General features: G+C 47.6%; 2 long non-coding RNA genes across 3 annotated transcripts; one reads left to right on the forward strand and one right to left on the reverse strand.

Moving 5' to 3' along the window:
- Positions 1-29,097: 29,097 nt before the first annotated feature.
- LOC123380750 lies at positions 29,098-33,455 on the forward strand. The gene is made up of 3 exons (XR_006586889.1): positions 29,098-29,703; positions 29,856-30,017; positions 33,322-33,455. It is a non-coding gene; the product is annotated as an uncharacterized LOC123380750 (long non-coding RNA).
- LOC109492407 lies at positions 32,153-38,717 on the reverse strand. Of its 2 annotated transcripts, XR_002736740.2 has the most exons (6): positions 37,160-38,714; positions 36,454-36,577; positions 36,007-36,090; positions 35,492-35,675; positions 34,751-34,951; positions 32,153-33,871 (listed from the first exon to the last, which is right to left on the reverse strand). It is a non-coding gene; the product is annotated as an uncharacterized LOC109492407 (long non-coding RNA). The 2 variants fall into 2 exon arrangements; XR_002146241.3 differs by lacking the exon at positions 32,153-33,871 and having other exon boundaries at positions 34,649-34,951; positions 37,160-38,717.
- Positions 38,718-71,928: the final 33,211 nt, after the last annotated feature.

Here is a 71,928-nt window from a genome sequence, read left to right on the forward strand (position 1 = left end):
GCGCCTGAATTTTGGTCAAGTGAAAAGCTGACCAGTGACTATGATTTCAAATGATCGCTGACTATACGTCCAATGCACGGACACAAGGGTCTTTGGTTTTTGTTTGTTTGTGTGTGTGTTGCAATAACCTAGGGAACATATGCAAATTGAAGCGATTCCGTGTAGTCCGAAGTGCAAGCTCACTGAATAATTGGTCTAGAAGTACACAATGTGGTTGTAAGACCGTTATTTACCAGTAAACAGTACACAACATTGAGACAGACTTCAGGGGTGCAGGAAATATGTAGGTTAAATAATAAAAGAGCAAAAACCCTAGACACAGCTAACGCTTGCTAGAAATCAAGGATTTTTTTTTTTTTTTTTTTGAGATAGGGAGAAGATATTAGGAAAAGTGGATTAACACTTTCCTTGTGGTTGTACACGGATAGCGTAGGGTCTACACTACAGAGCAGAGTTTCTCAGAGTGTGGTCCTGGGAAACTTTCTGTTCTTTGCTTCTTTTAAGATGTCGCGCTGCCCTGTCCCTGGCTGTGGAGTCTGACATACGTCCCTGATCTGCTCAAAAGGCTCCATATCTAATTTCCACGTCTGCACCTTGCAGAAGCCAGTGGAAATTGAGCAGTGATGGATTATCCTACCCAAATCACATCGCCTAGGGAAGATGTATTGAGAACACACGCTTTTCTTCTCTTAACACCTTTTCTTCAGAGGACCTGACTCCCTCCCTGTAAGGGGGGGGGAATCACAATTGAGACATGCCCCGTAGTCAAACTGTAGCTGTGGGGGGTGCTGGGGTGGGAGAGAAGGACAGCTGCAATGGTAGGGTTTACTGGGTTACCCCTCAAGAGTCATCCTCTGCCTGCACACACTTCACTGAGGGGATTCTGGAAGTGACGTTCTTGGGTCACTCTACTATGAGATGCAACAACTGTCTGCAGCACACCTTGGAAGGTTCTAGAAGTACCTGCTGAGATGGCAAATGTGGGGGACCACCTCATTGGACCTCCTCTCAATAGACCAACATGAACTCATTCCCCACGGACAACCACCAATCCCTACCCCCTTGGAACGGAGAAGCCTCTCTACTTCCAAACCCCTTGGTGCCATTGTCCTTGCTTCAGTCCCTACTAACCTAGACACAGGCAAAAGACAGGCCCCAGAGTGACGCTGCAAGATGGCGATCCATCGCGAGGCACCGATGAAAATCCGTGTTGTCCTGATGACCTAGTTCGTGCCCTCGATATGCCCCTGCAAGTGGCAGGAGCTTTCTGAAGGACCACATTTTGGCCTTTATTATTTTTTTTTTTAATTTTTTTTTCAACGTTTATTTATTTTTTGGGGGACAGAGAGAGACAGAGCATGAACGGGGGTGGGGCAGAGAGAAAGGGAGACACAGAATCGGAAACAGGCTCCAGGCTCCGAGCCATCAGCCCAGAGCCCGACGCGGGGCTCAAACCCACGGACCGCGAGATCGTGACCTGGCTGAAGTCGGACGCTTAACCGACTGCGCCACCCAGGCGCCCCATTGGCCTTTATTTTTGTACCTCTGTATAAGCTGTTCTCCTTTCTGACAACCTAGTGGAGTCACTTAGCTTTTAAAGAATACTTATGGCTGGGCCACCCCCCCCCCCACCCTCCTACCCCAACCGATAAAATCAGATTCTCTGTTGGGAGCAAGGCGGGGGGGGGGGGGGGGAAGCTGGCAACGGTGAGCTCCCCAGATGAGTTTAACGTGCACCTCGGGGATGAGAACTGCCAGGTCAGTGGCCATGGCTCTGGGAGAAGAGATAGGAACGTGCCAACGTTTAGGCAAGTTTTCACTACTTTCAGGAGCCCTACTCTGTGCAGGTTGTATGCCTGGGTTCTGGAAATACATCAATACATAGAGCACAGGGGGCCTTGTGCTTTAAAGAGGGATTCAGACAGATAAAGGATCGTGTCTGTGTTAGCTGGTTGTGCTATGAGGCGTGCTCAGGGGGCACAGTCCAGGGACCCCGCTCTCCAGGGGAGCTGTGAAAGTTTCCTGCAAGGGTTGAAGCCTGAGTGGCTTATAGTATGGGTGGGACCTTGGCAAATGGAGAGGGGGACGCAGGATATTTCAGCAGGAGAGAAGGACAGTGCGCAGGGGTGAAGCAGCACGATTTGTCAGGAGACTAGAATGTCGTCTCCAGGACAGCAGGGTGTTCGGGTCTTCTCTGCTAGTTCTTGAGTGCCATCGGGAGCATAACAAATATTAGTGGAATGAATGAATGAATGAATGAACGAATGAGTGAACGAACGAACGAACGAACGAATGAACACAGGAGCATTGCCTTCTCAAGGGCACAGGGGATGCCAGGAGAGAAGGCTGGGGAGCAAACAGGATCCCTGATATGGATGGAATTCTGGGGCATGTGAATCACCCATAAGCCAGTTATTCTCAGCTGGACGGAGAATAAGGATCCAGGGGCACCTGGGTGGCTCAGGTGGTTAAGAGTCAGACTTTAGGTTTCGGCTCAGGTCATGATCTCACGGTTCTTGAGTTCGAGCCTGCACTGAGCCTGCTTGGGTCTCTCTCTCTCTCCCTCTCTCTCCTTCTCTCTCTGCCCCTCCCCACCCTCTCTTGCTCTTAAAAAAATAAAAATGAAAAAGAGTAAGAATCCATATTTTACGAGAAAAAAATTCTCTCAGACCCTCACACAGTGGCAATAGGTACATTGAGAAAATGCATCCAGACTAAACAGTTCCTACAAATTTCATGATTTTTAAAATGAGTTTTGATTTTGATCACAACAGTTACGTGCAAGTAATATATTTCTCCCCAACATTGAAGTTTCAGAAATTTTGCCTTTATTTATTTTTTTTTAATTTTTTTTCAACGTTTTTTTATTTATTTTTGGGACAGAGAGAGACAGAGCACGAGTGGGGGAGGGGCAGAGAGAGAGGGAGACACAGAATCGGAAACAGGCTCCAGGCTCCGAGCCATCATCAGCCCAGAGCCCGACGCGGGGCTCGAACTCCCGGACCGCGAGATCGTGACCTGGCTGAAGTCGGACGCTTAACCGACTGCGCCACCCAGGCGCCCCATTTTATTTTTTTGAAAACAAATCATGACTGAGCTCCTTCTAATAAAGGTAGATTAGAAAGTCTATCTCAGTCAATCATTTGGCATAAAATTTAGGAAGAACTCCCGGGTCTACTGTGGCCCGGCTGGTGCAGGTACCCCCATCCGGGGAGTGAGATCAGCAGAGATGTGCCTCATGGTCATTGTCTCCCTTCTTTGCAAACCTTGCCACAGAACCCCAAGACCAGGGTTTTGGGGACCCAGCATCCCCCAGATCCCCACAGCTATCACCCATCCATCCTAGGTCCTGAATGTTCTAAGACTGGGGTCTCTGTTACCCTTTTTTAAGTAAACTCAACACCCAATGTGAGCCAACCTGGCACCACCCTCTTGCCTTTTGAGTTGCAAATCTCCAGCCCTTTTCTCAGTCTGTTTGCTCCCTCTCTGTCCCATGTCCCCTCCCCACAACCCCATCAAAAACCAACAAACAGCACAGACCAGTTTCTCTGCATTTTTCTTTCTCATGGAACACTCAATGGCTCCTTCGGAAGCTTGGGCAGTTCAGAGTCTAGGAATTTGTCTGCCTTTTCCGGGGCTGGAAGGATTCGGTCTTTCAGTGCCCGGAAGTGGATACCGGGCCTTTCATGAAAATATCTGCTAACATTCACCCAGCATGCTGTCCACATTCTGAAGGCATTTCATTCTTACCTCCACCCAGTGGAGGCACTGTGATGTCCCCAGTCTTCCGGAGAGGGGTAGAGAGGTTAAGGGAAACTGTGGCAAAATCAGTAGAATTTGCTGGAAAACTGGATTAAGGGATGAAGGAAACTGAAGATAATCCAGGGTGACTCACAGATGCTGCTTTGGTCAAAGGAGATGCCATTAATGAGCTGGGGATCCAGGGGAAGACTCTTGATTAAACCAGACCCAGCCAAAGGAGCCCTGGTGTCACAGCGCGTCATCCCCACCCCGCTGCCCTGCCCCTGTGGCCCTGGGAGGCTCTGGTGGGAACTGCTAGTGTGTTCACACGAGGCCTTCCCCTGCAGCCCCCTGGTCTGGTGCTCTCTGGTAAGACCCTCCCCGGGCTCCTCAGACCCCCTCTTGTGGAGGGACCCCAGTGGCTGGAGCCTTGCTATGTTCTTGGTCAGACAATGGAGGCTGTTCCTCTTGCCAGCCCTGCAGGCCACACTTATCCCAGGAGCACCGGCCTCGTAGGAAAGCCGCGGCTTCCTCCTGCCCTTTGACCCCTGGGCACAGGCCTGCTCTGGAGTAGGCCCCACCGGCCCCTTGCTTCCCCAGGCCCCGGGAAGACCTCTTGGGGCAGACTTTTACCAAAGCACGAATCATCTGGTGCGAATAGGTGACTGGGAGGAGGGGTGGGGAGACAGGCCGAGGCCCTGGGGAGGCAGGGGCGGACCCCACAGCTGGGGGGAGGGAGGCCAGGGGTGGGTGGTGGTAACATTGACAACAAACACTCACTGCCACTCCCACTGGGTTGATCTTTCGGAGGAGAGGCAGAGGCCCCAGGCGGGAGGAGGCTTTGATGGAAGGAAGCTGGAGGAAGGAGCCCAGGCACCCCTTAACCCCTGCTTGGACGGGAGGCCTCCCAACAGCGGTGCAGGGAGCCCGGGATACTTCCCAGCTCGCGCGCAAAAGGCGCTGGCTTCAACCTCTCTCATTTAGTCTCTGCTGCTCCCCGGGTGCCCTGGGCCTAGTGACACCGCCCGCAGCCACGTTGGCCCCCGCGGTGAGCTCAGAGGCCACGCAGGAACAGCTGGACGAGAGGTGACGCCCCCCGGACCCGGCCCTGCTCCTCAGCTCGGTGGGGGGCCCAGCGCCCCCCCCCAGGCCTCCGCCTGCGTGCCCCCCTCTTCCCGCTAACCCTGTGCCCTTGCCATCTTCTTGGTTTGCCTCTCAGCAACCTTCTGGGCATCCGTGAGACCAAGAGGGGTCATTCTCTGGGGGGGGGGGGAGGGGAGGCGCTGACCGCCCATCCCCCCACCCCCCAACTTGGCTGCTGCTTCTCTGTTCCCTGCCGTTTACTCCGCACACAGGATCCGAGAGATCATCTGAAGCCCATTTCAGGGTCTGCCACTACTTCCCTCCCCAGCGAGTTTAGACTGAAGGCCACACACCTTGGGGCCCCCAGCCTGAGCCAGCTGGCGCACCGCTGACTCACCCTCCTCTTCCTTCCAGCACCATTGGCCCGCTGGCGTTCCCGGAACCGCTTCAGGTCTGCCCTCTTGCCTCAGGTCCTTTGCACCGGCCATCCCCTCCCTTTCCCCGGAATCCTCACCATCCGTATTCCAGGTTTCGGCTTAAATGTCACCTCCTCAGAAAGGCCTTCCGTGTCTGCCTGTCTGTCTGTCTGTCTAAAAGAGGTTCCCAGAATTGTGCCATCATAGCACTCGGCATGAGTAGTCATGGCTCTCTCTCCTTCTTCATCTACCTAAGCTCTGCCCACCTCCTTGCTGCGTTGTGGGCATGGTGAGGACAGGACAGCACAGACAGATGCACCCTGGGTCTTTGTGACTTCCATATATATGTTTTTTGGCGTGGGCCCAAATCCAAATATTTTCCGAATTGAAGGAAACTGGGCTTCCTGGTGGAATTAGCCGCAAGGAGGAAGGTTTAATACTTGAGTACTTCTGAGGGAGCCTCTGGAGTAAGCCCAAAGCAAGCCCTAGGCCAAGACTCAAGGGCACCTCCTTGATGTTGCGAGTGACGTAAGGCCTGACCAGGGCCAGGCTGGAGAGAACAGACTGGGCCCAAGGGACGGCTCCTGCCTCTGTATTTCCTTCTGTCTCTGATTCTCCTCCTTCCTGGCAGCCTGGGCCACCTCGCGAGGCTGGCACAGGGTTTCCGGCCTTCTCCAGACCTGCGGCCTGGGCGCTGGTAAGGGCCTCCTGACCTCGTGGATTTCACTGCCCCTTTCTGCACTGTTTGCGGTGAATCTTTACCAGCAAAGGCAGGGCTGCTGGGAGTGAGAAGGGCACTCCACACAGGTTATTACAACAAACAAAGAACCACACAAGATAGGAATGCTCCCTCCAAACCTCGAGACTGTGGCCTGGGGTTGGGGGGGGGGGCAGGGCTCACAGGCTTAGCTTAGCGCTCTCAAGAGACCTCAGGATTCTGGCAGCTTGGGCCCCAGGCCCCCCTTCACGTCGCCAGGCATAACAAGCCTTGGGTTTAAACTCTGCAAACCTTGGAGAACGGCCTTCGTGCATTTTCCACACGCTCTCCCCAGTTTGGAGAAAGTAACATCAGCACCTTGATCGTGAACAGCCAAAGCCCCAAAGCGAAGATCGCCCTGATCTCCCTGCTAACCAAAAAGCCTCCTCATGCCTCCTCACGCAATCTCACAGGGCTTCCTCGTGGGGTTTGGAGCAGTTCAGTCTCGCTCCCCGGCCCAGGAGGACGCTGGGCGGGGGGCAGGCCATGGAAACAGGCTGCCAGACGCCCATGGAAGAGTATTTGCTCAGTGACCCTGGGACTCAGGGGCCAGGGGGGTCAGTGATCACACCACACCGTCTCAAAACGATTTCCCTGGGGTTTACTCAAGTCCATTGTTGGGAGGTACACAAGGGAAGGAGGAGAAAGAGGGGCTCCAGTTCTGCTGGGAGAGGGAGATGGACCCCGCCCCCTCCGCACACACACATCCCTCCATCCCATTGGCCAGTGGCACCGGAAGCTCTTACACATCAGATACTCAGGGACCGGAGCCCCCTTCCCGGCTCCACCTCAGAAGGTCAGTACTTCCCGTCCTGTTCCAGCCCCGCTCTTGACCCTTCTCCTCAGCCGAGTCCATCAACCCTAGACACAGGGGGGTAGGGGACAGCGTTGGGCCTCGGTCTATCCCTCACGCACCTTTTCTCTCCCTCACCACCCTACGAGTGCCGCCTCCCTCTGGCCCCCCTACTCTGGCTCTTCCTGGCCTCCCTGACACCCAGCTTCGTATCCAGATCCTCACCGGGCCAGCCCTTTTGCATTCTCTCACCAAAGCACAATGGCTCTCCCCTCTGCTTCTACTTGCTGCTAAGAAAGAAGCTTGATCGTCAGTTCCACCCCCTTCTTTCTCTTCAGGGCTTAGGGCAGACACGACCTAAAGCACTTTCTGCCAGGGTGTTTTGAGTGATGACAGAGAATTCCTAAAGGGACACTGCCCACACCTGGACCCGGGTGTTGATTTTGTTTGTCCTCTAGGGCCTGTCACGCAATTCAGATTTCAGTTTAAGTAGCTTGCCATGTTTGGGGACATTTTCCTAGGGTTATTACTATCTCTCTGTCTAGATTTAAAAAACATTTTTTAAATGTTTATTTATGTATTTGGGGGGAGAGAGAGAGAGAGCACAAGCACATGAGCTAGGGAGGGGCAGAGAGCGGGAGAGAGAGAATCCCAAGCAGGCTCCACGCTGTCAGCACAGAGCCTGATGCGAGGCTCAGACTCATGAACTGTGAGATCATGACCTGAGCTGAAATCAAGAGTCAGACACTTAACTTGGGGCGCCTGGGTGGCTCAGTCGGTTGGGCATCTGACTTCGGCTCAGGTCACGATCTCGCGGTCCGTGAGTTCGAGCCCCGCGTCGGGCTCTGTGCTGACAGCTCAGAGCCTGGAGCCTGTTTCCGATTCTGTGTCTCTCTCTCTCTCTGCTCCTCCCCTGTTCATGCTCTGTCTCTCTCTGTCTCAAAAATAAATAAACGTTAAAAAAAAAATTAAAAAAAAAAAAAGAGTCAGACACTTAACCGACTGAGCCACCCAGGCACACCTCTCTGTCTAGATTTTATTCTAAACCCACCTTGCCCTTAGCTAACGCATTGGTTAACTGTCAGGAATGACTCTCTAATGTGCGTGAAGTCAGTAATGCAACAGCCATGAATAAAGTCAGTCAGGGAAGACCCGTAAAATACTTGGTGGTCTGAGTTGGGAAGACTGTAAAGAATCTAGTTCAGCTCCCACATCATATAGGGAAGAAAGCTGAGCTCAGAGGAGCGTGAACATATAAAATAGTGATCCATTTATTCCTTCAGCAACACGTATTTATTCAACGTCTAATCCGGTAGCTGTGATCGAAGTATAAACGATGAACCAGCTGTGGGTCTTGCTCTCTAGCAACTTAGGGTTTGATGTCTGAGGGAGAGAAGATTCTAATGAACATCGGTAAGTAGACTGTGTGGTAGGAAGCTGCGAGCACCATGAAGACGCTAACAGGACGATCATCAAGTCTAAAAATGAATAGGGAGAACGTCAAATGCCGTGAGTGGCCAAGAAGGGAAGAGCCGAGGGCAGATGGCGGTAGAAAGGGAATTTGTAGGTCTGCGTCAAACATCTACCCACAGCTAGAGGATGAAGCCAGTCCCATGCCCTGCCCTGCGCTTGGTTAGAGAAGGCTCACGAACTTGATTTAGCCCGTGTTTAGAAGGAGTGTACTGTGTGCCCTGTCATGACTAAGAGAGAGACCTGGAGGAGAGCTAAAAGGGTAAATGCACCGAATTGCCACCATGGGACTTTCCATGTCAGCCTGACTCTAAAGAAGATAGCAACCTAAAAGACAGAAAAGGAAACTATCTTTGTTTCTTTTAATATCTTCTTGTTGTCCTTACGTCTTTATTACTATTTTCCAATTGTAAGTTGGGTTTTTCTACCAGCTTAATCATATTAATGCTTACAAAATGTGCCAGGTCAGTACACATCTTTTTTAAAAAAAATGTTTATTTGTTTTTGAGAAAGAGAGAGAGGGAGAGAGAAAGAGGCAGAAAGAGAAAGAGACAGAGGATCCGAAGGGGGCTCTGTCCTGACAGCAGGGAGCCCCAGAGTGGGGTTCGAACTCCCGAACCATGAGATCATGACCTGAACCGAAGTCAGATGCTTAACCAACGGAGCCACCCAGGCGCCCCAGTACACGTCACTTTTAAAGGCACATCCCAGCTCTCAAAAGATGAAAATTGCATGGTACTTGGTGCTTCTTGGAGACTTGCCTGGATAATCTGGCAGAAAAAGGCCATCAGCAAGGAGCATTCACGACTCATTCCATTCTCGTCCCTGGCACTGCTGGGATGACAAAAGAAGTGGAAGCCACTTCTCTAAGGGACAGAAAATGTCAATGCTTGCAGCACGCAGAGGAAACTGACCCCTACGTGCAAGAGGGCACGGTCTGCATCGTGCACGCGCACGCATGCACGCACACACACGCGAATCCTGAGAGCAGGGTTGTGTTCTGTTGCCTGACAGTTCTACACTTTACCCAGCTTCTCAGCCATCCTGGAAGCTTTTCCTCTGCCTCAGGCTGCCCAGCCACCTGACCCCACCTCCCATCCCTCCTCTGAGTCCTCCAGCTTTCTTTGATGACCTCTCTCTTCTGAACTTTCAATCTTCCTCATTGGCTCCTTTTCCACATCCTTTAAACATGCCAAAGACCCCCTACTCTGAGAAGCCTTCTTCTCAAGTTACTGATCCATCTCATGCCATCTCTTTACGGCCAATGTCATTTTTGAGAAGGCTACGTTCACTGTGCCCGCTAGCCCCTCTGTTGCCTTGCCTCCACCCCGTGTTTCACTTCTGCCGCGACCACCTCATTGAATGGCTCTCTCATACTCATGTTGTTCTTGGGATGTAGATGGCCTCCAAGTGTTGGTCTGGACATCCACTATTCGCTTTCTGTGGGTAATCCTCTGCACCTCTGGCTGATGACTCCCAGATGCAAGTTTCCAATCTTGACCCAAACCCTGGGGTACAGAGACTGTATTTCCAACGGCTTCCCCCGCAACAAGTCCCCCTGGCCATCCCTTGATAACCTTAAACTCAACATGCCCCAGATGGACTCATCCTCGGCCTCCTCAAGCCTCCCTCTTTCCCACTCTGTGTGACAATTTATGTCATCACCGTGCATCCATCTACCAGGCAGCCTTCGAGCTAGAAGCTCAGGATTCTTTCAGATGCCTTCTTCTCTGTCATGTTTCACATATAACTGCTTCCTGATCATCTCTAAAATTGGTTCCCTCTTGTCATTCCATCCCAGATCCTCTATGTCCAGCTCGCCCACCCACATACTTTGTCTTGGCTGGCCCCCAAATCTGTGAACGACAGAGATTTTAGGCAAGAGCCCAGCCCCCTCCTCATTGTTCTCAGTTCTCTGCTTCCTGATTCCTGCCCTGTGACCTCACTTGCTTTTCCATTTCTGGCCACTTAGGCTTCATTCGTTTTAGATTTCCATGTAATTTCCTATTATGATCCTCCACCTGGCTTATACCTCTGGTTTGAGTTTAAGGTCATACCCCTGTCTCTTGGAGGAACATCCTAGTCCATTCCTACTCTTGTGAACCCAACTGGCCAGGCCAGCCCCAAGGCTCCTACCTCTGCCTCCACAGTAATGTGAGTATATATGTACCTGTTTCCCACACTGGACTTTAAGTTCCTTGAGGACAAGGACTTAATTTACCTGTCTTTGAATTCCATTTCAGGCACAGTGTAGGATTATTAAAATGGAAAGAGCGTGGCACACACGGGAAATGTTTAGAAAGGATTCAAGGCAATACATGTCCTGTAGGAATACAGAGGGAGGGAGGGACTGTTGTGGACTGAATCAGTACAGGAAGCCGAACCCCAAACTGAACACAGATGTTGTAATTACATGCCCTAAAAACAGGAAAGTGTTGGTTACTCCGATGAAGCCTATCTTTTCATTCCTTCCAGTGCCCTGAATTCTTCACTTACTCTGTTACCTTTTCTTAACACAGCTGGGATGGCTACTGCCTAAAACACCAAGAAGAGCTGTCCAGGATGTCCTGAGAAGCATGGTGCAGCCAACATGAAGTCATGGGCCAACAACCTCTCTGTGTGTTAGGGCCAGGAGTTTGGGAGGCCCTCTTCTGTTTACTTGGACCAAGGGAACCTTGGAGCTCTCCTTGGCCCCAGAGTAGCTCCGGAATCAGAAGTGTTCATCATTCCTATGAGCACATATCCAGGGGGTGTTTGATCATGAGTTCTCCCTAGAGCCAACTCTCCAGCCAAGTGTGAACAGTCCTTGTATAATCCTGGCTGTTGCTCAAGGGGCCTCTTAGGTTTTTCCAAAGAAGTATCCTAGGGCTTCTCATTGGTTTCTCCATTTATTGCTTCCTGTCATGCTATCATGTGATTGGATTACCGCTGTCCTTAAGGCTGTGTCCCTTTGGTACCATGAGCTCAATTCTGTTCCCTGTCTTCCTGGCCTCAGCCCCAGCCAACCCTCTTGGCTGAGAGATCAGTGGAACTGTATTGCAGCATCTGCCTGAACTGTGGTTTCTCCTAAGATCTTCCTCTAGGCTGTTCATCACAAACACCAGATTTGTGTGTGCAGTTCACACTCCCTTATTAGTTCTCTGGAGGGCACTATTTGGATCCACCTCATACTGAAGGAAAACCCAGCTCCTAAGAAGGATTTGGGCTGTGCTGGCAATATTTTCAGGATTAGTGTTGAGAGCCTGTCCCCTTTAATCTTTCCTCTCCTTTGGCCACTCACTCTTACCTCCTCGCCCTCCCAGATGTTCCAGAGTTACTGCCAGAGATGACTTACTATTCACTGTGAGGCTGTGCAAGCATGGAGAAACTTGGCCAATCTAACAAGGTGGTGCCCAAGAGAAAGCGTGTCTTAACCCCTGACCCCCTCCAGCATAGGTGTCTCCCTTAGAAGATGCTTGTGTCCTCAGGATTTCACGGACTTCTTAAGCTTGCCACAGATATATTTTTAGCCCAGGCAACCCTATAGTTGCTCAATGGTCTTATTCGTGGTCGGCTTGTAAGCTATCACAAAGACCTTCTTCTGCTTTCCTTGGTTCCTGGAAAGCCTTGGTGAACTCTGTGCAAAAGTAATTCGCTCATATCATAGCATATTAATATGCACGTTCAGACATACAGAACCAAAAATCCAAGTCATAATATGGTCACGCATCCTTTGGGATTTCCGAACCCAAATGAAGGCCCTGAGCCTCAGGGATACACAGAAAGAAACAATGGAATGAGCAAATATACAAACAAATAAATGAAGGAAAATATTCTAAGATTCTAGAAAGCTGCTGTTTCTTTGACCACATCCATGTAAATGCCTTCTCTTCTTGCCTGATCCAACCTTGTCTCCAGCAACAGATAGATGGTAGATGGATAGACAGATCCAAGGGAAATAACTATCACTCTCCATAAAGTAGTTCATCACATTGTGAAGACGAGTCTTGTTTTACCACACATATAGAATGGCCTGGAATTTCTACCGTCTATGTTGATAAAGTCACCAACTATCACCTCGTATAAATCACGGGATCCATCAGTCCCTTGGCAAATGTCTCCAAGTGTGATTTATATACAGCGTCATCGATGTGGCCTCAGGATTGCTGATATTTTTAAACCAATCCAGCCTTGGTCACCTTGAAGAATGCTTTTAATTTTTTTCCAGCTGTTGGGCTGTAGGGTCCATCCTGACCCTTCCTCTCCAGTCCCTGGGCTCTGAGCTGCCTGCTCGGTCTGGTTGAGACTGAGTACCATTGGGACAGGGTACCATTCATCATTCTGGTGTGGCACAGGTCAGCTGACCCTTCACTCCCTCTTGCTTCCATGTTGTCTTCTAGTTTCAGAGAGGGGTTCCCCTGAGAATCAGCCTTATCCCGTCTGCACATGGCAGGGCCTAGAAATCTTGACAAAGCGCTTTCTATCAACCACCACGAGGGAGGGCAAAAATAACAATAATAAATAGCACCTGAGTCAGCCATTAACCTCTGCTGATGCCACCTCCGTGTCCGCTGTCACATGTTAATGGTGTCACCTGGAATCCCTGATGCCGTGCATTGCGTTGCTTAGCGTGCCTTCGGGTCAGACCTCAGTGCTCTGGATTTTTTGAATCTCTGGGCTGAGTTTGTCTTGGGAAACCTCCCCACCTCCCTGAGGCCCCAGGATGCAGCCCTGCAAGGGACCGTCTGCAAAGGTGAATGGGCTACTTCTCCAACCTGAGCCCCTCTCTTCCACCAGCCCTCGCGCTCGCTCTGCTAGACTCTCAAGGCTTATCGTGACGTTCTTCCCTGTCTGTGGCCTTGCCCTGGCCATGGCCATGAGTGCGTGCCAGAGACTTGCCTGCAAGTGGTGGCGGCAAAGTCTTCCTCCCCACGTGGCCTGTCACTTTGGTGAGCTGAGGAGCACTGGCCAAACCAAACCGAGACCTCCTCTGCAGCTTCCGGTCAAAACCGCCACTCCATTCCAGAGTATAATTTCATTATTTAGCTTCTGGGCTTTCTCTGGCTCTAGAATCTATCCTGAAACATAAATGGAGAAAGGAACAGCCCCACGCCTCTCTGGAATGCCACGTACTTGTCAGCCTCCGGGTCGAGAGGTCCTCGAAACATTTCACCACTCATTTTATTAATTATGTGTCATGCAGTATTTGGGCACCTAGTGTGAGTCTGGCCCCTGGGCACCCCCACTGGGGACGTACTACACTGGAAGATGCAGACACACCAGAGGGTGAGTGTCACTGTGGGAGCAGAGCATGGCGGTCCCCCGAGGAGGAGGGGGAGAACTTCTTCACAAAGGTGATGACGTTCCATGGGGCTCTTCAAGCGGGACTCGGCGTTTAACAATGAGAGGTCAGTGGCTGTCCTGCCAGACGGAGGGTGGGCGGGCACAGGGCCCCGAGGGCTCTGACACACATCGGCAGGGTGTGGAGGTCAGTGCGACCAACTCGCATCTGATGGGTTTGACCAGCAGTGAGGGAATCTGAGGCCACCGTTAGGTCCTCATGTGCACACTAAGGAATTTAGATGTTGTCCCGGGGATGACCGAGAGCCACTGAAGGTGTTGAGACAGAGCAGGGTATGAAGTATGGTTCAGAGAGGCCAAGACGACGGCAGGGAGACAAGTCCTGATGGTCCTGGCCAGAGAGAGTGGGGAGGCTGGCTTTGTGGGGACACAGAAGCAGGGGACATTTCTGTGACAGGGTCAACCAAGCCTAGACCCTTGCTGGGTATAGTGAGAGAAAATGACGAAAGTATTGGGAATCACATGGAGGTTTTGAAGCTGAGGGACCGGAATCAGGAGGCAAGGCGGGATGAGGACGGGGATGGGGCAAGGATGGGACCGAAGTCAGACCGGCGGCTTCTGGAACGTGAGGAAGGAGAGGCGGCGAGTATGGATGAGTCCTTCGTGAAGTTTAGTGGTGAGGAAAAGGGAGACTCTGAGCGCTAAAGGGTTTTTCTAAAGTAGGGGAAAGAGCATTTTTGTGAGGAGAGGGGAAGACACGGTGGGGAAGGGGAGACTGTAGCGAGTAGCAGAGCTGCCATTTATTGAGTGGGTCCTGGGAGTCGTCCTTGCAGCGTCATACGCTGAACACGCATATGGCATGTCAGCGTCACATCAACCTGGTGAGATCGTGCCCGCTTTTCCAAACGAGGAAACCACCGACCGGGGGATTCCGGGGACTGGCTGAGCAGTGGAACAAGAGAGAATGGTGTGGTGGGGGGAGGTGCTTGAGGGCCGAGGAAGGTCTACCTTTTAGCTTTGGGACCTGGAGCTGTCCACCTGTTCTGGCTGGTGCCAAAGACCAGACGCAAGGGATGGGGCTCGATGGTTCGTTCCCATGAGCCTTGTGGCTATCTAGAACGAGCCAGCTGCAGACGCCCTCCATGGGGGTGGCTGCAGGTGACGATAATGCAGAGCCTTCTCTCTCTGCTTTTGCTCTTCTCAGACCTCTCTGAGCATCATAGTCAGAAGTCTGTGTTTCCCACAGAGCCCAGTGTGTGCCAGGAAATACCCCGTGTGCCCGTTGCCTTTGCTTTTCACCACCGTAGCTGGAAGAGTCCATTTTGCCTTCTGCCCGCCCGTCTTCGTGAAGCATTTGTGAACTTCACAGGAGAGCTACAGCCCACATTTTGCCTCAAAGATTTCTTTGTTTTCTCCCAGTTACCAGGTTGAACCCTAAGCTGATGTTTAATTTATCTGTGGTAATGAGGGATGGGGAACAGCCTTGCGTAATTAAAGTCCGAAGATAAGCCAAGGCCCGTTTCACCCAGAATTCGTACATCCTTCCCCACCAAGTTTCTATGCCGGTGTTGCTAACAAATAGCAACCTGACTAATCTGAGTATCGTCAGTTCTTTATGTGGTGTGTCTTCCCTTGTGTCACTGGTTGTGATGAAGCCTTTCAGTCAGTGTCAGGCACCCGAGCTCACTTCCTGGGTCTTTCAAGATAAGGGTGTCTTGGGCTTGGGCGGCCATCTTACCAGAGGGCAGTAAATCGAAGCTCCTACCTCCTGCTCACATAGCTTTCTGCTGACGCCGGACAAACACACCTTCAGTCTACAAACAACTTCTAGTGGACTTACTGAATGAATAAATAAGTTTCTAAGCCATCTATAAATGAAATTTCTGGACAACTCATCCACTGTGAAAGACAATTACTATAAAGATTTCTGTGAAGATACGGGAGCCCACTACTCTCACTCTCCCCTCTATTTACGATTTGATAATCGAAGACCCGATAGTCCGATAGGTGAGATTTTTAGGGAAGATTAACCAAAACAAAGATGGAATTTATCTGGGATTACATATAAAATTGTATGCTTAGGTTTTTTTTCTTTTTAACACCTTCCCAAGTACAGAAGTACTATGATGTAGACTCACAGTGAATTTAAACTATCATATAGTCAATTCACATTATCCATAAGGAACATTAAGCCCAATCAGGATCACAGACTTGACTAAAGTCTTAGTTAAAGATTGTTCAGAACCAAGATCCATTCAGAGGATCTTAAATTTAAAAGAGGGCAAATTACAGGTGTACCTGGATGGCTCAGTAGGTAGGTTAAGCGTCTGACTCTTGGTTTGGCTCAGGTCATGATTTCAGGGTCGTGAAATAGAGCCCCATGTCAGGCTCTGTGCTGAGTGTGGGATTTTCTCTCTCCCTCTCTCCCTCCTCTCACTCTCGCATAAACTTAAAAAAAAAAAAATTTAAAGAGGGTTTATTACCGAGAAACCTAAAGGCAATTACTTGAAAGAGGTTTAGTGAGAACTTGTGGAAACTGACAAATCCTTGATTAATTTCTCTGACTCTACCTCCATGGGGCCTTTTGGACTCCTCTCTCTGCTTCCAGGAGCCTCCTTTATGTCCTCTGAAGATTGGCTTTTCTGCTCTCCCCTGATCATCCCAAAAGTTTCTTCCATGTCACCATGACCTTCCAGCTTGGATCCTCCAGCTGGGCAAGGATCTCCTTGACCCAGCTTGGATAGGATGCCCATCGTTGGCCCATGACCCTGGTAAGGAGTGAGGTATCCCTCAAGGACCTGACAAAGGCTGATTCCCTAAGAGTGGGGTAGAGTTGGGAGAACATGAGTGGCCTCACTGGTGCCCCCAGGAAGGCTCACGCAGGTCAGAGCCTGACTGTCTGACCCCAGACCAACATTCAGTGGATGACCAGAAGGGTTGGTTGAACTCAGACACAACTGCCATTGAATGTAAGGGGTGTTCCAAAGTTGAGTGCGATCACAAGCAAGGAAGGGGGTGATAGCCTTGTTCGATCCCTCCCTGGCCGGGTGCCATCCAAAGGTGTACAGTTGACAGATTTTAAGAATAATCCAAGGACGCCTGGGTGGCTCAGTCGGTTAAGCATCCGACTTCAGCTCAGGTCATGATCTCACGGTTCCTGAGTTCAAGCCCCACATCGGGGTCTGAGCTGACAGCTCAGAGCCTGGAGCCCGCTTCAGATTCTGTGTCTCCCTCTCTCTCTGCCCCTCCCCTCTTGCGCTCTCTCTCTCTCTCTCTCTCCCTCCCTCCCTCCCTCTCTTAAAAATAAATAAACATTAAAAAATAAAAAAGAATAATCCTGAGTCAACTCAGAGCACAGCCAGGAAATGTGACAGTGTTGGTAAGTGGCTCTAAAATTCTGCCACAGAAGAAATGACCGGAGGGACTTGGTACGTGTAGCCTGGAAGAAGGAAGATTTAAGAGAGATGCATTTCTTTTGTCCAAGTATTTGAAGGGCTGGCTTCAGATTTGAAAGTATTCTGTCTGTGTATGTTTGCAGAGGTTCAGAACTAGTACCGATGGGTAAAAATTAAAAGGAGGTGGACTTTGGCTTAAAACGAGGGTCAACATTCTTCCCAATAGAGTTTTCTAGAAATAGGCTGTCCTGTCGTGCTCTAGAAGAGATGGGATGATCGCCTGTAAGAAAAACTGTAGAAGAGCTCCTAATGGGAATTAAGAGACGTGTAAAATTTATTCCAGTTCTGGAATTCTTTGACCCTGCTGCCGCCACATCCGGTTGGCTGGAATCATCGCTGTCACAGGAGCGAAGGTCAATTGGATGGGAGGTACCAGCCGATGCCAAGTGGCCGCAACCCTGGGGAACGGCAGGTTGCTCTGCTCTCCCTTTGGATCCTTTCTATTCTGGGCCTTCTCGGATCTGTTTGCGACAAGCCTCCTCCTGCTGAGATGCTCTGAGGCATTCATGCCTCCCGACCACCCGCGGGGTCACCATCTGCAGGAGTGGCCAAGGGGGGGATGGGGGGGGGCGTGCCGTTTGCCCACGGAGTGCCCAAGATACGAAATCGACATCGAGGGGAGTGCTTCCGACGTGGCTCGTTTGCTTGTAGAGATCGGAAGCCCGTTCGGAGCAGCAGGTTTTAGAAAGAATAAGGGAAAAGTGTAAAGGGATGCATTTCAAGGATACAAAGCGGTATGGCAGCCAACCAAGAGAAGCTGAGCACCAGGACTCAGGGAAGGCAGAGCTTCAAGACAGCGGGACCACCACAGCAAGAGGTGCCCCCGTCTACACTAGCACACGGCCGATGGTCGGACCGTGCCGCGGCTCTGCTCCTAGGGGCTTGAGGAAATGGACCCAGTCATCCAACACAGAGATAACCGGGGCCCCGAGCAACCCAGCACACTGTGCACTCAACCCGTCCCTCCTAAGGTGGAGTTCATACTTCTTTGGTTTAATCTCTCTCCTCTTCCTATGTGGTGCCTTTCTCTGCATATCTACGAAGTAATATTACTCCCCGTGGATTCCACCATCCCCAAATACTAGGTCAATGTGCCTGCTAGGCCAGGTGCCCTTCCGTATACAATCCCAGAGAGTTGGGGCAAGGAGATTGACTATCTGGCCTCGATCACTCCTTCTAATTAACTCATTCGTTAGTACATTTAACAAATAATTATCAAGGGCTTAATTATCAGAATAGCTCTCTGCGAGAAGCAAACAGGTGTCATCTATGGTTTATATCCTCAGGCGGCTTGTACTCTATCTGGGAAAGCAAGACATCCGCCCTTAAGCAAATAAATACAATTTCAGGTAATTCCTATGATCTCAGAACTGGGTGGGTTGAACCAGCCTGGTGCTAAAAGAGATGCTGTCCAACTAATTCAGCAGGGCATGCCAGCTAAGTGAAACCCGGTGTCTTCATTCAGCACCGACAGAATCACTGTCTTTCTGCAGCACTTACCTGTAGAAACTCTGAAGTCTTCTGCAACTTATTGCACTGAATCCAAACCATCAACTTGCAGAATAAAGACCGAGCTCCAGAATAGATAGTGTGCAATCTGGGTAACAGGTGCTGAGCAAGGACAGCCTCTTCTCAAGTTCTCCATGCTGCCTGCTGTTTCTGGGGAACGATCTTACCATCCTCGTCGGCTAGAACAGGACTCAATGTAAGATTGTCGAAGATCGTCACCGGCCACAGGACACGGAAGCTTCAAGACTGAACTTCGCCTAGACCCTCAGAACTATAGAAAAATGAAGCTCCTAGGTGGAATGTTTTTTTTTAAGTTTATTTATTTATTGAGAGAGAGAGTGCACGCACATGCATGAGTCAGGGAGAGGCAGAGAGAATCTCAAGCACTGTCAGCAAGGGGCCCGAGGAGGGGCTCGAACTCACAAACCGTGAGATCGTGTAGGTGGAATATTTTTAAATAAAAAAGTTACAGGTACATTTTTGTTGTTTCCATTTTTTTTTTTATTTGTGTTTTTAGAAATGGGATTGCAAAAGGCACTTGTCTTGGCCCCTTGGAACAGAACTCTTGTGTCCCCACTCTTGCTTCCCATCCCCCTTTCCCCTGGTCTTGCTTGGCTGGCCAGCCACCTCAACCACCATGCCTGGCCTCTGCCTTCGGCAAAGTGGCCACTTGCTAAGTGGTATCCTCCTCCCCCTACCCTCAGCTCATAGTCAGCAAGCACTGGTTGAGGCTTGCTCTGAGCAGGGCTGAGGCTGAATGTCATGGGGTATCCAAAAATAATAGCAACTCTACCCTCCAGGAGCTTGAGGGGGAGAAATACGACACACAGAACAGCTTTAACACAAGGCAAACTCATGCTGGAATTTGGATTGAAATTACACGAAACATATTGACTTGAGAATTGATATCTTTCAAAGGAGAAAAACGTAGGAGATCTAGATAAAGATGTGGCTGTTAGATATGAAGATACAATTCATACTAAAGGAAACCCAAATCCAAGGTAACAGTCACACGAGAAATAAAAGAAATAGCAATGAAGACAATAACGAGATCCCACATTTCATCCATCAGATTGGGAGAAAATACGAAATTGAATAATGCCAATTATTAGGGCGCCTGGGTGGCGCAGTCGGTTAAGCGTCCGACTTCAGCCAGGTCACGATCTCGCGGTCCGTGAGTTCGAGCCCCGCGTCAGGCTCTGGGCTGATGGCTCGGAGCCTGGAGCCTGTTTCCGATTCTGTGTCTCCCTCTCTCTCTGCCCCACCCCCGTTCATGCTTTGTCTCTCTCTGTCCCAAAAATAAATAAACGTTGAAAAAAAAATTAAAAAAAAAAAGAATAATGCCAATTATTGTTGAAAGTTGAATAAATAGGAACTTTCTCTCTCTCTCTCTTTTTAAGATTTTATTTTTAAGCAATCTCTACACCCAACGTGGGGCTCGAACTCACAGCCCTGAGATCAAGCGTTGCATGCTTCACTGAATTAGCCAGCCAGACGTCTCGAGATAGAGAAACTTTCATGAAATGGGTGCAGACAATCCCGGGAAGAGTCTGACAGCATTTATTGAGTCCCATAACTGGGCAAATAACCCAGATAAATTCTGATTATAATAGAATGTGTTCAAGGATATTTGTCCCAGTGTTATTTGTGGTAGTGATGAGTGGAGGCTATACAAGTTTCTAGCACAAGGAGGGTTGATATGGGCATTTGATGTGGCAATCAAAATAATAAAATGGGTGCACACTCAGCCTAGTTGGAGCTTAATAAGGTAGTACTGATTAACGGCAGTAAGAAGCAAATTGGGATATAGAGTGTAGTGTCATTTACATACATTCAAAACATGTTTACAAAATGACCACATCCCCAGCAGCCACAAAAGTGCCCAACACAAGGTAGGTTTTTCCATAAGTTGTTATTTTGTTGTCATTATTAAATATATCTACTAGGTAGCACTATACATTTTTCAATGGTACAAACAAAATGAGATCTATAATGACATTTATGTAAATTAAGGATACGTGAGCATAAACACAAAAAATCGCGTATTTTTAAGGGCATACACAAATCTAAAAACATATTTCAGGGCATGATTCTTGTGGATGTAGTCATTCAATATTAGAATGAAAGTCCCTGGAGTGAAACAAAATTAATTCATAAATCTCTGTTGTACCCAAGGTTAAATACCCTCAACAACACCCACTATGTTCTAGCTTTATATTCACCAAGCAGCATTCTGAAGTCTGAGAGTTTCTCGGATACCTGGTTGACAGAAAAGGCAGAAGAAGGGCTTTCCCAAAAGCAACTATGTGAATATTCCATTTATTAGAAAGCGTCTGAGCAGCTCTGAGCAACATAAATTCATATATTGGCATCAGTCTCTTGTGATCTGAGTTATGCAGATCAGTATCCCAAAGCTTAGATGTTTCCTGGTTCCTCTGTCTCCCTAAAGCAATGGTCAAATATAGATTTCGGTTCGATTTTGTGTGTTTATTTGGAAAGAATACTTCATAGGTAGTTCTGTGTACTTCTCAGTGCTCCACATCGGGGGCACATCATGTCTGCTGGAGGCATGGGGAGTGAAATGACACGATGTTTGGGATTCGGGGTAAAATATTTCAGCAAAGGAAATATAAATGTAGTGCTACAGAATCTTGATTGAATCTGTTGAGGCTTGTTGGTAGGTATGCGGGGGACTCATAGTATCCTATGTGTGTATGTGAAATTTTTAGAGAGAGAGAGAGAGAGAGAGAGAGAGAGAGAGAGAGAGAGAGAGGAGTCCTCTTGCCTAATAAAATTGGCAATCTCCCACCTTCTGACCCCTCTTTTCCTATCCAGGCAGTTGCAATATTAGCTCACGCTTACCATTTTGGTGTTCACATTCCCTTCAATTCTTAACCCCAGAGATGGCTCTTACTTTCTTGGAAGTCAGATGATGACTTTAAAAGGATGTTCTAGGTTTTCAGCACTGCTAGGTATTTTGTAGCAGGAGACAGTTCAGATAATGTAATCTGCACCCTCCCCACTCTTTTTTTGAAATGAAAGTTTTTATTTGTGCTTTCAAAATAGCTTTAGTGGTTTTTCTAATATACAGGGAGACATTCTATACAGTGGCTATCTTCTTATCAAATATCTTGCAGATACATACTATAAATGAATGATAGTAACCCCTGTTCTAGAAAAACAAAAAATCCAAGTACATTTCCTCCCTTAATAATCTTTATATAAACAGGCTAACACAGCGATTTTTTTTTTTTTTTGGCATTACCTAGTATTTTGTTTTAATTTTACCTCAAGAGCAGCGAGTGTAAAGCACTTAGCCGAGTAAGGTCCTAAGACTGCATCATCTTCACCTGCATTGAGTCTAAAAGGTTACAAAGTATGATATCATTTTATCCTCAGCACAGCCATACGGCACAGCAGGTATTGCCGTCATATATTTACAGATGGAAAGACCGAAGCCCACAGAGACAAGGGAAAGCAGCAAGACTCACCCACTAAATGCCAGGGCCAGGATTGGGGTCCTCAGTCTTCCACCACCCCACAGCATTTGTCCTCCAAAAAGCCAAGCTGTCTTCTCACAGTGATTATTAGTGTATTTATGTGCAGAGTCTAAAGCGGCTAAAAGAAAAAAAAATAAAAGGATACCAATAACTTCAAAACCCAAAAAGTGGAGTGGACCCTCCTGTTGTAGACCAAAACAATGAAAATAAAAGTCAGAGTGGGTGGTGAGAAGAATAAATCTGAAGGGAAAACATCATCTTCTCCAGGTTTAGGGTGACTGTGAGCTATCTATACCCTCTCCTATGTGTTTAGGAAAATATACTATAAATAACACACATCTTCTTCAGACAAGGGCGCTCCTCTGCAGCTGACTGGCTGGTCTTTGCCTGCTCTGTCATTTTCATCCAAACACATAAATCTGGGGTTGGGTAGATATTCATGGCTGGGTCAAAAAGACAGTTTTGGTATGAACTATTTATACTTAATTGGCCTCTGTGCTTGTCTGTGTAGTTTTGCCAAGCATTTTAATAGTTTCATTGAGTAATCTTTATTCTTTTCTGGGAAAAAAGCGATACAGGGTGGTGATGGGAGGAGCACAGGGCATGAAATGCCTCTGTCTTCCCTAAGACTTTGGACCCCCTTCCCATACTAGATGCAGAAAGAAGCCTTGACCTCTGACTTGCAAATAGTTGGGGCTATTTTCCTGGTAGTTCACCACTGTTATCCTTCACCTTTGGACTGTGATTTAAATTCCAGTTTGGTCCCTGCTTGGTAGATAATGAAAGCATTAGATTGGAGGGAAATTGTCAATTCCTGCTAGACAACAGGGTGAACATGGAGGCAACGTAGCTTCATTTGCAAACTGAGTTTTAAGTCGCTCATTTATTTGAATAATTCTTAGTCAGTACCTTCAAAGATCTTTATGTTTATCATTAGAAAGTAAAATATAAGCTGTTCGCAAAGAAGTAAGTACAGGGGCACCTGGGTGGCTCAGTCGGATACGCAGCTGACTCCTGATTTGGGCTCAGGTCATGATCTCACAGTTGGTGACTTTGAGGCCTGCGTCGGGCTCTGTGCTGTCGGCCTTGGGATTCTCTCTCTCTCCCCCCCTCTCTGCCCCTCCCACATCTCTCTCTCTCTCTCAAAATAAATAAGTAAATAAAACTTAAAGAAAAGAAAGTTCAGGAAAATATGGAGAAAAAAATTAAAAACCACCCACATGTCTACCGTTATTAAATATATTCCCTTGCTGCTTTTTCTATGGGTTTTTATTTCTCCTCAAAACTTGGGTTTTATTATATATAAATATAATAAAATTTATTATAGCAGGCATTTCCCCATTATTGCCATTCTCAGGGAACAGAAATCTTAAAAATCTTCACGCTATTCCAAAGTAAAGATGTGTCATAATTTACTGGACAAGACCCTTACTGTTCAACTTCTCTCATTTATTTTTGTATGTTAATAAAGTCACCACGTACATTTTACACTTGTGTCTTTGTCGACGGGTTGGATTACATCTTTACTACAATTTCCTAGAAGAGAAATCTAGAGCAGGAGAGGCACAGTTTTGAGGTCCTCGGTATGTATTTGATTTTTTTTTTTTTTCCAGAAACAGGTTACTGAGTTCCACTTCCACAGGTGGTGGACCAGAGGGCTTGGTTCGCTGGACCCTCCCATTCACTGGTTCAATCCTCGCCTCTGCGGGAGGAGAAGAGGGGCCCCGAGCTCCATAGGCTCCAGGTCATGTGCCCGCCCACTCATAGCAGGGTAGAGGTGGGTCAGCGCTCTGCCTGTTTCCACAGGAGCATTGGGGGTGGGGGGGATGGGGGGCGCCTGGAGAATTCTAAGTGTTCTGGAAAGATCCTCCCCAGTCCCTCACCAGCCAGCCCTGCTGACCACAGGACCAACCACTCTTTTTTTTTTAAGTTTATTCATTTTTGAGAGTGTGCGTGCGAGCAGGGGCGGGGCAGAGAGGGAGAGAAAGAGAGAATCCCAAGCAGGCTCCATGCTGCCAGCGCAGATCCTGACTCAGGGCTCGAACTCACACACCGTGAGATCATGACCTGAGCTGAAGTCGGACACTCAACCTACGGAGCTCCCCAGGCGCCCCCCAGGACCACTCTCACCCTGAACTCAGTTTCAGGAGGTGAAAGAGGGTATGTTCTCCTTATTTCATCCAGCCCTCCCTCTCCTTCTAGGTGGAAATTCCTCCCCATTTCTGCCTGATCGTTTTGTGTGTCAAGATGAAGACAGCTACCGAAGCCCCCCAGATGAGTCCCCCTCCAGCAAAGCTTAGAAAGAGCAGAGGAAGGACAAGGAATCGCTGTCCCGGCGTCCCTCTTGCTTCTGTCCAGCATGTTTATCCACCCCCTTCACCAGGCTCTGGAAACTTCTCCAGGTAAGAGGTCCCGGTGAGAGGCCTCTCATTCTGCTGAGGAGGAGGAGGAGGCTGAAAGAGAGAAAACGAAACAAAACAAAACAAAACAAAACCCCACAAAGCTTCATCTCCTTCCACGACAGGAAGTTCAAGGCGAAGAAGGGAGAACAGACAGGGAGAGAACATGTAACGACATAATGAACGTGGGACAGAGTCGCCCTTACACGTAACTCTTCCAAGGCTGCCGTCCAAACGGCAGGAAGTCAAGGGCAGCACTTCTGATCCCTAGATCTTTCTCTGGCATGGCACTCTCGTTCACAGCAAGTCGGTGTGTTATTCAAGGGCCTCGCTCCATACCAACCGCTTTAGGAATCAGATTTCTGGGATCCTTTAATTAAAGTATCGAGACACGGGATTAAGATGCAAGACTTGGCAGAAATGTGGACTGCGCCCAGCACAGCCGGTGGTCTGTTTGGAACTAGTGAAGGCACAGGAGGGTCCTGTCCTGGTTTGCGGGCGTGGGGCTCCGGCTCTAACGTCTGGTTGGGGGCTTGGGGGACGGTGTCCGCTGAGCTGGAGAGCCTGAGTGGGAGCTCTGGGCCGAGCTCCTGGAGACTGAGCCCCACGGCCCTTGAGAAGTGTCTGTATGTGGATGCCTGTGGAAATACCCCAGGCGCCCAGGGAGCAAGAGGGGGGCTGCCCGGCCTCAGTCACGCAGTCCACCTGCCAGTCACTCGGCCTGTGTGTTCTCAGCCTCTGGATGGATGAGTTTTCCCAGGGCCCTCGCAGCTCCCAGGATTTACCCTGCGCACTTTTATTTCTCTGAATCCACTAGGCCATCCTCAGGGCTCCTATGACTTGGATCGTATCGGTGACGCTGGAACTAAAAGCCCTAAGGTATCTTTTTAAAAGAGAACTGTAGATTTGTATTTATATATTTTTATAACACGCCGGTATCTAAGCATGAATGTGAACCTACCTCCTTTGAAAGGCTGCCTGGCGGTGGAGAACCCACCACACCCATATTCGGGGACCACCCTGCTCACATGCATGTTAAAGCCAGGCTCCTGTGGTCTGTGGATACTAATGAGTCGCCTCAATAGCAATGATCCAGACTTCACAGGCTCTGACCACCCCCCCTCCCGACACACACACCAACACACAGAAGACAGGATTTTCATCCCCTGTGCCACCCTCCAAGAATATCTGTGGGTCCCGAGAGGCGTCTCACGGGTGCTCGCCACAGCCCTGCCATTGTTCTGCTGACGCCCCACCAACTCCACTGATGGTCCGGGTCTGTGCCCCCCACCCCCAAGAGAACATCCAAGTCGTCCCTGAGTGCCCTGACCCCCACATTAGTGGAGGAAACAGCCCTCTCCTGCTGTGATTCCTCCTCCCTCAAAGCAGAACCCCTTCCCCCACCCCCCCGGACCCCATGCATCAACTCCTACAGCCCAGCCTGAAGACCTTCTCGCCTGGAGACGGAACACAGATTTTCAATGCGGAGCTACGGACAGTTCCGGAAACAAATACCGCTGTGGCTTTTCCTTTCAGCTTCTCCCCCAGCTACCTGCCTTCCTCCCCCTTTGGCTGAAACTCCCCCCCCCCCCAAATTCATGCCGCCCAAAGCCATGAGTCTGCCTGTCAGGTCTGGATCGTAGCTCACGTCCAGGTTAGGACCCAGGTGACATTCTTCCCTTCGGGCGAGTCAACAAAAAGGAGGTCCAAAATTGAGTTGAGGAGCAGGAATACTCTCGGCAGCATCTCCCTTCCTTGAATTTTGGGACAGCTCCTTCTTCAGAGCTAAGTATTCAGGGACTATCACTGGGCTATCTCTTTAGTTCTGTTAAGTATGTGCGTGTCAACGAATCCAGAATATTGCATGGATACTCTGAAAATAAGCAGCAAAGAGGAGTCCTTTCTGTTCTTCCAGTGATCACGAGTCAGATGAGATCTTATTAAATTTAATCAGCCAGATGTGTCATGGAACATGTTTTTAAATTATGAAAGAGTTCTGTGGGCTCTCGGATTGGCCCATGCCCTTGGCAAGGGGAGGGGCCCCTCTCTAGACATGGCCCCAGGTTTCCTGGAGAGAGCCTGACCTCTGGCCTCTGATCTTGGTCCTCCCCTCACCAACTGAGTGTTCCTGGGCAATTCATGTCGCTTTTCTGAGCTTCTGTTTTCTCCCCCAGGAACCGAAAACCCTTGCTGGATTAGTGTAAGAATTGGAGATTTAATGGGCACTCAGTAAATGGGAGCCCTTGGAGCTATTATTTAGTCTGGGAATATTTGGGGAAGAAGAACGAGACGAGCCATATGCTTATCAACAGCTCCACATCTGTCTTTGAAATATGACTCTCTCTGCTTCTCACACACATATGTCTGCACACACGTGCGTGGACACGGACACACACACGTGTGGGAAAGGGCGTGGATTCTGGACCCGGGCTTCCTGGATTTGAGTCCTGGGACCGTATACCTTTTTCTCCTGTGACTTTGGTCACTTAATTGATGAGTTCGTCTCCCTCGTCTGTTGCATGAAGGCTGTTGTAGTGGGCACGAGGATGAAATGAGCTAATATATTTAAACCATTAGAGCAATCGCCAGCACAGAACACTGCCCAGCACATAAAAGAGCACACAGGCTATTATTATTATTACTGTTATTATTCATTATTCCCCTGGCAGGGGAGGGGGTCGAGGGGGGACTCTGACAGTGAGAAACCTGAATTTCAATTCTCATTTTCACCACTGACCTCTGTTCTGTAACCTCCTATACACTTCTTTTTTTTTTTCATTTACACATCTGCTTTTCTTTCCAGAAGAGCTGGTTCAAGTGAGTCTGTTGGGCTCACCTCTTCTAGCCACAAAGCAAACCATTTCCCAGAGAGATGATACGCAAACGGCACAGAAAGAGTCTCCTGGCTTCAGGTGGGCCCATGTGGAAAGAGAAGACCCCCTCGGTCCCGGAGACCTGTCCATCAGCACAGTTAGCAAAGGAAGGGGGTCACTGCCTGGAGGGTGAACATCACCTCGGTCGACTCTGACGCCTTGGCAGAGTGTCCCCCATGAGGAGACCAAGGAAGGCTGCTTGACCAACGAAGACCAGCTGTCACCGCAGCAAGGGTGGCTCTGACTGACCTTCTGTCCACCCAGTCTGTCAGCGATCCATTAGCAGTCCCGTAAGTGACCCTAGTCCTATTGAATCTCCACTTAACGGGGCTCTTGGGAGGATACGTGGATCAAGAATGACGGCTGCCCAGGCCAACCGGAAGGGTGAGAACTGTCATGGCAGCCAGGCAGCATGGCCGCTGAGTCACAAAATGGTGTGGAGGATGAGCCCTGTGGGCACACAGGAGAAGATGCTGGGGCAAAGGAAGGGGCCATGTGGGGGCGAGAGGAAGAAAGACTGGTGGGCTAGGCCTCCCCTTACCTTTGGCTCGTCCTCCGAAGACCAGTCAAAGAAAGCAGGAAGAGAAGTCAGTTTCCTTTGACTTCCCTAACGCAAGCATTCCTCAGAAAAGAGAACAGTGAGCCTAGTTGGGGTGCATAAACCATCTGATGTCCGTCCAGAGAGGTGTCTGTTAATGGGTGTAAAATGGAAAAATGAATCAATGGGACTGATTAATATTTATGAAGAGCCGGACGCGACGGAGTGAAAAAGACCCGTATATTGGACGAGAAGGGAAAGGGGGGATGTGTTCGGGTAAGGTTTCTGTTTTGATCACCGAGTAAGCTTATAGAGCAGGAATGTAGGATAGAAAAATAAAATCTGTATCTAGAAGTTATTAGCATTGTGCACAAAAGTTCTGTTGGTTCCTACTTTAAAAAAAAAATTTTTTTTACATTTATTTATTTTTGAGAGACAGAGAGACAGAGCACAAGTGGGGAGGGGCAGAGAGAGAAGGAGACAGAATCCGAAGCAGGCTCCAGGCTCCGAGCTGTCAGTACAGAGCCCGACGCGGGGCTCAAACCCACAAACGGCGAGATCGTAACCTTAGCCGAAGTTGGACGCTCAACCAACTGAGCCACCCAGGCGCCCCTGTTGGTGCCTACTTTTTGTGTGCCATTCCATCTGAAAAATCACTGTGATTTTGTAGAGGAAGCTGTGATCGAAAAGGCACTCTGAAAGGTAAGCGAGTTTCTTGTGAAAAGAAGCCAAGCTACTAAAACTACAGTTAAGAAATGTAAAAAGTTACCGATTTTACTCCTTTGGATGAAAAGAAATTTATAAGCAGGAGAGAAATTATGGATAGAGGCAAGTTTTGACTACAGTAGTTCAGAGACAGGAACTCTAATTACCCAGAGCAAGAGGCGACTGCTTCGGGAAATTTCTGAAAGGTGAAATAGGAAAGCTGAGGGTCAAAAGCATACCGTGATGAGAATAAATGCAGAAGACTGTTTGCAAGGAGCTACATTGCATAATCATCAAAGGAAGGACAAAGACAGAGAAGGAAACCTAAAGCCCCAAATAAATAACAGAACACAGACCATAAAAGATGCTGGATATAGGGGCGCCTGGGTGGCTCCATCCGTTAAGCGCCCAACTCTTTGATTTCGGCTCATGTCATGATCTCAGGTTTGTGAGTTTGAGCCCCACATCGGGTTCTGCCTGCTTGGGATTCTGTCTCCCTCTCTCTCTGCCCCTACCCTGCTTGTGCTCGCTCGCTCTCTCTCTCAAAATAAATATTAAACAAACTTAAAAAAAAAAGACGCTGAATATAGCACACAGATACTCAGAAGGTACGGAAAGATAAGTCAGAAGCCAAAACTCAGTTACCATTATCATGCAAAGGAACAACATCACTCTTGGTAAAAACAAATGACTTAGCATGTGACCAATACTGCTTTTCTTAAGTACTGCAGAGAAAAGGCTGATAATCACCCTCTATCAAGCCCTACAAGTAGGAGACCTAGAAATGGTTACTGACCATTGTTATCTCTCAAGGAGTTGAAGCAAACTGACCTTACACATTGGAGTTCGTTAGCACTCGCCAACACAGATTACAAAATATAGGGAGGAATTCTCCTCGGGACATTAAGCAATATTTGCAAATGTGTGCAGGTAAGTGTTGACTACCTGATCACTCTGACCAGGAAATGCTTCTCAGCAACGGTGTGATCTCTTTTTCAAAGTGGAAAACATGAATATTATTGTCACCAGCTCGTCGCGGGGAGGCACGGCGGAAGGGACCAGCGAAGACTGCAGCTCTTACGAGAGGAAATGGAAATCCAACTGACAACAAATATTCGTTGAGCACTACACTGTGCTAGGCACATGAGAACTAATACCTCCATGGCTGATAAAGCCTTTCAGAAGTAAGTCTTCAGTTAATTTGCCCGTTTTCGGTGACGATGGTATTGGTAACTCTCTGCGTCCATGAGAAACAATGAGATTTGAAGAGGTTAATTGAACTGGGGATCTCCCGATTTCTAGTTTTATGTCTTTCCTGTGTACTTTCTACATTTAGATGTTGGCATCATTACTCCTTGGCTGAGTTACTCCAAGAACCTCTGCGTTCTCAATCGTTAAAATGGAAATACAAATGCCTACCACATACGGTTGTTGTAAGGATTCGGTGTGTCAAAAAAGCGAGACACGGTGCCGGGCACATAGCAGGTCCTCAGCCAAGGTTGGTGTCTCTCCCTTTCCTTCACTGACGTCCAACTGTCCACCACGGATAGCACCGCCATCCGTGAATAACACGCTCTGAGAATAACACAGAGCGATGTCCCAATGTGAAACGAGGGGACTGGCCAGCCAGGGCTCTGGGGTCAGGCATGGGAGTCCTCTTGGGCTGGAGGGGTGTTGTGTGAGGCCCGGGAGACATAGGGACTTGGACAGAGCTTAGCGGAGGAATGAGATTTGCATGAGTGGAGAGATGGGCAAAAGTTGAGCCAGTAGAGAGAACAAAGGCACCAAAGCAGGTGAACACAGCAGCTGTGTGCGAAGGACCCCAGTTGCTAACCAGTTTGCTAGGCAGCAGGCTAATAGTGAGGAGTGGAAGAGGGGCCAGGGGGTAGCTGAGGCTCTCCTGTGAGGAATTTCCATGCTCGAGGGTTTCAACTCGATCCTACAAGCGAAGGGGAGCCAGTGACGTTTTGTCAATTTGGAGGTCATCTATTAAGATAAATCTGGGGCCAGTGTGTAGAATGGACTGTCAGGGAAGAGGTCGAAAAACAGAGAAATTTTATATATATTTTTTTCAACGTTTATTTATTTTTGGGACAGAGAGAGACAGAGCATGAACGGGGGAGGGGCAGAGAGAGAGGGAGACATAGAATCGGAAACAGGCTCCAGGCTCTGAGCCATCATCAGCCCAGAGCCCGACGCGGGGCTCGAACTCACGGACCGCGAGATCGTGACCTGGCTGAAGTCGGACGCTTAACTGACTGCGCCACCCAGGCGCCCCGAGAAATTTTATATTTTATACACACACGCACATGCAGTCTTTTTCATTTTATATATATATATATATATACACACACACACACACACACACACACATATATATATATATATAATCTACTAATCCCATTTTGAATGGCTTGGACATTAATTTTGCTCTTGTAATCGATTATAGAGGCTTAAAATGGCTGTGTTTTTTGCTTTTGTGACGTATTATGGTCATATCTAGAATTCATTTGCTGTTAAATCGAGAATAAAACTCTCAATTACATTGTTGTTCCTACGGTAAAGCATAATCTACTTTTAGGCTTTCCCTTTGCCATAAACTCTCCAGGAACGAAACTCGATACAAAGCAGAGACTCATTGCATACGATGGTAATTAAATCTCTGCTTGACAAGTAAAAGAGCGGGACTGTAGGCACAGGTCATTTGAGAGAAAGAGAAACAGACTTCAATATGTCAGCAAAGCATACGGAAGTGGGACACCCGTCATCTGTTTTGGGGATACGGGATTATGATATATATTTGAGACAAACCAAAATCCCATCAGTACCCAAATGATGGGATGAATTGTACTTTCAGAATGCAGGCTGGAAGGCCAAGATCAAGGAGTCAGCAACTTGATTTCTCCCAGGGCCTCACTCCTTAGCTTGTAGGGGACCGTTCTCTCTCCATGTCCTCACGTGGCCTTTCTTCCTTCAGGTCTCTTCCTCCTTCAATAGAGACACCAGTCCTATAGGATTAAGGTCCACCTTTATGACCTTTTTTAACTATAATTACCTCCTTAAGGACCCCCATCTCCAAGTCACATGCTGGTTATGGTGGGAGGTGCGGGTCAGGACCGCAACATATGAATGGGGGGGGTGTGGAGGAGGGGACACAATTTGGCCCATAACAGGCCTTCCAAGGAGTTAGGGCTGTGGCTAGGCTATCCACCCAGATGGAGATACAAAGGAGGCACAGCAGGGATCTGTTAGCTGTGGGGCCCAGTGCAGGTGGGGGGGGGACCCAGGAGCCCGACACCCAACACTGGGCTCCCGCAGGTGTGACCGGCGTTCCTCCGAATCCCGGCGGCCGGCCTGGAGATGTTTTTAAGTGTCCCCAGTTTCCGGAAAGGGAACTGAGCGTTCCCTGCGCCCCGGCTCCCTGTTGCCAAAAAGGCACAGGATGGAAAAACCCTCCTGGGCTGAGGACCGAGCGAGGGCGAGCGGGCTCTTGGGGCTCCGAGCCGATTTAGGTTGCGGTGGGTGGCTGTGGTGATTGGGCCTCTCCTTGGTGATCGGTATGACCTGGAGGTTGGCGTCGTTAAGGAGAGGTTTTTGTGATGACTTCAGAAAATTACTGTAAATAAGACGGTATTTCGCTGTTTGTAATTTTATGCAGCTCAATTAGATCACGGTCAGATGAAAACCTTGACATTTGGGGCAGGAAGCGTGTGGCAAGTGGGGGCGGGTGGACTGCAGGCGGGGCTGCTGCCCCCCAAGAAAGTCATGCAAGGGTCTTACAGAAGGGAGACGCGCAGAAGGAATCTTTCGAAATCGATGCTGGTGACTTCCTCTTCCCGACAAAGTTCTCTACTCCTTAAACTCTGTCCTGCTGGATGATGGAGGCAGGAACAGAGACATTGGGGGATGGGAGGGTGGACTCTTTAGGACACGTGGGAGACAGGCGTGCGGTGGCGGCAGTGTTCTGATTAGATCAGGCCAGCGAAACACGCTGTCCTTGCTCTGCTGTCCTTGCTCTGCGGCCCTTGGCCCTGGATGTCAGACGAACACAAAGCCTTGACACGTCTACAGCCAGGCTGTGCTGTTTGGGCAAAGCTCTAAGTGTTTTTCTGGATGGCTCAGGAAAAGGCAGAGAGTTTTTTCTGGGTTGCTCTTACACTTGGCCCAAAAAAGCAGTCACCCAACACTGAACTGCAAAAAAATGCAGACCTCTTGGTACCTCTTCTAAAAAAGAGCTTTGAAATGCATGCATATCTGTGCAACAAAATCCCACTGAAGATCTGTCTTGCATTGAAAAAGGGAGTATTGGAGCAGCAGCTAAGGGAATGGGCTTTCGGGTCAGGAGACCTAGGTTTAAATCCAGGCTCCGACACATTCTCGCTGAGTGACCTTGAACAATGAGATACCCTCCCTGGGCATTAGGATAGCACCTACCTCCTGGTAGTGTCGTGAGAAACACTCAAGCCACGGCTGGGGACAGTGACAGGCACGTGGGACAAAGAGAGCTCGTGGTCGTAATTACTGAACAAAGGCTCCTTTGGACATTTCACCAGGGGTTAAGGGAGAGAGGAGACAGGGAGGGGGAGGGAGAGAGAGCGCGGCTCCGTATACCTACCTACTCGGCTGCATATACCTACCTAATCATGGTACCCAGCAGGGGAAGGGCTAAGTCGCTCTTAGGAAACATCACTGTAAACGCTATATGATATTAAACCTCTCTTCCGAGGGCTTGGTTGACAGACCACACATTTATTTCCTCTCCGAGTAGAGTATGTTACATTTCCCTTTCTCTGACACTCTAGGGTCTTGAAAAAATCCAGGAAACACCTTTACATGCCTTGGCCCAGATTTGCCTTCCTGTCCTCTTCATCTTGACAACTGTCCCCGGCCCGGAGTAACTGACCTGCCGGCCCCAGCCCCTCCGGGTGAGAACTGCCATCGCCCGAAATCTTCCCTCTGCCCAGCAGGTGCCTCAAAGCTTCTGGGAGTTTAGACCTTAGAGCAAGGCAGTGAGCGGAAGCCTCTTTCTCCCAAGAGAAAACCAGTGAAGGGAGCCTTTGCATGTAAACATATATATAAATACAAACCTTCGCAGCAACCAGGATAAATTTAACGTGCAGAAAAATACACACACCGGGATGTGAAGTGCAGCGGGATGCAGGATTGTAAACATGGTTATGATTACAGTAATGTGAAAACCAAATAAAAACCGACAATGCATCGGCAGAAAAATTTCCAGAGTGTGAGCCGTGGTGGTTGGTGGTCTTTGGGAGGTCGGGGGGCGAGGCGGGGGGCAGGGGTAGTTTTCTCCTTCTCCTTCTCCTCCTCCTCCTCCTCCTTCTCCTTCTCCTTCTATAACAAAAAGAATAAATACGTCTATTCTAATGCCCCTTTCACCTGAGGCTCCATGCGTCACCCATGGCCAGGCGACCCACCATCCGGAGAGCTGTGGAGGGGCCTGTCCCTCTAGGTCATATTTCACTCGCCCCTTTTCAGTTCCGGCCTCTGTCTCCTCTCCAGCCACGTTCAGTCACATTCTGGTGGATGTTCTTTCCTCTTCGGATCTTCCTGCATTTCCCATTCTCCTCCTCCTTTGCCCCGTTTGGCTACCTCCTACGTTCTCATGCATCCTCCCTGCCACTCCTTTCGTTCTGGGTCCTTCCTCCAGTCCACCGTCTCTCCCCTGCCCTCAGGATAAAGTTCCAGCTCCTGCTGGTGCCAAGAGCTTCCTTGCTTGCCCTTCCCCACCTTCCACGGGACCAGGCTTCAAGCCTCGTCCTTAGGCTCTGGAGCAACCTGTGAATATGTCTGCCACGGCACTTAGCACATTTTACTGAAATTACCTCTTTCTTATCCATCATATCCCCCAAACGGGAAAGGTCTCTAAGGGAAAAGACCATGTCTCAGTCATGGTTGAGCCACCAATTCCAACCACAGTCCATGGCACATGATAGGTTCTCAATAAATACTGACTCTCCTCCCAAAGCTTTTCCATGGCTGACCTCTGAACGCAGTCCAAACCCTTAGCCTGAGGAACATCCATAGGCTGATTGGAACCTACTTTGCTGTTTTATTTCCCACCGCCCCCCACCCCCACCCCCGCTCCTGCCCAGCCCCAAGACCCCCAGCACTGCCATGCTGAATATCCACTTCCTCCCAAGCCTACCTTGGCCATAGTCTATCCACTCTTTTTCTCATATATGTGCCTCTCACTTCCCTAATTAGACTTACGTAAACCCCAAGCCATGGTCTGCAGGAAATTGGATCCCGCATGGTGTCATGTACACAGGAACCTCTCGATGAGAGCTGTTGACTGGCTGCTGTTGGTCACTGGCTGGTGGGGAGGTCACTGGGCTGGGTGTGTCTGTTTTGGTTCCTGAGCTGTGGGTCCCCTTCCCACACGGTGTGCGCCTTGAGGGAGGGCCCTCGGACCTAAAAGGGAAAGGTTAGGTCACTCCAACCCTCCCCCGCCTGCCCTGCCTCTGCTTCCTTATTTCCTGCCACAGGACAGCAGAGAGGCCCTGTCAACGACTGGCTGAACCACCAGGACCGGTAGGCGAAGGACCCCACACCCCACAGCCAGCATCCTGGCTGGTCCCCAGAACCACCCAGCACTCCAGAGTTTGCTGAATCTGTAGGTAAACTCTTATTGTGCAGGGGCGAAGCATTAAGAAAAAAAAAGCAGGTTTGTTTTCTTTTTACTTATCGACTTCCAATAGCTCCCCTCTGAATGCCGTCCAGGGCAGTAGACTGGCATTCGAGAACTTACAGGTTTTGTATCCAGATCTGTCTTTCATCAACCAGACACCATCCAAAGCCACCCAGCCTGCACCTTTCACTCACTTAGCAAGAACCGGGAGGATTTTCACACACTGAATACGTAGGTGAATTAATTAACCCAGCTGGGATTGTTGTGTATGTGACCTCACGTGTTCTTTAACAAAAGATGTCGGCATCCAGGAGTGGCTCTACCTCGTCCTGGTTTGCATCACAAGGGCTCCGGCTTGAGCCAACGCGGAAGAATGTAGAGCACAGACCTCCTCAGCCCTGCGAGAACACAGGGTGACGTCACCGCCTCACCCCTTCTTGGTGTTTCTTCTCCCTCCATGGGTGTGACGTCAACAGGGGACCTCAGGCCTTGAAGAAGGGACTTGCCCTGTGGAAGAGGGGTTGGCTGAGGACTACTCAAAAAGGCATCCCCCTTTCCCCCCACCCCCAGTGAATTGAGGGGAGCCAGGCTTGCAGGGCTCGGGGGACCAGGAAGCACTGAAGCGAATAAGGGGATAAGACCCCTAGGGGCAGCACGGAGGGCGGGCGGTGGGTTCTCAGTTCTAGTTCTCCAACCTGGACCTTCAATTGTCCCCCATTGTATGCAGATCAGGGCGGGCTCCTCACCCACCACCGCAGGGCCTTCAGGTGTTCAAAACTGGGGCACGGCCTCTGCTTAACTAGAAAGAGGCCTGGGCTGGTGACTCACGCGAACTCACCTGAGAATGTGCAGCTCTTTGGTCCCGGCCCAGATGGCCTGTCTCCCACCTACTGAGCCTTCTCCTCGTGTCTGTCGAGACAGCCTCAAAGCCAAGGGACCGAAGAGAGCAAACTTGATTTTTTTTTTAGTTTATTTATTTATTTTGAGAGAGACAGAGAACGCTCGAGCGGGGGAGGAGCAGAGAGAGAGGGAGACAGAGAATCCCAAGCAGGCTCCGCCCTGTCAGGGCTGTGGGCACAGAGCCCCATGCGGGGCTTGAACCCACGAAACTGTGAGATCACGACCTGAGCTGAAACCAAGAGTCCGACATGTAACCGACTGAGCCCCCCAGGCGCCCCAGGGCAAACTAGAGTTTTAAAACCTGGACAGTGGTGAGCATGAGCCTCCTTGGGACGCGGTCTTCCTCCCTCACTGGCTTCTCTCACTTCCAACCACCAATTTTTACCTTCTTGAACTGTTGAGGCTGTTTGTGACCTCCTGGGAGCAGCTTGTCCTCTGAACTTCTGCATTTGCAGCTGAGTAACAGCAAATCAATGGACTAGAAGGATCAGGTGCCTAGTCTCACCGCCCTGGCCAGAGACAGATATAAGAGCAGAAATGCACTCCCTGGGATTTCATTCATCAGAGACACCTCGTCTGAGGACAGCACCGACTGTCAGCTAACCCTCCTCTCCCTATTCCTCAAGATCTCCAGTGTGGTATTGGGGCTCCTGGAGAAAGGAGAAATGTTCTCAGCTTAGAGTTAATCTGCCCGGTCTCCTTCCAGACTGCTGCAGCCTGTCCGTTTTTAATGGGAAAGAAGTCCTGGCGAGTGTCAGAAGCCCTCTGTGCCGTCCAGATGCTCACGTAAAGACGGCCGCCATGATGGGGGCGTTTCACCCATTGGTCAAGTGCCAACAGTATACAGTGCAGGACAGAGATTACATGGATTGCCCGAGCGAACAGGCTGACCCTCGACGTGCCCTACGTGTCCCTGTGGGCACCCCCCACTCAAGTTGATATTTTAAAAGAAAATAAACACACCCAGACAACCATCTCCCATGCCTCTCCCCCTTCCCTTCCCTCTGATAATGGAAGCAACCCTTTACCAAGTTGTTGGCTGTTGGCCAAAGGCCATAGATCCTAGCCCTACACCCAGGGGCTGGGCTCACCCTTGAGACTGGGTCAACTGGAGATCCCAGTTGTCGCCGGACCTCTCTTCACTTCTCAGCGACGCCTGTCACTGGATCCAGCTACATCCTGGCTCCCAAGTGGTTCTAGCTAGATTAGACCCAGTCTGAAGACAATTTGAGACTCTTGCCCAACAGCCTTTGGGAATCCTGAGTTTTTCCACTGGGAAAAGGGAGCTGCAGAAACCTGCCTCCCCCTGGGGCTCTACCCAGCACCCGGCATCCTGCAGGGTTGCCTGGGCCCCTCCCAGCCCCGGTCTAACCCCAAGTGAGCTGGCATTGGCTGGTCGGTCTGGTCTCACCCGGAATCCTTGTTTGCCTTGGCCTCTGTCAAGGAGGCAGGGAGCCCGAGGAACCGGAGGGTTAAGCAACAGCTTCCCAAGGGCGAATTCCTGCCTGGCATAGCTGATTCCCGAGCCAAGCCTGGGTAGTTCTATTTCTGCTGATTCCCCATCATGCTGCACACTGCGTGCCGGTTCTCTCCTCTTGCCCGGATGCCCCCACCCAGGAGAAGGAGCTCGGTCTGACTGCCACGGCCCAGATGCAGATCTTGCATGGGTACGCTCCTGCCAACTGAATTCTCAGAATATAGTAGGGGCTATCCTTGGGGCCGTTCTGGAGTTCTGTTAGCCCTTCCTCCAAGCCCAGCTGAATCGACATGGCCACGTGTTATTTACGATACCCCAAATAGGCAAGTGCTTGATATCAGGGTAGTTTAAGTGTCAGAGGGGCAGGGCCTGGCCTAACTCGTGAGGCTGGGACCTCCAAGGAGCAGATAAGAGCCTTCGTTGTCACTGTGATGGCTTTGCCCAGTGTCACCCATCATTCTTCAGACCCTACCCCCCTCATGAGTGTTACAGGGTTGTATCTGATTATTTTTGCACCTGCTTAGAAATGTATGAAAGACAGAGTTTCTCGGCCCTTCTCTAGAGCAAAGCTAATCGCACAGGCTGCAGCAAGCAGCCATTCTACCCCCATGAGCTGGGAGGTGGTAAGCTAAGGAAAGCCTGCTCCTATCCCCATTTTCACATGAGATTCTAGAACCTTCCGGGGACCACCCCTCTTAGTAAACCTGTCTCAGCATAATTGTCAACACCCCCTCTTGCTCTCAAAAGTGCCAGCTGGACGATGGGTTCAATAGTCATCCCACGTACCGAGGACGTCGCGTTCCTTCTAGCCCTGGTAAGGCTGGCGGAGCTGAGGGTGAGAAAGGGAAGTGACTCGTCCAGGCTCACGCGGTGAGTCAGCAGCTGAACGATTTCAGAGAATCCAGGAGCTTTGACTAGGGTGCCACTCACCGCTGACCCCGCCCCGCGAAGGGAGTTGAAGGGACAGAAATTGGTTGAAACCGCACACCAGGGCCAAGAGGTGAGTAAAAACGGCGAGGAGACCGGCAGCAGAAAACATCCAGAAGACAAAAGGAATCCCTCAAGATATGTTGGTTGCGAAGAGAATGCCCACATGCCCGCGCAGCTAACCAGCTTTAGAAGACACCCAGGCGGTGGGTGCAAAATAATACCGTGCAATGCGCCGACCCAGCATAGTGGGGACCCAGTAGCTGCCGGATGATGGGTGAACGCATGAGTTACAAGCCGCCCCAGGGAGAAGGGAAGCCCGAAGGAGTCATTGCAGACAATCTGGGGAGACGGCAGGGAGGGAGCAGGACGCTCCCTGCTTCTGGCAGGTGGCACAGGGCCGTCCTGGCCAGTGTGTGCTCCGAAGGACCCCGGGGTTACCTGCAACCCTACCGCGGGGGGCTGCTTAGCGAGGTGAGCGTTAAGCCGGCTTCTGGAAGAGGAAGTGTGTGACCAGGAGAAAGAGGCAGGACAGTGCTTGGCTGGAACCCAGCGTGAATGAGGGATGTGTGGGGACAGTGGGCAGACGGGCCTGCCTGGGGCAGAAGCGCTGGTGGGGAGTGGGGGGGGGGGAAGTGCGGGGGGGGGGGGGGCGGGGGAGGGAATTCAACAGAGATGGAAGAAAAGAAACAAAGAATGTCTGCCCAGCATCCTCATTTTTTGGTTTTCTGGGAAAATGGTGAAACTCTTTCTTGCAAGCAGCGATTATAGAGGGTCGGAGTAGGAGCGAAACCACAGGGATTTTTTTTTTTTTTTCAGGACCGAAAAAATGTTTTCCCCAAACTAAACAAAGTTAGATTGAGAAATTCAACATGGTACCTTAGGGACCGGGTAGTTCATTGCTACCCCGAGGCCCGCCTTCCCACAGGCGCCTGCTTCAGGCTCTAATGGCCGTCTGGGGAGGAGAAGGGGACACTCAAACTTTTCAAGATCCAGACACTTAGGGTTGTCTTTCGGCAGAGTCGTTTTTGTCCCCTCCTGGAATGGCACTTGAGCCCTCCGTGGTAGCACCTTTTGCAGGCCCCCAGCGGCACAGGTGAGTGTGCGCCCCGCCCCCCCTTCACCTGCCCTGTGACCAGCCTTTTCCTCAAAGACACCTGGGAGTCTGTGACTTCAGTGTGGTCCTCCCCGTTCAGTGCCCTCAGGGCTGGTGGCTGCTGTGTTACCTAAAAGGTGATTTCCCTCTAGATGGGGATTAGCGTCATTAAAGAAACAAAGGCATCCCCTAATTACAAGACTAAACTCTGCCTTCAAAGGGGGCTGGGGGGGAGAGTGGTGCTGGGCCCTGGGTGGCCTTGCCCATGTCAGTGTTTCCCTGATTTGATTCACTGAAGCCATTCATTTGTAGAACTGCCTATTTTTTATTTTTTTATTTTTTTAAGCGCTGATTTCTTCCGCAGTTTTCTTTGCTTTTCTTTCTAATGTTTATTTATTTTTGAGGCAGAGAGAGACAGAGCGTGAGCAGGGGAGGGGCAGAGAGAGAGAGGGAGACACAGAATCCGAAGCAGGCTCCGGGCTCCGAGCTGTCAGCACAGAGCCCGACGCGGGGCTCGAACTCATGAACCGCGAGATCATGACCTGAGCCGAAGGGGGACGCTCAACCGACTGAGCCACCCAGGCGCCCCCGTTTATTTATTTTTAACAAAAACGTAGGACCATTCACCCTTCTTCAGCAAATTGCAGTGGTTTTTTTTAAAGTTTATTTATTTTGAAAGAGAGAGCAGCATGGACAGGAGAGGAGCAGAGAGAGAGAGAGAATCCCAAGCAGGCTCAGCGCTGTCAGCACATGGACCCCCCACCCCACGCAGGGCTCGATCTCATGAATCAAGAGAGTATGACCTGACCTGAAATCAAGAGTCGGACGCGGAGCCAACAGAGCCACCCAGGCGCCCCCAAGTTATAGTGAGTTTCGAGTGAATAAAAAAGTCAGTGGTCCCCCATCTCCCCCCCGCCCCCCCATCAGAAACAATGTATCTGGTGATGGGAAACAGCACCCCTCCCTCCGACTTAGGGGGAAAAAAAACCCCTACAACGGCTCCGTAAATTCTTGCTCTCAGCCATCTGATTTTTGTTAACTGCTAGATCTAAATCTAGTCAGGTCTTGTGCCTGCAAACCCCTTTAATTAGCATGATATCTTAAATTGTTTTTCAATTGAGGTAGCAGCCCTTCTGGTTCTTATCTGGGAAGCTGGAGGCCCTGAGGCCACCTGCGGGGACCCACAGGGGTGAGATTTTCTCTGGGGGCTCTCCCCTCTCCCTTCTCGCCCAGGCCCCTGCTGTGGCCTGAGCAGGGAAGCCTTGGATGGAAATCTGGGCCTTGTGCTGGGGAGGCCTCAGTCAGTGGGCCCAGCCTCCGCTGGAGAGAGGAGAGGGACAGGGATGTTTTGGGGGGCTTCCGCTCCTGCCCTGGGGCCTCTGAGTTGCCTTAGGGTGTGGGAAAACCCAGATCCTGCTTCTTCTGAAGTGCGGAGTGGGGACTGTCCCATCCTCAATGGGGGGGCGGGGGAGGTGGGGCTTCTCTGTCTCACACAAGGACCAGGGGCCAACCTGCAGTGTGGGAAGGAGGTGCCTGTCCCGAGCTCCCCAGGCAGCTGGCTCAGATCCCGGACCTTGGCAGTCACTGGTGCCAATGTCCATGTCAGTGACCCAGCAGCTGTCTCTGTCTAGGTAGGTGAGGGCCCCATCCCAGCGCCAACCTCACTTTTTTCCAAGTAGCCCAAGATCAGCCAATTGGAAAGACATCTTCAGCTCAATCCCAGGCTCTGAAATATCAATGGAGGGCCAAAGTGAAGATCTCACCAGAGGCTTCCCCCTCCCCTGCCCCACCAAGTCAAATGGGTTAATGCCACAGGGGCGGAGGGCCTTGCACCTTCTTAAAGTCGGGGCCGTGTCCACATAAAGTCCTACAGTTGTTCGCCTGCACGGAGACAAATGATTTATTTCACATTCCATTTTGCGCGTTGCTAGCTTTTCCCGAACAGGGTCCATCCAGAACGCTCCGTGAAAGCAACTCACCGTGGCTCGGCCTAGCGCGCTGACCCAAAACAGGGTCAACGATGTTCTCTGCAAGGCCCGGGGTGGGGGGCCGGGGGAACAGGGTGGGGTGGCTCAGCTCAGTCCCCAAGGTGGGGCACGCATCTCCCTCCTGTGAGAAGGCCGACAGGAGGACCACTGCCGGGCTTCTCAATTTTCTCTCCTCTCCCAACTCTACAAGTCACATCTGCTTTAATTCTAGGTCACTGTCACCATCTGCGCAGAGGGGTCGGCGGGGGTGGGTGGGTTAGGTAAAAGGTAGCAAGAGCCCCTGGAAAGGGGTGCGAAGAGAAATTCTTCCGCAAACGGTGTAGGAACCGTTCGGAAATGGTTGGCCGTTTGGAAAAAGAAGTTAAGCTTACCTTACTCTTTGGTCCCAATACATTTCTTGTAGGTAAAACTCAAAGACAACATTTGAAATCCTAAGATTTCCCAATCGCGGGAGCATTTGTTGATCATGTCTGCACCGCAAGTCCCTTCTGGCGAGGAAGTCACAGATGTAAAAACCATAAATTCCATACCACCAGAGCATATCTACTTTTGTATGACAAAGGCACCTTTAAAAACAGGGAAAAGATTTGCAACATATACTAGAAACACGGGGCTAATTTCCTTAAATCACAAAGATCTAGTACAGGGGCTCCTGGGTGACTCAGTCAGTTGAGCGTCAGACTTTGGCTCAGGTCATGATCCCACGGTTCGTGGGTTGGAGCCCCGCGTCAGGCTCTGTGCTGACAGCTCAGATTCCCATTCTGAGTCTTCCTCTCTCTCTGCCCTTCTCCCACCCGTGCTCGCTCGCTCACTCTCTCTCTCTCTCTCTGAAATAAATAAACGTTAAAAATTAAAAACAAAACCAAAAACAAAACAAAGCACTAGTACAAATCAATAAACAAAACGCAGAATAACCCAATGCAAAAATTGGGCAAGGAATATAAATTGAGCAGTTTATAAGAAAAGTAATACGAATGTCCAACAAGCACTTTCACTTGACATTGAAGACACACATCCAGGCGGTAACTGGATGTCGCTTTTCGTCCGACTGGCAAAGAAGGTAAAGTCTGTAATAATTGCTGCCTGTGAAGATATGTGGAGAAACAGGTATTTGCAAACATTGCAATGAGGACCGTCAACTTGAGGTCATTTGCCAATGTTAAGAGTCTTCTAAGAGCAATTTAGCAACATCAATCATAATTTTCAATGTACGTAACTTTTGATCCAGGAATTCCATTGCCTGAAATTAGGCCACAACTACAGTGGCAAAATCGTACCATGACACGTGTTGTTCGGAATGTCAAAAACGCTGGGATCCACTGAGACTGGTTAGCAAATAGAACTCTCTAGGGCACCTGAGTGGTTCAGTTGGTTGAGCGTTCAATTCTTGATTTCAGCTCGGGTCACGATGTCCTGTTCGTGGGATCGTGAAATCCTGCTTGGGATTCTCTCTCCTTCTGCCCCTCCCCTGCTCGTGCTCTCACAAATAAAATAAAATAAAATAGAATAGAATAAGAAAATAGAATCCTGTGAAGCAGTTTCTAGAAAAAGGTTCAAAGTTTATTGGTGGATCTCGATTCAGGGGATCATTGATTTGTTGTTGTTGTTGTTTTTAATAAGCAGAGAATGAAAGCCAGGCTCTGGACAAGATATTAACAATATCTGGCAAAGTCCCCCCCCCTTTTATTTACTGTTTATTTATTTATTTATTTATTTGTATTTTATTTTTGAGAGAGAGAGAGATAGAAGACGAGTGGGGGAGGGGGAGAGAGAGGGAAACAGAATTCCAAACAAGCTCCGTACTCAATTATCTGACAGTTTTTAAATGGTGTGCCTCATTAGCAAAACCTTTGGAGCACATTCCCCAACGTATTTGTTGATTTATTTATAAATATTTATGAGTACACATAAACAGTTTCAAAAGTAGCATAAAAGGAGTAGATTAAAACACAGAAATCTAAGCTCTGATATTTTTTCTGCCTTCCCCTCTCCCGCATTGTTTTTGAGATGCTGTTAGCTGTGTGTACTTGTTCCACAGTAGAGAGAAGACGAGTGTATCCCTGTGGCGATTTAAAAACGTGTATACAGGGACGCCTGGGTGGCTCAGTTGGTTAATCGTCCAACTTCGGTTCAGGTCATGATCTCGTGGTTCATGGGTTCGAGGCCCGCATTGGGCTGTGTGCTGACCGCTCGGACCTGGAGCCTCCTTCCGATTCTGTGTCTCCCTCTCTCTCTGCCCCTCCCCTGCTCACGCTCTGTCCCTCTCTCTCTCTCTCTCTCTCAAAAAGAAATAAGCAATAACAATTTTTTTTACAAATGTGTATACACATTCTTTGACACACCTTCCGCCCAAAGGTGAGGTCTGTATGCCTCGTCCCCTTGGAACCAGGCAGAGGTTTGTGATGGTTCTGGCCAACATGCTTTGGCAGAAATGACATGTGATTCCAACTCCACGTTACGAAATGTGACACTTGTTCCTGAAGCCTTCGGCCGCTAAGTGAGCAGTCAGGCTGCCCTGAGATCACCGTGCTATGAGGACGCCCAAGCTAGCATGGGAGGGAGGGATCTGCCGTCCCGTCCCCGGTGGCCCTGGCCTTTGTCCGGCTGCGACTGCAAAGCCTTACGAAGCCGACCACACAGCCGAGCCCTTCCCACCTTCCCGACCCTCAGAAACCACGCGAGGGAGATAAGAAAACACTGGTGCTGCTTTAAACTGCATCTGCATTTTGGAGTAATTGACACACAGCCATAAGTAACTGGAAGAATCGTGACCCTAACTTTTCACACGTGGCTGTACGTATGTGCGTGCTGTGCGTGCACGCACTCTCTACAGAATTGTGGAAATTCCATCATGCATGCACACTTGCTGTATTCTGCATGATTGTGAAGGGGTAGAGAAGAAACCGCTGGGAGTGATCATTTTGGGGGTGATCGGCTGGGAGGCAGGGAAGTCATCTCTGCCAGAGGGTCACCGGCCATGTTCTACCATCGTTTGCATGCTGTATCGTTTTTTTCCCCCTGGAATCTTTCAAAAACGTTACCTGGCTTTGGAGGAGACATATTCGCCTGTCCAAAGTCTGTGCACGGTACCAACTCTGACTGGACAACAGCAGCTACATGCTTAACACGGTCCAAGGCTGACCCTAGTCATTGATTGTGAAGCCTCTGAGGTCGGTCCACATCCTGGCTCCACCGTTTCCTGTCCTCTCTGAACCTCGGTTTCCTCTTCTGTAAAGTGCAAATAATCCCAGCACCTGCCCATATTCACCACCCGCTGCTGCATAACAAATTACCCCGGAACGTGGCCGCTTACGACGATAATCGTTTGTTATCTTATAATTCCCGGGGGTTATGAATCCAGGCACGACTTAGCTGGGGACTTCTGGCTCCAGGTAACTCATGAGGTCCCATCTGAAGGTCTGAGGAGGGGAGGCCCCTCTTCCATGTCAGTGCATGTGGTTGTTGGCCCCATACTATTTCTCGCAGGCTGTTGGGTCTCAGCTCCTCCCTGGCTACCGGCTGGGGGGTGAGGGGGGGGTCTCCCTCAGTTCTCGGCCACATAGGCCTCCCTGCAGGGCAGCTCCCGGCATGGCAGCCGGAGAGCCCGAGATAGAAGCCAATCTTTTTATAGCCTAATCTTGCAAGTGACATCCCATTACTGCTACCGCGCTGTCCTTTAGAATGGAGTCTATAAATCCAGCCCACCCTCAAGGGGAGGGGGTTACATAAGGAAGCGAATGTCAGGCGGTGGGGATCATCAGGGGACATCACAGCACCCATGGGGTGGTCGGGAGGATTAGACGAATTAAGGTCTGAAACACATAGCCCGGTGTTTGAGACAGCATTTGCTCAGCAAATGGGAGTTCTAACTCATGTTAGAGATTCCCGTCTTGGTCTAACATTAAATGCCCGAGCGCCCTTTCTGCCACAAATTTATGGTGAGAGTTCAGCGAAGCCCTTTCGCCAACAACATATGAACTCATCCCTGTTGACGTTTTCCTGGAACTCCAAGAGCAGGAGTCCCTTAGAAGCAGGATCTGACCCTTTCATGGCTCTGGGCCCCTCACTGAAGCTCATCATGTAGTCAACCTTTGCATAGGTATTTAGCACCTACAAGGAGACAGAGACTCAGGGAGGAACCAGGCCAAGCCGGCAGACACAGTTACTGCCTTCACACAGCATACAGGTTACGGAGGGGGTCTGGACAGAGAAACGGCAGCTTCGCCCATTCTTGGGGACTCTTAGCCCTGCTAATGGGGAAGGTGTGCACCTAAATGATTGCTGAGGGTAAATGGGAGGGCTTTGAATTACTTTTTATGTTTGATTTCTGGAGCATTTAATTTCTTTTTTATTAAAACACATTTACTCTTTTTATTTTTATGAAATTCACTGATGCTGGGCATGCCCTCACTCGGGGCCGAGACAGAGTAGTAAACTTCTTTTTTTTTTTTTAATTTTTTTTTTTCAACGTTTATTCATTTTTGGGACAGAGAGAGACAGAGCATGAACGGGGGAGGGGCAGAGAGAGAGGGAGACACAGAATCGGAAACAGGCTCCAGGCTCCGAGCCATCAGCCCAGAGCCTGACGCGGGGCTCGAACTCCCGGACCGCGAGATCGTGACCTGGCTGAAGTCGGACGCTTAACCGACTGCGCCACCCAGGCGCCCCAAGAGTAGTAAACTTCTTGCCAACCTCATGGGATTGGCTTCACCATGTAGAGGACACCGTGGTTCCCTGGGAAACTCAGCCCCGGTTGAAGGGGGACAGAGCTAGGATTTCCACGAGTATGGTCATCCTTCAGGGCATTTAACTATTCTTTGTAAGAGTATCTATATCGTCTCAAAAGTACGTATTCACGTAGTCAGCCACTACTTCATGAAAATAAGCAATTGCTACCCTTTTTTTTTAAGGTGTATTTGTTTATTTTGAGAGGGCGGGGGAGGGGCAAAGAGAGGAAGAGAGGGAATCCCAAGCAGGGCTCGAACTCACGAACCGCGAGATCATGACCTGAGCCGAAATCAATGGAGCCACCCGGGGTGCCCCAGCAATCACTACGCTTGAGGGCTCACTGTGGCCTATGAGTTACAGACAAAGCAAAGGAACAGGAACCCACGAGCAATTTATTACGTCTTCATAGAGACCAGAGGCGCCCGCAGAGGAGAGCCCAACATGAGCCGGGGCTGGTCTTCGGCCAAAATCCAGATGTGTCTGGGCACAACAATCAATCTGTGAAAAGAGTGAAAGGCCAAGGTGTCATTCTGGATGACTCTGGCTGTAATTAACAGAACACCTGACAGAGTGGTCGAAACCAAACGATGCCTCTCATCCTGCATAACAAGAAGTTTGGGGGCCAAGTGGATCAAGGATTAGTTAATTTAGAGGTTGGTATTGAGGACCCGGGTTCTCCCTGTCTTTCTGCTTCTCCATCCTCAGCATTGTGGGCTTTTGTCTTCAGCCTTGCCTCCTCATGCTTGTAAGACGGCTGCCCCAGCTACTGACTTCATGAGCCTTTCGCAACTGTGTGGGGAGGCGAACAAACTAGCCACTGGCACCTGTTAGAAGCCATGTGGTGGCTCTCGGGAGCTTTGTGACAGGCTACATTGGATACTCCCGATCTTCGTAGAGGAGAGAATCCGTAGGTGCAAGAATGGGAACGAAGCGATGAATTATCTTATCTACCTTGCATTGTATAAATTAAGTTTATGTGCTCACTTGAAATAAAAATGGGTCTTTGGGTACTTTGGGGATCCTCCTATTGCTAAATTTCAACGAGTGTGTTCTCTCAGTTCATGGTTCTCCACCAAATGTCCTGTCAAGAACATGCATCGGGCTCTAAGAAGACCATCATCGTGGGCTTGAATCAATCACGGGGGTAATAGCAAGAATCCAAAAACATTCAACAAGCAGAGAAAAGGGACAAAAGAATGTAACTACAAAGTGCAAAAGGTCTCAAAACATTTTAGACCTTTGCTTCGGACTCAGGAATCCCCTTTCTGTGTGGGCCAACAAAAAAGAAAAAAAAAGAAAGAAAAGAAAAGAAAATTACTTACATGAGGCATGTCTTCTAGAGTGAGCTGACCCAGAGTCTTTATGAGACAAGATGAGAGCTAATTCATAATGACATATACAGGGAACTAACCTTGCTATGAAGGCAACGTGTTATCTTACCTAAACCGTATGGTATTAAAATTTATTCATTCGATCAGCAAGTATTTTTTTAGCACCTACTCTACGACAAGCATTGTTTTAGGCTCAGGTTTTGTCTTGGTGGCCCAAGTTTCCCCTTCTGATATTCATACTCAATAAACACTTATCAAAAACACTACTGGACCGCAGAGCTATAACCTGAAATCAGCCATACCTTCCTGGAAAACATTGACAAAACTTCAGTTGGCAAGATCAAGAACTCAGAAAATGGGGGGTTTAGAGCACAAAAAATGAAAATGGTATTGTGTGTGAGTATTCGCACACCCATAAATGTGCACCCATAAAACAAAAATTCCGGAAGACAGCAATTTTGAAAGAGGCTCTGTCTATATTAAAGATCTTCTCACCTTTATCTGCATCAGGCGTTCGGTACCGATCTGTGGTGTCACGATTTCCGGAGGCATGTTCTTCAGCAAATGTTATGTTGCATAAACTCTGTGTTCTTTTTTGTTTGTAAAGCAGTCCTTACTGGCTTAAAAGGCAGTATCTTCTTTGCGCTCACATCCTCCCTTGTTTTATTTGTGTCAATCTCAGCAAAATCTTGTGTAACTGTAGTAGTCAGCTCAACTATGTAACAAGCAATCCCCAAACCACAGGAGTTTATAGCCGTAATATATTTCCCCTTCATGACACGTGTAGATTATGGGTCGGCTGTGGCTCTGCCCGTGTTTTTTCTGATTCCAGGATGCAGGGGGAAGGATCAGGGCTTCTCTGGAGCATGCTATTCTCCTAGAAGGGGGCATAAGAGTGAGAGACCAAGCTGAACCACAGAATCACATTTAAAGTTTCTGCTCCTACTGGTATGTATCGTGTCTACTCACGTGTCATTCAAAGTAACTCACGTGATCGAGCCGGACAACGAGGTGGGGAAGCAGTCTCGATCTATAAGGTCGAGACGTGGGTAGGGATGTATAATCCTTTTAAAGGAGAAGGAATAGGGGTACCTGGCTGGCTCAGTTGGTGGAGCACGTGCCTCGTGATTTTGGGGTTGTGAGTTCGAGCCCCACACTGGGTGTAGAGCTTCCTTAAAAATATAAAAAATCTTTGAGAAAAAAAAAATAAACGAAAGGAGCAGGAGCAAATAATTGTGAACAATGCTCTAATCCACCACAGTAATCACCTGGCTATGCCCCCAAATACTGAGGAACTCAAAAGCGCATTTTTTTCTTGGCCTTCCTATCCATCCATTCACGGAAGGAGAGAACGGAGACACCTCTCCAAACCTGGCACGCCTAACCCAGGAGAAAAGAAAGTCATCCTGTTAAGGGGACTGAACTAAGCCCAGCATTTGATAAAGGGTCGTGTACTTTGGGGTTTCAATTAACTAATACGAAACCACATTGTCACAACACCAGGTTTGCCAAAGGATTGCTGCGGTTTATTCAGCATTACGCTGGCAACGTCACCGGTTTGCTCTCAGTCTCTTGGGATTCAAAACCAAAAGAAAGGGAAAGAAATGGCTGGTGCTCACGCTAACGCTTGCGTAATGCTTTCCGAATTTGCTTAGGCTGCGCCTTCCACTGCTGCGATGGTAGCTGCAGAAATGATGAATTCGCCTAAGACAGACATGCTCCACTTGGAGACTCTGAATTAGAATCAGGAGGGGCAGGATAATATTTGCCCTTATGTGCAGAGTAAAATTATAGGGCTACATGTGATTAATCACTGCAGGGACCTAAGTCACTGCTGGGTCAATTTATGCCATTTGGACAACAGGAGAAGCTGAGACCTCTTGCCTGCCAGCCTGCCTTTTAATATTTTTCACCACCTGCTCCATGCCCGACACCATGAGATATTTCACATTTACATATATACACACCTATTATGTCTACGTATCACTGATGTTTTCACCATAACCAGGACTTACTTGTAGTCATAAAAGATGGCTTACCTTAGATTTCTTGCCATAAAGCTCTTTTCCTTTATATGACGTCATACTTTCTACAGTTGGCTTAAAGGACACATTTTATGATGAGAAAGCTAAAACGAAGTCTTTCTAAACACCTGCCAAAAATGCAATTAACTAACAAGATGACTACTTCACTCCTCAATCTGTGACCTATTGAGATGATGGATGAATGGATGGGTGATAGATAGATCGGTCAATCAATAGAGAGAGGATAGATAGATGAATAGTTTGCCACACCCTCGCTCTTGGTGTAAGAAGAGGAAGGGAGGAAACCAAGGTAAAATAGTCGTTTCTCATTGTCTTACTACCCACTTCAAATTGGAGAGACTTGTCAGACAGTCTAGAAAAAACAAGAGCTTCTCAACGTCGCCATTCCAATGACCACTTTGAATATTATCTCTTCTTAAAGAGCTTGTTTTGACATTTTGTGACAATGGCTAGCAGATTAGGAAGACGACCAGTCTTTAGTACTTTGTTATGGCGGCCCTTGCAAGCCAATACAGTAGATATTTTTAAAACTCAACTTTGGTTCAGTTTGTCGGGAAACAACAACAACAACAACAACATTGCCGATACTTATCATCATAGGGGGAGGCAGCCTAGTGTAGTGGTTCTCTGCTTGCCCTGGTGCGGGCCTGGGTTCAACTTCTCACTCCATCACTTAACTAGAGATGTGGCCTTGGACAAATCACTTAATCTCTTTGGGCCTCGGATTACATAAATATACACAGGGGTAATGGTACATTACCCTTCTCTCACAAAGGCATTATGGGTATTAAGTGAATTAGTGCTTTAAAGCCCTTCGCAGAGTGCTTCACACATTGTGACCGATACGTAAATATTAAATAACGAGATGGGAAAGTATGACGAAATCCAGTTTACGGAATCTTTCTAAACGCTAACACATTAACAAAATTCTAACTCTGGAGTACTCTTGTTTCACAGAGGGAATACCTGCTGGCCGCATTCAGAGTTTTAACCTGTGTGTCGAGTCTGGGTTTATGTTAGGACAAGTGTCTACGACCAATGAACGTGGGTCCGACAATGACAATGGTAACCTCCATGCACCTCGACAGCAGTGACTGTGAGCCACGTCTGATGAGGATTTTAACATTTGCCAGCGATTCGACGATGGCTGGCTTTCCCCCCCAACATTTGGGGTGATGATAACATGAAGGAGAAAGTCCAACACATGTGCTGAAAATGTTCGCAGGTGCTGTTTGCACATGACTTGCGGCAGAACTGGGGTAAACACTCCTTGATTTCTACTGGTAAAACTTTAACCCAAGATAAACTTGCTGACTGCAAAGTGTCCCACATGACTGTTCGGTGCATGATAACTAATATAAACAGTGCGTGGGGAGCAGAGGCCTCCCAGGGTCCAGGGACCACTGTGTGGACCTTTCTGGAAGGCCAGCCCCGCCCACAGTCTGCTCCGCATTCCTCAGCCTCCTGAGTTGCTTCTGGAAGACCACGTGTGGGAGACTAGAAGACATGGCACAGAGTTGTAAATCAGGAACATCACACAGTGAATGTTGACCGTGTGTGGTGACTCACTACCCCCAACCCACTGACTTCCAATACCCAGGGTGGTTTCTGCCAGGAAATCCCGAGGGCCTGCTGATTGGCTGTGGTACATTTTCTTTCTTTTTTTACTTTTTAAATTTTTTGTAATGTTTTTATTTATTTTTGAAAGAGCGTGAGACAGAGCATGAGCAGGGGAGGAGCAGAGAGAGAGGGAGACATAGAATTTGAAGCAGGCTCCAGGCTCTGAGCTGTCAGCACAGAGCCCGATGCAGGGCTTGAACTCGCACACTGTGAGATCATGACCCGAGCCGAAGTCAGACGCTTAACTGGCTGAGCCACCCGGGCGCCCCTACATTTTTGACTAATAGAATCTTAAACAGAAATGGCCAGTCATAGAAAAGGCGTCTTATAAAGCATTTGGGGAAAGAGGGAAGTGGCTTCAAAAGGAGATAGCCCCTGAGATAGATTTCTGAGGATATTATTTCTCTGCAATCAAACAGTGCCTCTGATACATCGAGAGTATTTTTACAAGTGTAAAAATCACTAAAGGAGACTTGAACTAGTTTCCTCTCGTGTCAATTCAATCCACAGAGCCATTAAAATTTTCAAAACTTCAAGGCACTGAATAAATAGATTATCTGAATGGAAGCTTCTGAATAACCCATAACCGATCTCATATAACTGGGAGTGGGTAGGCCCACAATACTTTATATATTTTTTATTTACACAGAACTGAACATTGTACAACCTTACTTATCCAGAAAATAGCTTAGGATCAAGGGATTTTTTTTTTTATGTTTATTTATTTTGGGGGGGAGGGGCACAGACAGAGGGAGACACAGAATCTGAAACAGGCTCCAGGCTTTGAGCTGTCAGCACAGAGCGGGACACAGAGCCCAAACCCACGAACCATGAGATTATGACCAGAGCTGAAGTCGGATGCTCAACCAACAGAGCCACCCAGGTGCCCCTAGGATCAAGGAAGTTTTAAAAATTAAAACAAAATGGGGCTCCTGGGTGGCTCCGTTGATTTAGCATCTGACTTCAGCTCAGGTCATGATCTCTCGGTTTGTGAGTTCGAGCCCCGCGTCGGGCTCTGTGCTGATGGCTCAGAGCCTGGAGCCTGCTTCCGATTCTGTGCCTCCCTCTCTCTCTGTGCCCCTCCCCCACTCGCACTTTGTCTCCCTCTCAAAAATAAATAAACATTAAAAAAAATTTGTTTTTAATTAAAACAAAACTTGAGAAATACTTTTCTTTTTTTTAAAAAAAAAATTTTTTTTTCAACGTTTATTTTTGGGACAGAGAGAGACAGAGCATGAACAGGGGAGGGGCAGAGAGAGAGGGAGACACAGAATTGGAAACAGGCTCCAGGCTCTGAGCCGTCAGCCCAGAGCCCGACGCGGGGCTCGAACTCACGGACCGCGAGATCGTGACCTGGCTGAAGTCGGACGCTTAACCGACTGCGCCACCCAGGCACCCCGAGAAATACTTTTCTTATACACTTATTTCTCTCATAGAGAAATAGCCCTTAGGCCCCGACTCAGGAAACGGTTAATGTTTAGTGTACTGCCTTCACCAGTGTGATTTTCTCACTTTCATCCCTGCGGCACTTAAAAATACGAAATTAGGAGTAGAGAGACATTGCTATAGACATACACGCTGACGAGAAGTAACTACTGACATCCCGCAGAAGGGGAAAATAGAAAAACATGGAAAGCAGACATGACAATTCTAAAAGGCACAGTGATCTCGGTCCTCTTGGTGCGCAGGCCAATGTCCTATCCATCCCGATTGCCTCAGCACATCCTTTTGTCATACAATAGCATTAGAATAGGTTCTCACTGGGATGACGTTGAGACCAAGAAAAGAAAAAAAGGTGTTAAATGTAAGCTTCCCACATTCTCGGAAAGCAGTAGAGATTGAATTACATTTTTAGAAAGATTTCCACCCCAAAACATCTTGTTTCCTCTCTCTTTCCTTTTAAAATTATTTTATTTTAGGGGCGCCTGGGTGGCGCAGTCGGTTGAGCGTCCGACTTCAGCCGGGTCACGATCTCGCGGTCCGGGGGTTCGAGCCCCGCGTCAGGCTCTGGGCTGATGGCTCAGAGCCTGGAGCCTGTTTCCGATTCTGTGTCTCCCTCTCTCTCTGCCCCTCCCCCGTTCGTGCTCTGTCTCTCTCTGTCCCAAAAATAAATAAACGTTGAAAAAAAAATTTAAATTATTTTATTTTAGGGGCGCCTGGGTGGCGCAGTCGGTTGAGCGTCCGACTTCAGCCGGGTCACGATCTCGCGGTCCGGGGGTTCGAGCCCCGCGTCGGGCTCTGGGCTGATGGCTCGGAGCCTGGAGCCTGTTTCCGATTCTGTGTCTCCCTCTCTCTCTGCCCCTCCCCCGTTCATGCTCTGTCTCTCTCTGTCCCAAAAATAAATAAACGTTGAAAAAAAATTTTTTTATTTTATTTTATTTTATTTTATTTTATTTTATTTTATTTTATTTTATGTATCTTATCTTATTTTAGTTGTTACTTTCTGGTTCTTTGAAACACAAGCCCTCGATTGCCTAGAACGGCTACTCCCCCAAAGACGGCTGGGATTTTACGGTGGTTGTGTACCATGTGCCATATACCCAGCTGTGATTATTACAGATCATGTGAGCGGTGTTAGTTCATATCCTTTATGGGTCATCTCGCAGTTTTCCCGTGTTTTACTGAAGCACCGTGAAAGGTCTTGTTTCTTGCAAGAAGAAATGAGGGGTGGTGGGGAGCGGGGAAGGCACGGAGGGGCTTTGTAAGGAGAGGGTGTGTCAGAAAAGAACATCACACTGTCAGGGCAGGCGGGAGGCAAAAAGAGGTTTCCTTTTTGGGATGGAGCAGAATTCCACTGTCCCGTATATTTTTACTTTAGCCCAGCTCACAGTCAGAAACAGCTCACGGTCACCAGAGGCCCTTTCAAACGATGAAGAGCAGAAAGAAAAATCCAGGTGACCCCCCCCCCCCCCCCCCCCCGCCCCAAACCCCATGATAGGCGTATCTTCCCAAGGAAAGAAAGTGCAAGCGCAGCCGTTTGGAAGGCAAGCCTTGTCAGTTACAGCCTTCCTTTCCTCCCACGCACCATGCCTGCGCGCGTGCGCATCTTGTGTCGGGAACACTGCCACGTGGGGAAGGTGTAATAACTCTAATAGCTACCTGTACCGAGGACTTCCTATCAGCCAGGCACTGGGTCAAAGGGCAACACTAATTATCACTTGACCCTGTTTGGAAACTTAAGCAAGTTTCCTGAAAGACACAGAGCTTGCGCACAAATGACGTGGGATTTGAAACGAGGGTGCTTATTAACCCCTAGGCTATGGTGTCTCCTATTGAGGTCTAAAAGTGCAACCCTGTAAAGAACCCTCATTTTCCCCAAGGGACAGGGAAGGGTTGAGGAAAAACAGCCCCTTTGACTATAAAGACCCGGAACAGCGGTAGACCCTTCTCTACACAGAATGATATTGGGGGGTGCGCTGGTGCTGACACACGGCCTCTCTGGGTGACTCACATGGATCCCCAACGTCAGGGGTTGGGAAAGGCCGTGGCCCCTGTGAGAGGAAGGCATATCTGGGGGTCGGGCAGAGGGGTTTTTGCAGCAGAAAACTGCCTGCTTACATGCTTCCGTGTTCACCGGGAGGCTCTCTGGGAACTGTCATTTTAAGGGAATGTACATGAATATCCCACAACTTTAAAAATTAATAGTTTTGGTATTAAAAGCCATACGGGCTCGTTGTAGAAAAATCTTAAAATACTTTTTAAAATTACTTAAAATACTTTAAAGAGCCATAATTAGTTAAAATGTTGGTGTTTTTCCCAATACTTTTCTTTTTACATGGACATATATACATATTTAAAATTATGATTATATGGAATTTATGACTGCATATCTGCCTTTTTTGAGTGCTCCAGATTGGGCATTTTCCTTTATGAACAAGTATCTTTGAAAATAGGATTTTAATGTACACAGCATCCCATCACATGGATGGGCTATAATGTATTTAACTATTTTTGTACATCGAGCTTGTCTTTAACTTTTCCTATATTACAAATAATGCTCCAATAAATATACGTATTCAAAATCATTCTACACACTTCTGATATTTTCTTAGGACAAATATATAGAGGCAGAATCAACAGGGCAAGGGATATAAACACATTTAACAGCTCTTGTTAAATATTTCTTAAAATATTTTTCAATATTTTTCTTAAAACACATAAGGACTAAGATCTAAAGAAAGTTATGGAGAGAAATGACAGGTTTGGGTGGTTTTTTTCTTCTTCATTTCATTTTTTTTTTCCTATTGCCTTGTTTCCTTTGGCCCAGGCCAGTCTAAGTATTTGTCATCTTTAGAGTACAGAATTCATACCGCTTTTCATGTTTTTCCCTTGTGTCTTGGGAGCGCCCATCCTAGAGATTCCTTTATTATCGATGGTCTGTGTTGCCTTGCCCACATCTGGGGGCCCCTGACCTATGGTTCAAGGGCACTCTGATGAACCCTGTATAGAACCAGGATTTCTCCGTAGGGAGTTGATTTCAAGGTCAGAACACACACTAAAATCAAAGGCTTATTGTCTCTCAAAAGGCAAATAAAATATACAAGAAATGTTTATTCCGTTGAAGTCAAAATCCTCTGTTAATAGCTTCTTGACTCTGTATTTCTACATGCTATTTCCAGCATTTTAGCCGATTTCAGGAATATCAAGGAACATTGTTGGCTGCAGAAGATGTTGCTGACTCCTCAAAACTCAACAATGGTCATTTTTGAATATGGTGTGCAGTTTATGCAATGAAGTTAGGGGTAGTGCAACTTTTTCTTTTACATAATAAAAAAATTAACTTTGCTGTTTATGTTTATTTATTTATTTATTTATTTTTAATTTTTTTTAACGTTTATTTTTGAGACAGAGAGAGACAGAGCATGAACGAGGGAGGGGCAGAGAAAGAGAGGGAGACACAGAATCGGAAACAGGCTCCAGGCTCCGAGCTGTCAGCACAGAGCCTGATGTGGGGCTCAAACTCAGAAACTGCAAGTTCATGACCATAATTTTTCTTTTTTAAAAATGTTTTATTTATTTTTGAGTGAGCACAAGCAGGAGAGGGGCAGAGAGAGATGGACAGAGGATCCACTGACAGCAGAGAGCCCGATGTGGGGCTTGAACTCACAAACCATGAGATCATGACCCGAGCTAAAGTCGGATGCTCAACCAACTGGGCCACCCAGGCACCCCAATAAATATATTTTCTTAAGAGCTCTTCATGATACTTCTCATGCCCTACTTCTCCCCACTTTACTCTTCTTAAACTTTGTCTTCTATATCATACCAAACATGTCTTGAAAAACTTAAGCCAAATAATTGAATATTATGTACCAACCAAATATATTCTCATATTTCAGGAACTTAGGATATATACACATCCCGGCTGATAGAATCATAGATTCCAAGAAAAAAAAATGGACTTAGCTGGGATCTCAGGATATTAGCCATAACTTACTCATTTGAGTAAAGAAATCACAGCCTGGGAAACTGAAAAGGCTGGATACTGAATCTTTGGGTTTGTCATTTAATCGAGGATATGGAATGGGAAAGATAATAGTCAGAGTAGCTGACTTCTTTATAGCCTTTTACAGTTTATGAAATACACTCACATTCAACCTTGAACGGTACCTCAATTCCGGGCTTTCAGCAAATGAAACCCCCACATTCCCCTCCATTCCCCTCCAGGAGACCCATGTGGCTGATTTTTTGTCTGGTATTTATTTCATTTATTGGTTGTTGCTGGTGATAGTGTCCTCCACCTAGAGCCTCAAAAGGCATTTGAGATGAATTCATGCACAAAACACAGGCTATCATTTTAGGTAGACTGATCTCAAATGGAGAGCAACCCACCTTGCCCTAAAAGTTGAGGAACTGTGGCCACATCTGGGAGGCAGAATCACAGGATCAGTGGGATTTTTCAGATTTTTTTAACAAAGGGGTTACTGGTAACATCCGCCACTTAGAGCACCGGGGACCAAATTGGATCTCCAAGAAACCCAAGGTTGTGTCTTTCAAGGACTGAGAGAGTGGGCTTCGCCAATGAAGGCATCAGATCTGATTTAAAGTATAAACCAGATTATATATATTATATATCAAATTATGTATAAAGATAGAAAATATGAATTTAAAATAAAATGTAAAAAACCGATTTCTCTGCCAGTTATATTTTACAGAAGACGATGACAAATACTTCTGTGATGTCACAAAGGAATGCCAATCACTCATCTGGAAAACACCGTCTCATGAATTCATTCAGATTTCCTACATGCATTGAGCACTCCTGGTTTTCAGGCACAGAGGAGGGATGCAGAGGAGAACAAGGCGTGCCTCCTGCCCTCACAGTGCTCCCAGTCTGATGGCGGGGACATCTGCACGGCCACATTCTAGAGAAGCGATCTCGAGCCCCGGGAAAGCTGTGCCTCTCCTGTAAGAAGGTGGCATAGTTCATGGTGACCATCTGGGACAGCTGGGACACCTTTTCCTCCATGAAGTGGGTTTTCCAGTATCATGCGTTTACTCTTCCGCAGGGTGTATGCGTGTCCTACGGCTGCTGTAACAAATCACCACACCCCGGGGGGCTTAGCACAACAGACATTTTTTCTCATGGTTCTGGAGGCCAGAAGTTCAAAATCAAAGTGTCAGCAAAGCTATGCTCTCTCTGAAGGCTCTGGGGCGTATCTGTCCCGTGACCTTCTCTTATCTCCAGGTGTTGCCGGCGCTCCTGGGTATTTCCTTGGCTCGTAGACACATTCTCCAATCTCCATCTCTGCTGTCACCTGGTGTCCTTTCCCGCGTCTCTTCTCCTCTTCTTGTCGGGCCCACAGTCACGTTGAATTAGACCCACCTTAACCCTGCATCATCTTATCGTCACTTGATTACATCTGCCGAGACCCGATTTCCAAATAAGGCCACATTCCCAGTGACCCTGACCCTAGTGACCCTCAAGGTCACCTCCCAGGGTTTTAGGACTTTAACAGATCTCTTGGAGGGACGAAATGCAGCCCATCACACAGGGATCTGAGACGTCTGCGCCCTTTTCTCAGCAGAGACAGTAAAACGCACCAGCTCTCCCCCTTTGGATGGCAGGCTGCGGCCCCATGTGGCCTGTGCTCAATGACAAACCTGAAAAGCCCGGGTTCCTCGAGCTCTAGAGTGGGTCACAGATGGTTAAAATAATGCGGGATGTGTTTTCGGGGGCAAGAGGACGGAACAGGCTAAATAAAGTAGACCTTCAAATAAGTGACATTTGGTGGGTCCCTGTCTCTTCCATCTTTTTGTGTCGATAGCACATTATCCTTCATCCTTGCGTCTTTTTCTCCTTGTTCCAGTGAAGCAGCAGCGAGAGTCAAAGTGCCGAGCTCCCACGGTAAATTAGGTGCCCTTCGGCACCCCCGTTCATCTGGACAGTTCGCCGTTCATCCTCTGCCCTGATAGATCCTGTTTGGCTCTTTTCGATGGCGTCTGAACGCGCTACCTGTGCAAACTTTTATTTAGGCAGCAGACGGCACCTCCGCTTTCTCTTTCAACCCCTTGCGTTGGTAGTGTTTTCCCCCAGGGAATACACAGTTGTAAAGCCTCCAGTTCGGCCTGGAGCACTGTTCCCACTGGCATCAGTTGGAGGGCTGGCAAATAATCATCCCGACTGGCGGAACCCAAGAGGGGAGATCTTCTGTTGACCTGGACGAGGCTCTGCTAGGCCTGGAGATCGTAAATGGAAAATAGTGATGGACCCAGCCCCTTCACGGAGGACGGGATAAGAAAAACACCGCATTCTGGGGCGCCTGGGTGACTCAGTCGTTTAAGGGTCCCACTTTGGCTCAGGTCCTGATCTTGCCATTTGTGGGTCCGCGCCCTGCGTCGGGCTCTGTGCCGACAGCATGGAGCCTGCTGTGGATCCTCTGTCTCCCTCTTTCTCTCTGCCCCCCCCCCTCGTGCTTTCTCTCTCTCTCTCTCAAAAATAAACACTAAAAGCAGTAACAACAACAAAACAACACTGCATTCTGCGGGGGGGGGGCGGGGAGGGGGGCAAAAGGCAGTGGTCTGCAGAAGAGGTTTTCCTGTGGCTGGTCACCCGCTGTGGAGAGACAGGAAGATTCCTGCTGCGGACTATAGGAAAAATGATTGTCTTTTCTTGCCATCAGAAATTGTCACTAAGCTTCCACAGCAAGTGGCACTTTGTTGGGTGTCATGAGAACACATTCGTCTTAGTCCCCACTACCTAATATGAACTGCAAGGAAAGACAAGTGTATTAAGAGCATTCAGGCAAACCGACAAGTGTATTTGAAAATCTTCAGGTGGTGTGCAAGCAAAAGGAAAATGCATATAAAAGGAGTGTATGCATTCTCTGGTAAATGAATACAAGTTCTAAGAGGTCCTTCTGCAGAGGAAGGACTCCATCTTGTAACTGGAGACAGTTTCATGAAGGAATTTTATTTTATTTTTTTTAACTTTTTTTTTTTAATGTTTATTTTTGAGAGAAAGAGAGAGACAGAGTGCAAGCAGGGGAGGGGCAGAGAGCGGGGGAGACACGGGATCCAAAGCAGGCTCCAGGGTCTGAGCTGTCAGCACAGGGCCCGATGTGGGGCTCGAACCCACCGACTGTGAGATCATGACCTGAGCCGAAGTCGGACGCCCAACCAACCGAGCCACCCAGGCGCCCCTCGTGAAGGAATTTTTAAAAATCTTTATATATCCTAATTAATTAGTAACAAATCAAGGGTCGAGACTCGCAGTTGCAAGTGACAGAAATACAACTCAAATAAAAGGCGATGTATTTGTTCAGGCACACAGAAAAAATCAGGAGTAGACTTTCAGGGAGAGCTGGTTCCAGCCCGTCAAACATTATCTTCAGGAACATGTTCCCAGGCTTCAGCTTTGCCTTCTCTCTCTTGACTTCGTCCTCAAGCAGGTATTCCCTACTTGTTGACAGGATGTTCCACAGAAGCTCTGGGCGAACTTTCCATCAGTTTAACCCCTCAAGAAGAAGGTTCTTCCCCAGGACTTCCGGGATACCTCCTGGGGCTGACATCCTTGGCTCTGATAGGCTCAGCTTGTAGCACGTGCTCATTCCTAAACCAATCAGCATGGTTCAAATTCTCATTGGCCAGACTTGGACCGCACACCCACTCGTGGGGCTGAGGGTGACCGTGAGCCCTGCCACGTCTACGGAGACTGGGGGTCAGGGAGAAGGAATAGCTCCCTAAAGAAAACTGGGGTCCTAGTATCGCAGGAAGTTGAGCAGGAAAAAGCAGCAGATACCCATGACGCTACAGAAAAAAAACGTCAATTGTTGTGAGATTCTGACCAAGAACTACAAAATCAACCCCAGCTTTTTCAAGTGAGTCTAAAAGAGGTCAAACTTCCAGCTTCCTTCAACAGAATTTCTGATTACTCTGCCGCCAGTAACCAAGTCAGCAATAAATTCGTTGTTTCTCTTACAAATCAAGCTCGTCTAGGAACATTTCCTGTTAATCCCTATTTTAGAGTATTGCAGAAATTCCCGAATTCTTTTGTCAGGAATAAAGGTGACAGACAGACGTAGATAAGAACAAAATAAAGCAAAAGGTTATAGTGACTTTTTCTGTTTTCACATGATAGCTTCAGCAGGAAAGTCTATTTGGCCGAGTTATTTTTGAACAGAGAGCCAATAGGCAACTTAAAAAAAGAAGAAGAAGAAGAAGGCTTTTAAAAAAATGAAGAAGAAAAAAGCCATCACTATTTATAATAGGGATGATGTTACCAAGAAAGAGAAGAAGATGAACGCTGGGAGACAGGGAACAGTTTCTGTTGGGGTGTTATAGGAGGCAAGTGACAGTTTCTGTCACATAGAAACTTGCACTGGAGGTCTAGGAAGCACATATATATCATCTTCCAGTAATGAGACGGCATGATCTAGAGCCCAGAGATGACACGGTTGTACCACAGATTTTGTTTTGCAATAACGCTTGGCCAAGAGTCTCTCCGGGAGTGTTCAGCCCCCCAAAACGTTCTTGGAACAAACTTACTGCATTATAATTAAGCAATTTAACTTTATTATTTTATTTTCTTAATGTTGCAGAGGGCTTTTGAATGGTCTAGATGTACTCCATAATCTGATGCTAAGGCTTGACAGAAACTCAACCAGATTAGGGTACACAGAGAACAACAGAGAAACGGGAATAATGACTTAACATTATTGCAGGAATCCTTGCACGTGGGATTACCCAACTCTAGAATTTCTGGTTGTGAACTTTTACGTGCAGTGTGTTCATTTGGAGATGCCACTTTTGTGTTCCCAATTTCTGTTTCCATTGTACGTCTATTAATTTGTTGTTGTTGTTTTTCATCTTGAGTTTTGTTTAATTGACCAAATATCCTACTTTGCAAGAGAGCAAGGTACTGGTTGGGTGGGTCCACATGTGAGCTTGATGCTTACAATTATTTATATAAATATCCCCCCAAATAACCAGTATGTGGTAGATGTTTACAATAAGATTCTAGAAAGATTCAGTGGGTCTTCTATGAGTGCAGAGCCCTTGAAAGATAGAATAGCAGGCCATAAAAAATATGGAGGGAGAGGGGTGCCTGGCTGGCTCAGTTTGTAAAGCGTGCAACTCTTGATTTCAGGGCTGTGAATTCGAGCCCTACGTTGGGTCTGGAGATTACTTTAAAAAAAAAAAGAATATATATATATATACTATATATTGTATATATATATAGTATATACATATATATAGTATATATAATATATACATATATATACTATATATATGTATATATTATATATATACAATATATATATAGTATATATATAGTATATATATATTGTATATATAGTATATATATATTGTATATATATAGTATATATATATTGTGTATATATATATATATATAGTGTATATATATTGTGTATATATATTGTGTATATATATATTGTGTATATATATATACACACAGTATATATATATATATATATACACACACAGTATATATATATTGTATATATACATATATATACATACGTATATATATATACAATATATATATAGTATATACTATATATACTATATATACTAGTATATACTCTAGTATATATATAGTATATACTGGTATATATATATATACTATAGTATATATAGTATATATATATATATATACCAGTATATACTATATATATACTATATATATATATATATATATATATATATATATATATATAGTAAACATTTGAAATACAGGGTTTATTGCCAAAAATCAATGGGCCAGCACCACTAGCTCGGCCCTGGGCTTGATGTCAGGTGTAGCTGGGTGATAGAAGGTAGATTGTCTATCAAGATTATTGCTTTCACAAAGCTCAGACAAAGAGCACACATGACATTGTCAAGGAATTCCACACCACACGCATAACTAAGCGCTAAATTCTGGGACACTACACAAGTACCCTGGGGGTTCAGAGGAAAGAGACCAATGATCATGGGTGGACCCAGGACCACACAAGTGGGGAGCTGACCTGATCTTTGAAAGCTGTATAGGATTGGAATAGGTAGTAGGGGAACATTTAAGGACAGAGTAGTCCCCCAAAACTACCGAATGAATGAATGAATGAATGGTGGAACATGAACAAAAAACAAAGACCACAAATCCGGTTCATGGAAGAGTGAAGGGAGTCCTTCACTGTCACCTTTGGTGGGTGTTAATGTGCAGAGGTATGTTGGTCAGCACAGAGAGGGGTCCGTATGAGCAAGGCCTTAAAAACTGGTAATGAGTTTGGGTGAAGTAGTGGAATTAAAGAGCAGAGGGGAAAGATGATAAAAGCAGTGCTAAGGTCAAGTCAGGGATGGTCAGGAATCGTGTTGTAGGAGGAAGCAGGAGCCCACAGAAGTCTGCCAGAGTCTGATGCTTGGCAAGTCAGGCAGGGCTGGGGGATGGGTAGCGAGACTCAGGTAGGGACAGCAGGGAGCACGGGACCTACCCTATGGCCCAGCCAGATCTTCAGATAAGGAAGTGAGAGAGGAGTTGAGCTGAAGGTTGACTCATAATGACTACAAAATTAGTAGTAATTCAAAGAGAGCAAAGAGAGAGCCGAAGAGCAGGGGAAGGTGAGCTGAGTTATGTGTTTGTTGGTTTTGAGCCAGTGATGAGATACACAAGTGGAAATACCCCATGGGCAGTTAGAAGTTCAAAGTTAGAATCCGACACAAGGGTAGAGGGGGACAGAGATTTGGAAGTCATTATTAGGGAGACAATGACCAAAACAATACGATAGATGAGGCCTCTGAGGGATCAAAACAAATAGAAAGAAACTAGAATACCGACGACCGAGTCTAAGGCAACGTATAAATTAAAAATATGAAAATATTCCAGGAATGCTTAGTATGAACACGTGAACCTAAAAAAGGTCAGTTGTCCTTACTAGGGCTGCATTAGGACTTTTGCGGTCCCTGGAAATGCTGCGGGCCCCTTCCTCCATTAAAAACGATGTCCTACAACTGCACTGGTATAAAGACAAATATAATGTAGACTGAATTAATGTATATTCGCTGTTGTTATCCTATTTTCTCCCTTCTGATTTTAAAAGAAATTAAAATGAAAACATTTTCATGGGTCCCTAAAAGTATCATGGGTCCTGCTATGCCTAATGGTGTGAATAATCCAAAATCATGGGTAATTAAAAAAAAACCAACAACTCATCTACAGTTGACTTCAGAAAGAGAGAGAGAGACCGAGTGTGTGTGTGTAAGGGGACGTCTGCCTCTTTTTTTTTTTTTAATATTATAAGTTAATATTTTAAGTAACTTTGATCCTCACAGGTATAACCTTCGTTCAGTTGAAGTGGCCCTGAATTGAGATGTGTGGCAGAAGGGATTCGGGGTGAGACTGAACCAACAGTTATTATTCTTTACTGTGTAGAAGACAGGAATTTTACTTGTATTTATTTATTTTTATGTTTAAGATTTTATTGTTACATGATCACTACACCTAACACAGGGTTTGAACCCACAACCCTGAGATCAAGAATCACATATTCCCCCGACTGAGCCAGCCAGGTGCCTCAGGAATTTGATTTTTAAAATGCATATTCTTGGGGCGCCTGGATGGCTCAGTCGGTTAAGCCTCTGAGTTTGGCTGAGGTCACGATCTCGCGGTTTATGGGTTCGAGCCCTGCGTCAGACTCTGTACTGACAGCTCAGAGCCCGGAGCCTGCTTCAGATTCTGTGTCTCCCTCTCTCTCTGCCCCTCCCCTGCTCTCACTCTGTCTCTCTCTATCTCTCGGAAAGTAAAAAAAAAAAAAAAGTTTTAAATTTAAAAAAGTTTTTTTTTTTAAATGCATATTCTTGGGTTCTACCTCTCAGAGAATAGCATTCCCTTGTTAAAATGCATCTTATACAGCCCAAGAAGGGGTTGTTTTCAGAATAACTGTGCGTGGTTTTGATGTTTTAGGGGCTTAATTCCTACATCTGTTTCCTGAATAAAGGGGAATTAATAATGGACCCCCACAAAAATTGGAAACCTGAAACAGATGATATTTAGCCAGGAAGAATTTCGGGTCTCAAATGAAGAACCGGATGGACGTTGAGTCAGATGACCGTACAGGGTTTAGGTTCACTTCATTGAGCAGAGATTCTAGGAAGGGCAGGAAGGGCCCAAATACCCAGAAAACAACAATAGGGGACGGAGACTGAAGCCGGACCTTGCAACACTGAAGGGCAGCGCCACAGACATTCACTGAGCACCTACTGTGTGCCGAGTCCCAAAACCTTTCAGCCTGGAGTAAAGCAGGGGGAGGTAGAACACATACACAGGAACTTCTGGAGTTCTTACCTTCTTTGCGTTCAGGAGGCACGGGATATTACTTTAAGAGCCACAGTGAGGAAAAGAATTCAAGAAGTGATCGCAGAAGTGGCAGATGACTCAGAAGGGATTAGAGAGATAAGAGTCTCTTGGAGATGGTCAAAATGAGGTCATTGGCAGCTTTGGTGATAATCCTTCTATCAACCTCTGCGGTAAGTACGTTTTTTATCCCCATTTCACAGATAAGGAGATTGAGGTACAGAAAGTTTAAGGGCCTCGCCTAGGCTCACACAGCTGGTCAAAGTAGAAGAACTGGAATAGAAACCCTGGCTCTCTGCCTCCAGGCCCCGCGTTCTTAACCGCTGGGTCACTTACCCATACTGACCCACTCTGGACGTAGTAAATCTCACATTTACCCAGCTGACCTTTGAACAATGTGGGTTTGAACTGCGAGTGTCCGCTTACATGCGGATTGTTTTTCAGTAAACACAGGGCAGTGCTGTAAGTGTATTTTCTCTTATGATTTTCTTAGTAACGTTTTCTTTTCTCTGGTTTGCTCTATCGTAAGAAGACAGTATAGAGCACCCAAAACATACAAAATGCATGTGAATGGACACATGCATGTCAACGGTAAGACGTCTGGCCAACAGCGGGCTATCAGTAGTTACGTTTTCAGGGAGTCAAAAGTTGTGTGTGGATTTTAGACTTCGGAGGGGGGGGTTGGCACCCCTCACCCCTGCATTGTTTAAGCGTCAGCTGTATCTCAACCTGCAGAGGAAGTGAAGCACAGAAAAAGGGATTTGCCTATGTTCACACAGCAATGTGACAGCAGAGACAGGAGTGGTGCCCTGTCCTGGAGCCTGAGTTACCCTCCCAGGATGGAAACCTCAGAGTGTATGCCTACAGGGATTTGGAGCTTCAAGGGGAAGCTGGGCCTCTGTTAAAAAGAACAAACATTGGGGCACCTGGGTGGCGCAGTCGGTTAAGCATCCGACTTCAGCCAGGTCACGATCTCACGGTCCGTGAGTTCGAGCCCCGCATCGGGCTCTGGGCTGATGGCTCGGAGCCTGGAGCCTGTTTCCGATTCTGTGTCTCCCTCTCTCTCTGCCCCTCCCCCGTTCATGCTCTGTCTCTCTCTGTCCTAAAAATAAATAAACGTTGAAAAAAAAAAAAAAAAAGAACAAACATTTAGCTAGCCCCCAGTCCATAATCTCTCTCTGCATTTCTGGTGCCCTCCAGAGAGAAAAGCTTTACTTGAGAAGAAGGGACTTTGTTTTCTCTCTCTGAACATCTAGAAAATTCTAGGGCTTCAACACCATTTCCCCATTAGGCCCACATAGTCTTAGGTACACATTCTCCATCCCCCTTGACCAGATGGATGGAAAGCTTACCCTGAACCTGACATTATTAAAGTATTTTAGTAGTATATGATAATGACATAACAATATAGTAACATATATGCGCCTACGTGCGCCCAGACACACATCTTGGTTTTTGCTCTGAGTTCTTAAGAGGGTAAATACAATCTAAGCATAAAGGGCTATAATTTGCTGCTTCTTCTATCAAAAGTTAATGACATTGCTTTATCAGTAGAGAGCGTGTGTAACGGACCCACTGGCCTCTCTCTTTCCAGTAATGGAAGAACATGCCTGGGAAATGTGTCTACACGGACAATGGGGAAACTGGAAGGACAATTGTCATAATGATTGGGTAATGAAGTTAGGCCCCGATTTTTGTGACTACGGTAATTGCTGCCTCTACTGTTGCCACGCTTAAGGAAGATGGCGGCAGAATGGCCATTAGAGAAGTTGAAAGGGAGACAGTATCATCTGTTGAGGAAAAGTAGTGTCAGCCATGACTATATTACGGATGCCATAGCTGAGGATAGAAAGAAGTGTGCCTGCCTGCCTGTTCCAGTACATTCTGCGTGTATCTTTAAAAAGTATATGGTGGTTATGTTTTTAAAAACCTAATACTACTCAAGTATTCTGGAGGAACTCACTATTTTTTTTATAGCCCTGTGGTAAATTATGAACTTTATGAAGTGTTTTTTTCTATAATTCTGAATAATCAACTCCATTTTATGTGTTTTCTAAGGGATACGGCATCCCATGTAGAGTGTTGTTAAAGCTCAGTAACAGATACAAATGGGTATTAGTACTAAGAGAGGATTAGTATGGAGAATTAACGTGGAAAAATGAAAAATTCCTTTCCAGTATCTTGGAAATGACATCGGGCAGGGAGGGACTGATATAAAACCTCAAGGCCGTGCCGTTGTCTGGAGAAGCCATCTTGGCATGGCGTCCTGTCCTGAGACTCCGACTGCCCAGTTTTGCTCCTTGAGCAGTCTATGCTCTGAGTTCATGTGGGGTTAAGGAGGGAATTTACCGTAGTCATTTTCCCTCCCGACCTATTATAAAACCAATGGACTGCAGTGATTTGCAAACTTTGTTTTCTTTCAGGACAACACAGCGAGTGGCCATCTCAAGTGCTCCATTGGGGGGGGGGGCTGGGGGAGCAGGCCCAGGGTCCTGGCCTTGGAGGTAGGAGGGGGTGCGACGCTGCTCTTGTGCGGGCACCGTCCCAAGGGGCGCCTGAGGATGCAGCACTGGCTGTGAGCCAGGTAAATTGGAGGCAGTCCTAGAAGTAAGAACATCCATCATGCTTAGTAAGATCTTAGGTTGTAACGGCTGCCTTGAGCCTCCAGACATTTTTTATAAAGCTCTCGGTCATGAAGCACTCTTTCCGTCTCTGCTGCCATATGTTTTTCCAGCTGGACCTCCACCAGTCTTCCGCTCTCCAGAAAGTTCTCATTCATTCAGCCCAAGGGTATCTCATGAGCTTTTCTGAGGACCTGCTGGAAATTTCAGCAGGAGTCTTGGCCACATGGAAAATCCAGCTCCCTGAGCCTGGAGATGAAGGTCTCAGACTGGGATGCTGCGTTTTTCTTACTCAGTTTAAAAGTAGAGAAATGTAAATATACATGTTTAAATATGTGAAACTGCATAAGGAAAAAAAAACTTATTAGCATGCATTTGCTGTGATTCAGACTTCCTCACCAAATCCAGCAGCAGGGAAATTCAAGAACGGGTTTTTGTCCGCAGACTGGGATCCGCCCACTTACTTAACTGAGGAGCCAGTGGCCTCGAACCTTGTTTCCCATCGTTCATCTTCTATTCACCTGGGGCACCCGGGATGTTTTAGCTTTTCCAGCTGTTTTTCAGATTAGTTGACACAGGGGTTGGAGTCAACTCTGTGACACACTTTGGAGTCCTTGCTTAGGGGCCAAGACTTACGCTTTCAAATTCTAGCCAACTCTTTGTGATTCAGATGTGGTTCCTGCCCTGTTGGTCATTTTTCCTTTGGGTGAATTTAGAAACCAGTTCTTCATCCTCAAAAGCCTAGCTGAGAAGGAAGTTGTTCACACCTTCTCTGTGGCAAATTCTCCTTGGAAAATCCTCATGAGGAATTGGGCTGTCCCTGTAAAGCTTTGGCTTGATTGACATATTTGTGTTTGATTTGCAATCAAAGCTGAGTCCACCGCCAGATTTTAATCGTGCCCCTATTACTTACCTGGTAAGTCATTGACTACACCCTTCCCCCTTCCTCCCAACTCCTGACTCATTGCCCCTCTCCACACTGCTGGTTTTCCCATGGTCCTCCCACCCCCACCCCGTTTGCTGCTGTGTATGGCCAAATCTGTTCTCGTCACCTTCACACTATGAAATCTGAGGGGGCAAAAATAATGCCTGTGATGATCTGAACTATCCTTGTAGCAATTCAAATTAGCAGTATAAAACCCAGAATTTTGACAGGTATTCGTTTGGGTGGACCAGTTAGATTCAAGGATAGTTGTATTTTTAAAAGTAGGCAACAGAAAGCAAGATTATGGGCAAATCACACCAATTTTCACTTTCTTTCTAGTTTGTTGGCTTCACTAAACGCTTAAGCGAGAACATAATTTCAATATTTCTAAACTGATGGTGTAACTGCTCTGAACGTTGGCGGTATACCTCCCAACAGTCACGATAATACAAGCGGCATATAGGTGGTAGGTTACCCATTAAACGAGTGTGACAGATCGTATTTCTGGTTAATTGTTAGTTCCTTATGACCTTGGACTTTGCCTGTGTGTTTAATAACACCATCTGCTGTATAGGGTAGCAATACGACCTTTTTTACACGAGGATTACTGTTCTTACTTCGTAAACAGCGCTCAATCAGAGGTGATGACACTCTACCATAGAATTATTTAAATTATACTACCTATGGAAAGCCTGAAGAAAGAAAGTGATTTTCTTCCCTATGCTGGCTTTATTGGTTCCACCTAAAATATCGTAATTTATATACCATAATAAAAGCATAAAAATGATTTACAGGTTGTATTCTTGGTCTGTAAGACGAAGTGTTTTAAGAGACCTCTGACTGTTGGGCCTGTCCTGTTTGGCTTTTTCCAGACTAGTTTCTCATCGTGTATAAATCTCTGGGAAATTTCCCAATAAAGCAGACAATTAAAAAATAATTCCCACAAAGTGAAATGTGATGAGACTTTTTTTTTTTTTTTTTTAATCACCACTCAAGATTGCACCTCTACGTCTGTCTTTTGGGGCATGTTGAGAATCCTGCTGGTGCTCGAGAAATATGAAAACATCTACTGACATGTCTCGTATAATAAGGCGAACGTTGACGGGGTTTTAAGTGGGCTACGTATGTTTGAGACCCACAGATAGATGCACCTGTGAAATGAATCCGTGGGGGCTGGTGAGGCAGGGAGGAGGATTTCCTTTTAATTTCACCAGGTTCGTGCTGTATAGTGTGCTAAGGCAGTGCAATTCTCCGACCAGCGAATCATAACTTCCTAAAAACAGGGGCTCTATGGAGTGGGAGAACCGGTTTGCCCCTAACTGATACCTCCTGCATGGGGGAAAGCGGCACCTTTCTGAGTCAGGAGAAAGAAACTCCATTCACCAGCTCATTCATTTGTTTGTCCCCCTAACCCATTCCCAGCCTTGATGCCAAAAGCGAGGTGAATGGAAATTGCTACTTAATCTTACTAGCGAAATGACAGCTCCTTCAAGGTGGAAACTTTTTGGCCGCAACTGTGATTTTTCATTCTGTAACATGGTGACACTATTAAGTAGAAAGGAACACTGGAAAATAAAGCATTCTAGGTCAGGGGTACCCAATTTCGAACTAACTTTTGTTATGGACTGTGACAAGGCTCATAGAATTGACCATTGTACGTCCAGTGCTCACACACCCATAACTTCGTGCTAAAATGCGGACACTTCACAGAATACGGGTTATCGTTTGTTTTGTTTGTTTTGTTTTAATTACTGGGAACCGGAAAGGTTGGCCTGAACACCCACCGCACGAAAATAATCAAGAGGTCGTCTACCAACAGAAAACAACTTCAAAAGTCTGGAATGTTGAATTCTGAGCCTAAACCACTTGTCAGCATCCCAAAAAGGCATGTCCTGACATGTTTTCAGTAAAAGAGGGCTTCAACATTCCAGGCTTTTAAAAGAATGTCTCCTGTTACAGCTAAAAGGGGCCGTTTATCTTTTTCCACACTCTGAATTCATGGAATCTGGAGGTCTCGTTTGGGACGCTCATTTTAAAATACGTCGAGTAATTTCTACATGAGAAATAAAGAATATGGCTCCTTTTTATTTATTTTTGTTTGTTTGTTTGTTTGTTTTGAGAGAGAGAGCAAGCAAGCCAGGGAGGGGCAGAGAGAGAGAGAGAGAGAGAGGGAGAGAGAAATTCCAAGCAGGGTCCGCACTGTCAGTGCACAGCCCGATGTGGGTCTCAGACTCACGAACCATGAGATCATGGCCTGAGCCGAAACTAAGAGTTGGACACTCAACCAACGGAGCCACCCAGGCACCCCAAGAATATGGCTCCTTTCTGGTTGTAGAAAAGTAGTTGACATGAAACATTTACATATAAGTGCTTCCCACCAACACCATCTTTGAAATACATAGAATTTAAGAAACTTCATTAGGTTTTTTCATAATCAGACCCAAATAGGTGAAAACCATATGGAAGGTTATGAGTAGTTAACGATAGTTTGACGTTAGTGAACAAATTTCAAAATATCAGGATTCCTAGAACTTAAGTCTTCTAACATCCTTTATAAATTCAGTATATAGCCAGCAAAGAAGCCACATAGCTATTAAGCAGGGGAATCATGGGTGAGAATACAAAAAAACCTCAAAACAAGTTTCCACATCCTGCTGATCTATTCAGCCAAATGCCTGTCAGTGTATGGAACAGTTTTTTGTTTTTCTCAACTGAGGTCCTCTCGAGTCATCTAAAGGGTCTGTCAATAGTATATTGAATCTTTGCCCATTTTATATGAAGTATATACACAATCTTTGCCCACATATGTATATAACCTTTGCTGTTTTATATATTGATATACACAATAAGGTGGTCTCTTGTGGAGAGAAATATTTTCCGTGAGTCTCGAGAGACTTTAATTGGGCACATTAATGCTGATACAGATGCTTTTGCCCTGGCTAACTTAAACTAAGTACAGACCATGGCTTAGCCACTCCTGGCCTGGGATCCGAGCCCAAACCAAGCAGACATAATGTTCTCAGATGATGTGATGATCTGGGAGCCACTTAACCTAGCAACTTTATTTGGACAGCACCATGCCCCAAAATAATGGGCAGACACTCACTGGTCATTTTTCTGCGTTGTTTTGTGATGGCACGCGTGTCAGAAGATGTTGGGCTTGGGGTTGTCCAAATCTCCCGTAGTCCCATTAAATCATCCACCATACGAAGGGTCGGAGTAGAAATGGTGCCAAGGTCAGCGCCTCCTCTCCCACTAGAGAAAAACCCGGGCCCGGGGGTATCCAAGTGACCTGCGTCAGGTGACCTGC

Source organism: Felis catus, chromosome D2 (genome assembly GCF_018350175.1).
Source record: "Felis catus isolate Fca126 chromosome D2, F.catus_Fca126_mat1.0, whole genome shotgun sequence".
Classification (NCBI taxonomy): domain Eukaryota; kingdom Metazoa; phylum Chordata; class Mammalia; order Carnivora; family Felidae; genus Felis; species Felis catus.